Raw genomic sequence first — 72,089 nt, forward strand, 5'->3', positions numbered from 1 at the left:
TTGGGTTACATATGAGCTCTATTTATAGAGAAATACAATGACTTGGGGAGCAAGCACAATATGGCCCAATAAGCTAACAATATGATCCAATAACCCATTTGCTATATGGACATCCACTTGTAATATTCATAACAAAATCAATATAATAGTTCAGCTTCACAAAAAAATCAATATACATGTTCCACGGTAGTTTCGCTGGAGCATTTATTTATTTATTTTTTTTTATATTTGGAACCGTAGTTAACTACCGTTGGATAAACCCAGCGGTAGTTAACTACCGCTGGAGTAAAAATGTTATTTTCATGTGTCAATATAACGATTTGGAAGATTGCTTTTTAGGCCCCCCCAATATCTCTTTAGGCCCCCTAAAAATACAAAAATAACCTTTATAATACATCCGGTAGTTACATACCGGTAGTGCATTTTAAATTTTCACATTTTACACCTTCGGTATGTACATACCGGAGGCACATTTACAAATTTTCGCGTTTATCGCATTATGTTATTTAAATGTACATGCTCTGCTATGTTGGAAAATTCACAAACTTTTGGTAGGGTGCATAAAATTTACAGAAATAAAAGGATCAAACTTTTCATTGAATATGACATAACTCTAAAAAAATTATGCAGAAACAATACGAGAGAGGAAGAAGCAAGGTTTACCTTCTAAATGATTGCAATTGAGTAAAGATTGACGCCATTTGTTCTATTAATTGTGATGAAAACACAACAAAAATTGGCCAAAAAACGCAAGGTATGGAACAATATTGAAGCTTAGAAAATAACTCTTAAAAAACTGCACCATTTTATATAGATAACAACGTGGGTGGAGTACGGTATATATATACCGGAGGTGTAATTGAGAAATCGCAAAATGAATGTTCCTCCAGAACATAACTACCGAATGCGATAAACGTGAAAATTTGTAAATGTGCCTCCGGTATGTACATACCGAAGGTGTAAAATATGAAAATTTAAAATGCACTACCGGTATGTAACTACCGGATGTATTATAAAGGTTATTTTTGTATTTTTAAGGGGCCTAAAGAGATATTGGGGGAGCCTAAAAAGCAATCTTCAACGATTTGAATGTCCGAAAAGCAATTTTCTTTGCGAGGACATACAACCAACGAAACAAGCCCAAAAAAGCTGAGGCTTGAGCCCACGTACATGGGAAAAAGTTTTGAATCTTACTCTTCTCACTTTTCAAATTGCTTCCAAACATACCCCAACGACAGTAATGCCGTTCGACTTTCTAGTAGTAGTAGTTAAGTGTGGATGGACACTTTTTAGAACGGTTCAATCATTTTTAAATCGGTTTAACAAATCTTAACAATGCGCGTTTAATCACTGTTGAAAAATCAAACGACAGATAATTATCATTAGACAAACGACAGTTGAAAAAGGAACAATTTAAAAAATGAGAAGAGTAATTTCCAAAAGTGTTAGCCTTTTAAAAATGTCTATATTTATATTTTTGACAATGTGAAGAAGTTTCATGTTGGCTCTACGTACACCACACTATATCAACTTTCCCACCACCCACTTTTTGGTAATTTTCACCTTACCCTTCCTTCTTAAGATGGGCAATTTGACAATTGCCCCATATTAAAACTCGCCTATATCGATTACTAGACAAATGCATCAAATTTGCATATTTACATTAAAACACTATTTCATCAAGAGTACATGGCATACCAATCCGAAGCTCAATAACACTCGTCGTGACTCGTCACAAAGTTTTCTTTCTTTAACACGGTCAAAGTGATATTCATCTTGGTTAAGAATTCAACTTTCCATTGATGATAAAAACATATAAGTGCGACATATCATTGGATATATGATGTTTTTATTTTTTTTATTTTTATGGAAGGATGAATATATATGATGTTTTAGATGTTAAGTTTCTAGAGCTACTCAAAATTCACATTGAGCATAATAAAATTTGTGAAATCACCAGTTTGATGAACACGGAGAAAAATGTTTAATTACGAACTCCCTTCTTATATGGAGAAAAACTGAAGTATACAAGCCCATTTTATGTTTCAAGGGTGGTTCTTTTTGGGGTTAATAGTGCTTTTCACCACTGTAATATATGTCATTTTCGATTTTCGCCCCTATAAAATTTTCGGTTTGATTTGCACCCTCATAAAATTTTTATTTTCCGAAAAACACCCCTAATAGGCCATTTTCAGAATTTTTTTTTCAAGAAATTTTGGTTTTTGAATGGCCTATTAAGATTGTTTTCCGGAAAATAAAATTTTTACGAGGGTCCAAATCAAACCGAAAATGACATATATTACGAGGGTGAAAAACACTATTAACCCTTCTTTTTATTTTTTATTCGTGAAAGATATTTTTTTTAAAGTATAAATCATGCTAATATGTATCCTTGACAGCCTTGTTAGAGAATAAAAAAATATAAATTTTATCACGAAAACAACAATTTTTGAATTTTTTAAAAGTTGAATATGTAATTTCCGATATAATATAATGCTTGCATATATATTTCATTCACTAACTAGTCCAATAAGGCCAGGGTATAGCCTAAAAGAAAAGCTATACTTATTCTGCTTAATGTAGTAATTCATTAACTCTTTCATTAGTCATAGAAATAATAGATACTCAACAATAATTTAACATTTCTAGCTATAGTAGAAGTTGATTTTTCTATCATAAAAAAAGATACAAGAAACTCTCGTCTACAAAGAAATGGTGTAACATATCTAATATGGCTCCTCCTAAATTAAAACAAAAAAACAAAAAAAAACTCTTGCAAATTGATAGAAATTTTTTCCCACTACATATTTGAATTTAGGGCCTGTTTGGATTAGCTTATTTTAGAGTTTATATGAAAGAGTTTATGCAAATAAATAAGTTTTTATATATTATTTATAAGTTTTTAAGGTAGTTTATGAAAAAACAGTTTTTCAAGATGCGATTTTTGTTAGTGAGAGCTTATAAATTAAAATAAAAACTTATTTATTTACATAAGCTATTTTTCATAAGCTTAAAATAAGCTCAAACCAAATGGGACCTTAATGTGTTTCCTCAACTGCAAGAATATTTTTTTTTGACAAAAACAAAATGATATTCATTCATTCAAATCGAGAGATTATGTCATTCAATACCGCTAAAAACGTAAAGGATGAATCTGTGAACAAACTCACAGCATCCAAGTTAATTGCATATAATAGCATAGTGTCTACAAAAATATATGATAAAACTAAAGTGACCGGAATATCTCCGGATCTGTAACGTTGACGCCCAAATCATTGATTGAATAATCGATCTTTCAATACGAATCAAATGAACACCGCAAGAAGATGGGAAATCAAACAACACCGCGCAAGATGACGAACAACAAACCACCACACTTAGATGATGAAATCACAAAGAAAAAACCTAGATCTATGTGAAAGTCACTTATTTAGATTGAAATAGAGAGAAAAGATAAAAATTATATCATATCTGATCATAGCAAGAATATTTGATCATAGCATATCTGTCTTGTGGGACAATACCACAAAACAGAATTCGGATAAAAATTATATAGATTAGTTACACGATTTCCTTTGCAATTTCAAGAAAGTAACAATTGCTCATAATCATAACTGATAGCCATATTTGTCTCGATCCCTCAACCATATACTTACATGACCGTACTATCCAAATCACTATTTTTGCACATAGTACAATACAGATGTTATTTATAAATCGGAATTCTTCTGCATATAGATATAGTTATCATCTAAGTATGATGTAGTTAAAAACCTGTGAACCTTTACAAGACACTCCAGTTTTCACCTTTTCATTTCTGGCATATTTACAAATTCTTTACAGATGAAACAAATAAAACAACAAATACGGATTTAAATAACATAATGTACGAGAATCAATGTTACATATGGATCAAATTTGGTTTTATGGCTTTTGAGCCGTAAACATAATAAAAGACTTCTGAATTTTGCATGAATAATTTGTAAGACCACATGAAGTGCAAAGGTCTTTGATTTCTTCTTCTGTTAAGTAGCCATAGCCTAGAGAAGACCTCTGCAAATAAAAAGATCTTTAAATAATCTTGAATCGGATTCAACGGAAATTTTTTAAATTGAAGAACATATATATCATTTATAGATTTATGAGATGATCAAGTAGTCAATACTCCGTTCATGAGGTGTCATCTTAGTGTTAAGAGCATGACTTTATGACCTCAAGAGACGGAGTTCAACCATCCTCAGACACTAGACACTGTTAATATCAGTTTGATAAGGAAAAAAGTAGTCATCATTACAAATGATAACTCAACAAAAGGCAAGGTCAATAATGAACATCTTCAGAAGGCACAATGTTGACGACTCAGGTTATTATGACAAAAGATGAAAGATCATTATTATAAAGAGTTTACCTCTCTGAACAGGCGTGCAACCCAGGAAGTTGATGAAGTGTAACGAAGAAAAGTGGTTCCAACAAATACCCCACCACTTCTTAGTACACGGGTGATTTCGGCAACCTTTAAGAAGTTGAAATTTGATGTGTCATTATACAAATTACCCTCGTTTAAATAGTGTGAAATAGAAATGTAAATCACAAGGATAAGGTAACCACGTTGACATGAAAATAATTTGAAATTGGCATCGGGGAGTATCGAACCTGAGATCTTGGCTTGGCAGGAGCACCCACCCTCCAAGATCCCAAGCCAAACCCACCAGGCCAACCATGACTTTGTGTAATTTGAAGATAAAGATTGAGTCATAGATTTGTTACATTATTAACTAACTTTATTACGTGCATACGTAACTTTGTGTATAAACGTGCATAGTATAAACACACAAAAAAAACGTCTGTTTGCAAGTATCATGACTGTATTGCACATTATAGGCACGTAAATCAACAAATATAATTGCGGTCCGAACAAGAACTATTTTTACTTATGCACATCTGCCGCAATACAAAATATTACTTGAAAAATACATACAACACACTCATTAGATCACTCTTATAAACTATTATTTGGTGAATGTCATGTGGTCCAAGTAAATAGCCTAGGCCCATTTCTTATTTAACATGATCTATAAAAAAAACACAACATTTGAAAGTATAAGAAAATGTGTCAAACAATAAGTTGCTAGCACTCATTGTATTAGGTTCACACATTCATTCTAGACAATATTATAAAACAAATATATTTAAGTTGAATTCAAATATCTATAGAAGTGGAAATCTTGACTTTGTGAAGCAGAACTTTAGTTATGACAATGAAGTGGTAAACATTTAAAACTGAGCAATCAATTAAAAATCGATTTGCTTTTGTAAAAATCAGCATAAAATATATTTGCTTGAAGCACAAATGATAAAGTCTGCAAAAAGTTCTACACATCAAGACATAGAAATGCAGGACAATGTCATATGATAAGTGGTTAACCAAAATGACCAACACAAACTATCATGCTAATTAATCAGGAAATCAGAGACACACTTGTTTAAAATTTAATAAAGCACATGGTCCTTTAATACAAAGAATTTTCAAGATTTTAATATGCATGCCTACAACAATGATATCGGTTATTCTAAAAAGTGTACCCCCAACCCAAAGATTGTGGTTTTCATCAAACTAAGACATATTACTTACAGCATTGGAGGGAGATGGCCAGCAATGCAAAGCAGCACCAGCATGAACCGCATCAACTGAACCTGATTCAAAGGGAAGCCTAGAAACATCTGCTCTTACAAGGGCAAGATTACTGCAAACAGAGAAATGAATCTGTATTAAGCACAATCAGATATCCTCATGCAAAGGGGAAACATTAAATTCATAATTCGTTGGCCGCAATAAATTCAAAATCAAGTAAAGGAGGAAAACAATACGTGGTTGATAGTGTGTCATCTTTCTTAATGAAATCGTAGCATTGACGGAGCATATTTTCAGAAAAATCTAGAGCAATTACTCCAGAGTAGGTTCCAGATTTGGCAAATTTTCGGGAAAATAGACCACTTCCACAGCTAACATCGACAATCCGACCACCTTTAGCAGGCTCAAAGTACTCTTGAGCCATTCTGAACTGCATTATAAAGAAAATATGAAGTGCTCAGCAATATATATATAATATTTTATTTTTTTTTGAAAAAGTGTTAATAATATATTGAAATGTTATTAATTAAGCTCAAAAGGTACAAAAAGAGAAATATATGGCCACAGCTTCCTTTGTGTGATGTGTGTGAGTCATTAACCAAAATGGTTTTGTTGTGAATCTAGAGAGCAATAAAAGGCAGAGACAAACAAAAAATCTTTTATTGAACGAGTGAATAAAATTGCAAAGAGATCTCTCCTCCAGGATATCCCCTTTCTATAAAGGATTAGTCATTCCACAAACTCTCAAAAGAACAGAATGCCCCCTTCTATTCTTATTTCCCCTACTTATACAAAATATCGACTCTTACTACTCAACTTCCTTGCCATGCTTAAAAAAAATAAAAAATAAACTACTCAACTTCCTTAACTGTTCTCTAATTGTCCCTATATTCTTCTAACCGATTATGTCTACCAAAACACCTTTAAGACAATAACTACAAATATTATTCAAGTATGGGTATATTACAACTACAGTGCTGGTACAAAAAGCATACCTCTTCATCAGGACCAGGAAAGCCACTTTGCCTGAAATTTTGACGCCAACCTCTTTCATATAGGAATGAAACAAGGGGACTCCTGATAAAGGTTTAGATACAGTATTTAAGAGCTTCACCAAGTGGTTGAACCATGCAGAAGAACTAAATTATAACTTGTGTCAAATATGTTTGAACAATAACTCATAAATGTCACCTCAAAAAATAAATGGAAAAATGGATCTTTAAAAGGATATTGTACAATTACTGGTATGTGCCTCATGTGATAGTAACTTCTCATCAAGTATATACAATTAATATGAAAAATATATAGTATCACGAGATCATCATACAGGATGATATAATGCCATGTAACAATCTATTTTGTATTTATACCTAAAAAGTTCTGTCCGATTTGGTTGAACTTCTACATAATCTCTCAACCCAGAAGTCACTGTCAGATCCAGATATCCGTCTTTGCTAGTGTACGATTTTTGACATCTCTTACACTTGAAACCAGATCTGTATATTGCTGGCCTGATGTTGCAAAACCACTAAGTAAATTACAAAGAGACATAATTTTAGAGACAAAAAGAATTGAACACACCTTCGCTCATTTATATAAAGCAAACTTACAAGTTCAGGCCAATGGGACCTTTTCTTATCAATGGTTCGTAACATATCGGGCATGCGAATAAGTCAACTTGTGTTCCCTGATCCTTCTTCGTACTTAAATCCTGAAGGAAAAGTTTGAGTTCAATTGTTAATTAAGGGAACTGATATAAAAGTATATCAGCAAAACAAATAATACTTGTTGAATTTACTGAATTGCCAATATCTTGAATTCTTTCAAATCAAAATATCAATGTACTTAAAGACAATGCGTAGAAAAAGCACCTCATGAATAAACTAACAAATCTTTAGCCCCAAGGGGTTGGTCTAATAGAGCAAGACCGGACTTGCATTCAACATGTTGATTCAAGTCTCCTGCACTAGTTCTCTTAGAGTGGGGTAAATGTAATTTAGTTTGTAAGTAGTTCCTGTCTAAAACATAAGCAAAAACTGATAAAAAAAGGTTGATGTATTTGGTCCGGATTTTGGACTAAATATAAACTCCTTCTTTTCCCACTCTATTGATTTCTCGCGCGTCAGTTCGGATTATATAATCCAAACGGCATAAACACCCTATAAAAACCTCCAAAACACAACATTTCGGATTTTAGAATTTGAATAGGGCGTACGAGAAACAGGTTGGGAAAAGTAATGACGCTAAATATATCAATTTTCTTTGACAAATGTTTGCTTATATTTGAGACCTGAGGGAGTACTTACTAGGGGTGTACATGGGTTGGGTAAACCCAAAAAACCCGTCAAACCCACCCAAAAAAACCCAAAAAAGTGGGTTGGGTTGGGTGATTGAGTGGATATGGTTTTAAAAAATGAAAAACCCATAAAAAATAATGGGTTTTGGGTAAAACCGGACCCATACCCAATAAACCAACTTACTCAATAATTTCCAAATTTTAATTTCATTTTCATAGGGAGGAAGAAGAATAACAAATGTTTTGATCATAAATTTAGTTTAATTTCTAAAATTGACACAACACATCCTCTATATTGAAAATAAAAAAAAATATTAGAGTTACAAATTATGATGTTGCAATTTATAGTTACTTTGATGCTAAAGCAATTTTACGTCATCCAACTTTAATTTATTTCAAGTATTCGATGATCAAATTTTTGAATCAATATTAAAATTTATTATTTTATGATGCTAAAATATAGTGAAAATATGTTACATAATTATTTTAAGAAAATAAAAAGTTGAAAATTTTTTATGAAAAAAATACAAGGACTCGTCATTTAGTCATTTCATATTAACAGAAAAAAATTTGGGTAACCCACTACCCAACCCAAACCAAACCGGAAATTAGTGGGTTTGCCCAAACCCACCCATTAATTTAACGGGTGGATATTTGACCAAACCCAAACCGGAGTACCCTATATGGTTCGGGTCTTGGGTTTGGCCAAACCCAACCCAAATCAACCCACTTACACCCCTAGTACTTACTAAGCTAGAGGTTTTTCCTTAAGTTTTAAGAGAAACGATATTTGTACAAGAGTTGTGTTATTTGAACATCCATATATGTGACAACCAAAATTTTACAAAGAAAATGAGGCAGTGGCACAAAAACCAAAGCAATAGAGAGAGAAAGTAAAAAGATAATGTAAGTATGGGAGAGAAAGTTATCACAAAAGTTATAAAAAATGGTTGTTTAAATATAATTTCTCTTTGTACAACTAAATTTAAACCACTAAGGCAAGAACAATCCAACTTAACACGTTCCTTAATTATGTAACAGTTAACAAAATGGATAAACTAATCTAAAAAACATATAACTACTTAATTACATGACAATAACAATCCAAGTTAACTCGTTCCTTAATTCACAGAGTGTAACATTAAATAGAGAAAATGAAAATGAAAATTATACCAACGGAGAGTCCACAACAACAGCAGAGGTGGCACGGATATTGAACCTTTGGGTTTGAGAGCGGAGAAGGCGAGGGTGAAAGTGGGATTTAGTAAAAAGGTGAGGGCATTTGGGGAATTGTATTTGATTAAGAGGGTGAAGGAAATGAGAAGCAGAAGCGGCCATTGTAGTAGAATGGAGAATCAGGAAAATCTGCTAAAGTTGTGTTAGATATCATCACCGCCAAGCTTCTTTCTTCCCCACTGTGTCTCATTTTCAGCCGCAAGTAATCAAAATAAGTAAACCATCCAAAATCATCAGTAAAAATAATAATGATAATAATTTCTTTTTTTAGGCAAGAAAAATCTATACCTATATACCAAACATAATTTTGTGTTGATTTTTTCAGTTTCAATTTTATCATTTAATTAAAATATTATATTTATAATTTTATCTTTTTAAATCTCATTAAAATAGAAATACCACTCCAATAAAATTTAAATTATTAATTAATATTTTTTTAGGACCTTTTCAGAAAATTTGACTATTGAGTGGCATATAAATGATTGCAATAGTTTAAATAAGATATTTTTTTAGGATGAGAAATTGTATTATCAAATTAGAAGTTGGTTTTGTAACGATTTTGTAACCAAAGAAGAAAAAAAATAGTAGTTGGTTTATTTTCTCAAATTAAACGTCACAAATAAAGAATCATTACAAATTATAGTTTCATAAAAGATGCTCAATTTTTTTTATCTTTGAAGTTGAATATGCTTAAGCTACACAAGTGTGATTGATCATCGTATAAATTTGTCATTCAAGATGTTCTTAGTGTGTAAAGTTTTTATAATTGCATTCAATAATATTGTTTTACTTGTATTTTTGAAATTGTTTTCGGTCTTGTTCCGCACTAGCCAAAGACCATATTCAGGTTCAATCTGAGTTCGATCAGGATTTGAAACTAAGAGAGTCTATATGATGGACACATCATAGTTCTCACTAGATAAAGGTCCAAACCTTTGATCTAGTCCATCCAATTCGAATACAATGATAGAGTTCTCCTCAAATTATTACATGTGTCCTTAGAAATACCTATCCAAGTGAAGGTTTGACAACCAAAAACATACTTATCCCTTATAAATACTAACTCAGAACACTGGGTCAGGTATCTCACTATTACCCTATTATTTGCCGCACTCTCCTTAGGCCCTAACTAACTTTAAAGTATGAGATTGTGCTGGTACACCACCCCCCTTCGATAGAGAAGGACTTACGACAGACCGCGGTGGAAGAACGCTGGTCTCATCCCTCTACACAACAGATCACAACCCACAGGTCAACTACTTAAGTTCAGAAGGATCTATGACTTCACTGGGGAACATACCCTAGAAACAATCTTTTCAAATCTTGAAAGATAGTTAACACTCAATAAATACATGATAGCACTAGCGAATTTTATAACGAAGGAATCGACATAAACATTGATTCATCTTCCTCAGTGCAAGAGCCTACATGAAGAACACTCGGACAAGTCCTCTCGCTAGTGGTCTCTAAAGTTACCACAAGGACGATGCTAACAATTCCTAAGATGAACCCCATTTTGACACGGAATCTGGGACTAATGCCTCAACAGACGATGAATATGCCACCTTCGATACACTCCGTACATAGAAGCAACCACTCACAACACGAAGATCCAGAGGAATCCACATGTGACAACTGATAAGTTCCAAATTACAATTATTTTTTCATAGCACTTAGTGATTTGTTTTGCAAGTAATCTAATACAAAACCCCCCAATTATACGTAAATATAGTTTATATTGCAAAATTATGCTAAGAAGCTATTGCATCAGTTTCTCATACCTTTTTGTAGGTTTTGGATATGACTAGATCAATGCGGAACAAAGAGATGCAATTGCACATGTAACACCCCGTTTTCCCAACATAAAAATTTAATAACATATATCAGAGTATTCAACACATAAATGGAATGCTACACTTCTTAAAATCATAAATGAGATAAATAAAAATTTATCCTTCAACATAATTATTCAAAACTTCGCAGCGGATTTAATTCATCAACATAAATAGTCTTGGCACGAAGGCCTCATCAAAACATATCATAAAATTCAATTAACAACTTAATCATAAAAATTCATAATCAAATACATAAGGAATAGAAAATACTCACAAAAGTTCCCATCCCGTTACGTATCAGAGCAACTAAAGACTCAGTGAGGGATAACCACTCACGACAGCAAATCAAAAGCCACCTATTCTCGATCACCTACAAGTTACTCATACGAAGAGCAACATTTCCAAGCAGAAGGGGTGAGATTTCACAAAACAATAATATTAAGCATATAATTCAACAATTATATTTAACAACATGAAAACATCATAATATCATCATAGATAATAATATATCATATATCACTTCATTAACAACTCATATAAGGAATCACAACTTAACATCTTGACAACTTAACAACTTTGACTCGACAATGCGACTTCAACTTGACTATGCAACTTAAACCTCTTATATGCATGTGGTACCAATCCAGGGCATCAAGCCCTCAACGTATTAAGTATTAATATACTTCCAGGGCATCAAGCCCTCAACTTAGTTGAGCTAAAGCTCCAGGGCATCAAGCCCCCAACGTGGTGAGCGAAGGCTCCAGGGCATCAAGCCCCCAACAATGAATGAGTATGCATGGACTCAACAACTTAACATCTTAAAACATTGACCTCTTATATAAATCCAATAATTTGGAACATCATCTTTCATCTTAGACCGACTCATGCAACTTAGTTAATAAACAAACAACAACATAGGCAGTATATAAAACAGCTCATGATATAACAATATATCAAATGCAAATCAACAACATCTCAACATCATAAATAATTCATGTAATGCATATACATTTATATCACATTATTAACAACATCAAATCATCTTATAACAGCTTCACAGATTAACATTAATATCATATACAACCTCCATTCCTACCCCAAGGATCAACTAATAACATCTCATGCGACAATGATCGCAAAACCCTAAACAAGATGTTATGTAACTGGGCAACTCACGAGGCGAGAGCCTCTACTCGCTATGGCGAGTTCAGGAAAAAGGCATTCGCCTTGGCGAGTAAGCAACTCGCCTTGGCGAACCAGAAACTGGGTGCTCTCGGGAATTTGACATTTTTCACCCAAAAATCCATTTTTAAACTTTCCCAGGTTCAATCTCAATCTAAAAACTTGCCTAATCATTATCATACATGTTCAGGCACTCAGAATCATCTAAAGTTCGACTTAACAAATGAAATCACAAATCAGGTTCCTCACTGGTCACACTCACGATGGCGAGTGAACTACTCGCTATGGCGAGCTGCAAGGTGCAACTCGCGAGGCGGGTAAAACTTGCTCGCGAGGCGAGCGATGAATGTTGGCTCGGGTAGAAGTGCAGTTTTCACGAAAATTCACCTAATCACATGGTTTTAAGCTTAACATTGATTCCTGTAATCATCATATGGATTATCTAAGGTCTGTAAACAGTTTCTACATCAATCCAACAAATCTACATCAATTAATCATCAATTTCTCACTTTAACCCTAATTTCCAACTTCTCTAATTTAATCCTACACTTGTTAAATACACCATCAGAATTATACAGATTAACATAATTGAATGCTAGTCTCACCCTTATCTTAGATAATCAAATGATTCTGAAATTATTTTTTAGACATATTTGAGAAAAGCTGAAGTTCTTTTGTGTTGGTTTATCCAAATAAAAACCATGTATCGAAAATAACTTTTTAGGAGAAGATATACTAAACAACCTCATATCGTAAGCCATTTTAAATTTTTTTCTTCAAATTCTAATCTCTTTAAATATAGTTGTAATAAATTAAATGGATAGAAATAAACAAGCCTTAAACATGCAACTTTTTATTATAAATGAAAAAGACCAATTGTAATAATTGTTTTTGGTACACTTAGGCTAAGAAAATACAAAAATTAAAACAAAAAATAAAATAAAAGAATAAAAATCAACCAAAAGAATAAAAATCATCCAAGAAGGTGCATGATGCACAAAGCATTAGGAGGGTGGTCCCACAACCTTCAAAGTAACCATTATAATCATTTTTGGACAAGACCATTATAATCAGCAGGCCCATATGGTTCAAATAACTCAGCAAAAGGACCACTCTTTCTTCTAGGGTTACATTTCATGTCTTTGCACAATTGGTCATTATACCATATGCCACAAGTAACAATGCATGACTTCCAATTTCTATCATATTGCTTTATAGTATCTTCCCATACTTTGATATCTTTTTCCATGTCTCTAATAGTTGGCAATTCAATGTTTCCATCTAAAAATTGTGCTAGCCATTGGCATCTCATTTCATTAGAATAGATATTTGATAAAGCCTCAGCATATCCTATGATTGCCAGCTGTGGGATTCGAGGATGAATTATTTGCCTGAAGTCGCACGAATATAAGTTATTCAATGAATTTAAAAAGTAATATTTTTTTTTATAATAGTGATCGAGGGAGTATATAAAGAATATAAGATATCATAATTTAAAAGTATTGAATTGTACTTACCTGTAGAGAGGAACTGTTGAGTTAGTTGACCCATTAATATTATTTTGGAATATTGGAGATTTAAATATGTTTCTCAGTTTTTCATCACCTTTAAATCCTGTTGCAAAAATAACTACATCTGTTTCAAGGGGCTTAGCTTCTCCATTAATGATCAAACCTTCATTGTAGAAGCTAAAGCTTTCTGAATTCTTTATCACAATGGATCCTTCATTCACTTTGTCAAAAAATAATTCAGGAAATATCCCAAATGTACATTTGTACATATCATGATGAAAGCTGTGATTTGGTACAAGTCCATACTTCTTCAGTGGTAGTTTCCATTTTAAATATGCTTCAATTAGTTTGCCAATTCCCCATCTCTGAAAATTAAGAGTGCAATTATTATGAGCACATAATTAACAAGTATTGTATGAAACAACATGCAACAATTATTATATTAGATCTTACCAATGGTGAAAGCAAAGTGGCCAGAAGACCAAGAAGAAAATGTTCTCCAGGCTTGTGAACGAAAAGCTCTCCGAAACGATTGAAATAAAGGAATGCAAGACTAATGCCCCAAACGTTGAAATTTGGGATAAACCAATGTACGGTTCTCAGGATCATTGTGCAAGGATGAATGAGACCTGTCGAAATTAATGGATTGAAAATAAAATTATTACGCAATGTTGTTGCAATACCGCTAGGGCAACATCGCAGCCACAATTGTGGACGCGGACTACAATTTAGAACCATAGCATAGAAAATATATAAACATAACTTTTTTTGAGAGGATACATAAACATAACTGGTTATTTATGAAAGAAAAAACTTATAATCTCACCATTTTTATCTGCACATTCAGTAGCGACGTCGAGAGCAGACTTTCCTGAGCCTACTATTGTAACTCTCTTGTTTTTTATCAATTCAGCAGCAGTCTGATTGTCCAATGCAGCATAGTCCATAGAATGCATAACTTTACCTTTAAAAACCTCCGGGCCGTTCGCAGGAGGAAACTTTGGAATGTTTGGAAAACCACTATATTTCCCAATGCAAAGAATTACAAACTCAGCCTTGTGCACCTGGTTTTAGAAATATTCATCCTAGTTTAACATATTGATGTATAGCAATAGCAAACATTTTACGCATGAATGTGTAGGTACGGTATCTGGTACGAGTACCAATACAAGATTCATTAGTACATTAATTTAAAAAGAATTAAAGTCCCTTTGATTCAACGGATGAGAGGGGATCCGAGGAATTTTAATAAAGGGGAGAGAAAGGAACGAAGGGGGAGGTATTTCGATTAAAAATAACCCCCCCCCCCCCCCCCCCCCCAAGAGCTTTTTATAATATATGATACGATAGCCATATAGCTAAATTGTTAATTAAAAACAAAACATTAAAAATTCAAAAACTAGTTTAGATTACATCAATCAAAAAACTCAAATACACAAATTAAATTATATTTATATATGCGAGAAAGCCGCAAATTTTTGTCGCAACAAATAGAGTTCCGACATGTACAATACACGTACCAGTACCGGATATACGTACCAAATGCATAGACTCATGTTTCTAAGATTTTATGCGATGAAAGCATAATCCATCCAAATCTTGCTCATATAAGGCCATATAATTTTTTTTATGACAAAGTGATAGCAAAAATTGAATTAAGGATATATTTACTGACCTAACAAGAGATAAATTTTGAAAATATATAGATAAATCAACGTCATAGAAAATTGTATAAAATTAAAATCAAAATATACATATACCTCAATTGAGAAATCCTTAGTATCTTCCACAGTAATATGCCATGTTCCCTTGGATCCAAAACTAGTGCCATTACCACTCCATAATTCCCATGACTTCATTTCTTCATTAGACTCTCCAACATAATCAATATCAATGACTTTTGAATTGAACCTTATGTAAGGAATGATGGAGAAATGTTTAGCATAGGAGTTAAGATATTCTTGCACTTGATGGTTATTGGGATTATCTTCTTTTACAGAAGAATCCCATGGAAAATCTATAAATTGAAAATCTTGTCTAGGGTTTTGGATTTTTGTGCTTTCAATCGTATGCCTCCATTGTCCACCAACGCCATCATCAGCTTCAAAGACAATTGGATGAAAACCAATTTGTGTAACATATTTGCAGGCAAGTAGGCCACTGATTCCTGCACCAACAATTGCAACTCTTTTTTCCATTTCTTAGTGAATGAGAATATTTTCTGACAACTCTCTACTGTGATCTCGGATAAAAGGCAGACAAATATGTATTGAAACTACCTTGATTTATATGGCTAAAATAACATGATTAATGTGATTCATTTATTAATGAGATATTGTGTTAAGAGTGTAACAAAAAAAAAAGGAATACTCTCCCCAAAAAAAAAAAATACTGTGTAAAGAAATTCTATTAATTTCATAAGAGTAAAAAAAATAATGGAAAATCTGAAGCATTAACTTCGTTTCTAATAATGCAGCTCTGCCTTGGCAGGATAATGTACAATTTTTTTTAACTTTTTTTTTTTTATAAAAGATAATGCTATTATTTATTTATTAATAATGTTCCATAATAATATAATGGAAAATCTGAAAATTAATTTCGGTCATTTATAATTATTACCGCTTGCGTGCCAAAGGTTCCATCCTTCTATTTTCTCTCAATCTTGTATTTTTCTCTTTTTCTTTTAACTTTAATTTTTTTAAGGATTCTTTTAACTTTAATAACAACTTTATTATATATATTTTTTGGATTGAATCGATAGTGGTGCGAAATTTCCACCATTAATTAACGGTGACTAATCTCTGATGGAAAATTTGTGGACACACAAGATGTGTTTTCTACTTCCTATCAATATTTTTTCATACAAAAGGATCACAAAAATAGGCCAAATCGCTTATTACTTAAACCAATTCACCCTTAATCCACTTTCTTATATTTTCTCCTCTCTCGAGAGGAGAGACTATCGTTGTGTTGTTTTTTCTTTTTTAGAAATAATCACCCAGTGTTTTTGAAATCCCTCTTATGATTAAATTGCAACAAGTGGTAAATAATAGAAGTAAAAATTGTACGCGGTCAAGAATAATCCTTACATTCTCGTTACTGTTGTAAATGGTGCAAGTGCTCTAAAACCAGAAACATCTTGGGATGATGATCATAAAGAGTTCTATATGACAAAAAGGCCAAAACCATTATTGCATCCGTTCTAGGGATGTATGAATTCTTTAGAATCTCAAATAATCAAACTGCCAAAGAAATTTGAGATACTCTAGAAATTACCCATGAAAGAACAAAAGAAGTAAAGCGATATAGACTTGCCACCCCTTCTAAAAAATATGAAATATTTAGAATGCTACCGGGAGAATGAATTCTAGATATGCAAAAGAGATTCACTCATTTAACCAATCATCTCACCGCCTTAGAAAAAACTCTTACTAATAATAATTTGAATTTGATGATTACCAGATTATTAACAATAGTGTGAGAGTTAATTTAAAATTAGGTTCTGCAGGAATCGTGGCACGATTGAAGGGTAACATGGCACGATTGGATGTTTCAGTTTTGAGGCAAGTCAGTGAAAAAATTGTGGCACGATGGGATCACAACGTGGCACGATGGTGCGTTGGCAGCGAATAACAGAAACGTATTTTTGGGTGCAGATTTGTTCAAAATTTTAAGCAATACTTTTACTATAAATATAGACCTTGTATCAGAGTAAACTGTGAGATATAGGGTGCTGAAACAAGGGTTTAGAAAGGCAACAACAAAACTAGGGTTTGCATAGAGTTTGTCTCTTTGGAACAAACACTAGGGTTTGAGGGTTGATTCACCTTGGGACTTTTGGTAGAATTAGGGGGGAGACTTATTCTTGTAACCCATTGATATCTCTTTTGTAACGTTACTCATCATATAGTGAAACGGAGGGCTGCTCTCTCCCCCAGACTAGGTCAATTTGGACCGAACTTGGTCAACAAATTCTTTTGTGTTCTCTCTTCCTTTCTCTCTCGATGTTTTCTACTTTTGGCTTGTGTTTATAATTGTTCCATACACTTTGTTTTGGTTGCTTGACTATCTCTTGCTCCTGATAAACCACTTAATTGTGTAATTTATATTAACATTTTAGGTATAATTTATTACATTTAGTATTATTATTATTTAGATACTTAACTATTTTTATTTTATTTTGTAGAATATAAAAAATATATATATTATATAATAGAAGTGAAAAATCATCAAAGACATACTCTTGACTCTCTAGTATTACAATTACAAGAAAAGCTGGATTAATCAATGCTACAGGCCCACCAGTGTTGTACCCAAGAGGTTAGGGGCGGTGATCTCAATTAAAAGGAAAAGATAGACTTATTATCTTCCTCCAAACAAATACAAGTAGCTGCTGCACAATAGAAGAATGAGTTAGGTGAGAACAAAGAAAGAAAGAGAGGTAGCGCAAGAGACAAAACAAAGAGGAGGTTTACAAAAGACTTAGATGTGAAGGAAATTGGAAGAGGCGGTGATACTCCTTAGTGATTAAGGGAAAGTTTACCTTTTTGAAACAAACAATTGGTTGTACTGACACATGATAAAAAGAAGAAAAAAGGTTTTTACGGCAAAGGGAGAACATGTGAAATTGCAACTTGAAGGAAAATTGGGGAAGGCGGTGACAACAAGAGAAAACCTTACTGTGAAGTAATTTTGGGGGGCGGTGAAATTGAGTTCAAGAGGTCTATATAAAGCATTGCAAATCAACAAGGAGGAGACGACACACTACACAGACACTACATGCAACAAAGAGAAGAGCTTTGGGGATAGAAATTGAAGATTCAAGTCTTGGAGCAAGAATTTTCCTTTCTTTTAGGTTATTTCTTGTTCTTAATTTCATGAATTCTATCTCTATTTTAGTGTTGTTTTTGATTATGGATAGCTGAATATTTCTCTAGGGTCTTAGGTGAATCTTGTATGATGAGATACCTTGTCATGTTCTAGTTTATTAATTATAATTTCTATTTCTATTCCAATCAAATTTGTTCTATTGATTTAATCACATGATTAGGAATGATCAAACCTTTGCATGTTAACAATCAGTTAATTGATCAGCGATCGTACTGCAATTAATTGGTGGACCTATAGAACAATTGAGACTAGAATTATTGCATGATCAAACCTTAATTTTAGTCTTCCAATCATTCAACCTTTTCGCGCTTCATGCTTTTCTTGGTTTCAACTCTTTGAATGACCAAACAAAGTGTTAACTTAGGAGAAAGAATATTAATCACGAATGACCAAACGGATTAATAGTTTTAGTAAAGGGATTGGTGATTGAATAAAAATAGGAATTTGATTAGAACTAGACAAAAGGAATCGAAACTTGCAAGTGAAACCGCGACCCTAGACCTCTCTCTATTGATTTACATCTTCGCACTTTTATCCTTCTTCGTCGTTACGTTTTACCTGGTTACCGAAACTATTCTACTCCTTGTTCGTCTAAATAATAAATTAATCTTAATTAGTTTATTACTTGTTAATTAATCCATGTGGATACGATAATCTTTTATACTACTTCTGCGATAGAGTACACTTGCTCTAAGTGTGTTTTTAGCACAACAGCTCCACACATCAAGTTTGTTATTGATGTGTTTTCTCGTTGAATTCACAACAATTGGCGCTCACCGTGGGGCAAAGGTCAAAAGTTAATCAAGTACCATGGGTTCAAAGTGGGATATTGAGAAGTTTACCAGAGATAACAATTTCGGGTTATGGAAGGTAAAGATGGAAGCGGCGTTAATACAGCAAAAGTGTGAGAAAGCTTTGAAGGGTGAATGTTCGTTACCGGTCACTATGTCACGAACGGAGAAGACCGAGCTGGTGGACAAGGCTAGGAGTGCCATTGTCTTGTGCCTCGGGGATAAAGTTTTGAGAGAAGTAGCGAAGGAACCAACCGCGACATCGATGTGGGCAAAGTTGGAATCTTTGTATATGACAAAGTCTTTGGCTTATCAGCAATTCCTAAAGCAACGATTCTACTCATTCAAGATGGTGGAGTCAAAGGCCATCATGGAGCAACTTACGGAGTTCAACAAAATCCTTGATGACTTAGAGAATATTAAGGTGTATACTTGTGGATTACTCTAAAAGCCAAGGGTGATTTGGCATTAAGTAGATCTCCAAGGGTGTTGAAGATGTTATGGTGAATGCTTGTGGAACTACCTAAAATTCCTAGTGTAGTTGGACTTCAAGGATCTTCGAGAAGGCGGAAGCCATTCCGATGGCTGAAGAGGTTAAGGTGTGCACTTTTTTTAGGGTAATCCCGCAAGCCGTGTTATACATTCTTCAACCTCCGGAATGCCTTTCGTCTTCATGAAGAAATCCCTTGCTCACCACTAGAGCATAACACTCAAGGTCCTCCATAGCCATACCATTACCGGTGTGTTCAATTCCACCTCAAGCTGAGCGTACTCTGTAACACCCTGAATTTTGTTCCAAGACATTCGTTTATTTCTTTCTTTTTCAAAAATAAGTCTATTTTTTTCTTTTTTGACAAGAGTCAAGCATAATAAATTTCTATCTTGAAATTAACAAAAATAGTTAAACTAATGTAATTACAAACGTAACACTCCAAGTCGAGTTCACTATGAAAGTAATAAACTTCAAAAACTATTTTAAATTACAATTCAGAAAAACCCAAATTTGTTTCCCCGCATACACACTTCAAGCAAAACATCAAGCATACATCATTATCTCCTTTGGTACCTAAAATGTTGGTTGTAAGGGTTAGTCTTCAACACCATGAAATAAAATCAATAATAAATTGTAACATCAAATAAGAATATACAACCATCATCAAGGAACTGTGCTAAAACATTTCTTTTTAATTTAAAATATTCATCACTCTAAAATATACTACAAGAACAAACACAAGACTCAAGACTCAATGTTGATGCAAATGCATGAAATGCAAATAGAGCATGATCCGGATATCGCCCCAATTGGCATAATAGTTTTAATCGTCCCTTTTGGCATATAATAAAGAATCGCTCCATTTGACATATAATAATAATCGCCCCATTTGGCACTTCAAAATCCATTGAATCACCACATTTGGCATATAATAATAATCGCCCCATTTGACACTTAAAATTCCATTCAAATAATAATAATCGCCCCAATTGACACTTAAAAATTCAATGAATCGCCCCATTTGACATAAAATAATAATCACCCTTTGACACTTAAAATTCCATTGAAATAATAATAATCGTCCCATTTGTCACTTAATAATCCATCAAATGCAATGATATGCATGCTATGCACACTCTCTGTAAATTACAAACTTTTTCGACTCTTGAACCACATAACTTATGAATTTCACATCATCACTAAAACTTCATAATCAGTAAACTTTAACACAACCATATACATAGCGAAAATCACTTTAACTCAACAACATTTCTCATTGCACAAATAAGAAAATACCAAGATTTACACATTCATCAAATCACATACTTTTACAAGATTGCAACCCACCAATTCTTATAATTATTAACTTCAAGAAAATTAATAAAACATAATAAATCTTTTCACTCATCCATCGAATCATCCATCGAATCAAGAAGCATATCAAATTCAACATCATAATCTATTATTTTCAGTTAAATCATGGTAAAGACTAGAGCCCTTACCTCGAGATCTTTTCTTCCTAGCCGAACTCTAAACCACCTTAAACTCACAGCTACGGTGCAGACACGATTTCTCTCGCTCCAGTCATTAATTTGACGATCAGGCCGTTGAAAATGAAGAACTGCATGTTGCAAACATGCTGCCCAAAAATTAGCTCAATCGAACGGTGAACGAAGGCGTAGACACAATTCTCTACGAGACAGGTTTAGTGAAAACGAAAATGGTTTAAGATTAGAATTTCATAGCGAGATAAGAAATAAAATGGAAGAACATATATACAAAAGGACTTACACGAAAATTATTTGACAAGATGAGGGCTTAGGAATTGATCGATGGACTTGGAAGATATTTGTATACAACATGTGAATCAATGGAATGTTGGAGATGTATGCTCAAAGACCATAAGAAATAATAAGAGAACTTTTTGATAAGGGATGGTTTTGCGTGAAGCCATATGCGTGGGAGGGGGTTTGTTTTCTTGATTTGGATAATTGTATTAATGTAACAAACCAAACTAATGAATTCAAGGAATTAGAATACCTTGATGGTCATAATACACTGTTCAACGTGTGAGAGAAAAGAAATGCATGGTACCGGCTTAAGTTGAGCAATGAAAATGAGGGTATATATATTGATAGTAGAGAAAGATGAGTTGGTCGTGTAGTCCAAGGAAGAGAATTGTAAATCAAATTTCTAGGAAAAGACTCTCCCATGATTTCTACTAATGTTGATTGCATAGCCTCAAAAAAATGGTTCCCTTATCATATTTAAATGCATTGGATGTTTAAAGGTTGTTATTGTTTCTCAGCCACTACTGAACAATTAGGAGGATTGACTAGGTAAATAGCAACGTGTATTTGGCTATCTAATTAGGCAACAAAAGAACGTGTAGCATTAATATGATTAATTGATGAGGGAGAACTAGAATAACGTGTGCCTTGGTCTTGCTCTTTAACTCCTATAACCAAAATAATATGTTCCTAAACATTTGGAACTTATGCCCACGTCTTTGGCAACTAGAAGGAATATAACATGAGGGAGAACTAGAATTTTAGAACTGATAAGAATAAGTCTCTCAAGTGTGTTTACAACCTACCAAGGAATGGTTCAACTTTGACTTAATCAAAAATTAATTAATAATAGAATTAACAAAACTAGTCCATTCTAATTAAATAATAAATACAATGGTAATACTTCATCAAATAAACTATTAGATAAATAAATAAATGATACATCAATAAAATTATAAAACTGACGATTATAAATATCGGGATGTTACATACTCTACCTCAACTAGAAAATGCGTACATTCCACTATGTCTTCAACCTTGAAACTCCACCTCAACAGGTAGATCATGAGTATTATTGCCTCCACCTCTCCAGACTGATCATGAATATTCTTACCACCGCCTCTCCAAGCTGATGTTGAGTGTTTAACGTCTCTCCAGACGACCACCGCTCCACTAGGCATCATTCTCAAGGTGAAACACATCACCTTCTTCATCCTCCAAACAACACCACACCTTTAGAGCACCTGCATCCTCATAACCCTCAAAGACAATTTGTGCGGAGTTACCATTAATCTTCGGATAATCCTTCATGAAGTGACCCATCTTGTGACAGTTAAAGCATTTAGGCTTTGATTTGTTACCACTCTTTCTCCGATTACCTCTACCTCCACCATTCCCTCTTGAGACACTTAGGCCTTCACCGTTTTCATGAATTCTTAAGTCCTTGGTGTTATCGCGATTTTCGGGTGTCAAGTCATTAATTAGGCTTGAACCTTTCAATCTTTGATATTCTCTATTTTTTCTTGGGAAGGGCAAAATTGAGAAAAAACCCTTAGAGTCTAAGTTCGGGGGTCGTTTTTGCTACGGGAAGGTGTTAGGCACCCGGAACGATTATGGTATTCCATAAGAACCGTTCTCCTAAGTTTATTCTTACGCTTTATTTTTATTGCCTACTTATTAAAAAAGAAGTTTTATTTGAGTGAAGAATGGAGGAGAGAAGATGATTGAGATTTTATTTTACTTGGCTTGGAGGAGTTTTAACTCATTGCCTACGCACCCTTTTAAGGGATCAAAACCAATCGTAGTTCGTTCTCGAAAATTGTTTTTGTTTTTGTTGGTTGATTTTAAGTTTGAAAAAGGAATTTTGAAGAATGGAGATGAGAGGCCTCAAGGGCATGAGATTTGGAAAATGTGAGGTGGAAGTAGTGATTTTGCAAAATAAAGTCTAAGTATGATTAAAATTCATTAAGATTTTTTACTTAAGAAAACAAAAGGAAAATGAGGAGTTTTGACTCCTATTTTAGAAAAAAAGGTTTTCAAGTGAGGTTATTCACATTTTTTGGGAAAATGATTTTTGTCTAAGCGTTGTAAAACCTAAGCATACATCTAAACATACATTCCCTAATCATGCATCTAGAATATCCACGTGGGGTGTGTGCATGTGTCGGTGCTCGTGTCGGTGTACATCACTTATAGTGTCCATAGTCCTTTACATCGAGTCCTAAATACATGCTATGGTCTTGCAAGGATTTAAAGGATGAATTTAAACTTGCCTAAAATATTACATAACCATTGGAAATACAAAAAAGGAAAATTGCAAGAAATAAAACCTAATCTAGTAGAAATGAGAATGATGTGGTGAGATGCTATGAGATGAGTGAAACATGAGTCAACAATGTTAGCAAAACAAGATGAAAAAATATAACATGAGTGATAGAGAAAGTAATCAATACAATGGTGAAGAAATGGTGAAAATAACCAAGACATATTGAGAAGAAAAGTTGCTTGAAATGCAAGAAACACACAAATCATACCAAAACAGTAGCACAATCATAAAATCAACATCACATCTATCATAAAATAGTATACTAATTGTTCATAACATGTGCCAAAATTTATGAGAAAAAATATAGCAAGAAAATCACAAAATTAGGTCAAAAAGAACAAATTAAACAAGAAAATGACATCTATATTTTTATCACTTTTTCACATGCAAAAACATCACATCAGTATCAAGAATGAATCAAAAAAACAATAGGAATTTTTCTAGAATTTTTTTGAGAGAAAAAATTGAGCAAGCAGGGGTTCAATCAGCAAGAAAACAAGGTGTAAATAGCAAAAAAAAGCAAAAACGTACAGGAACCCTAGGCCCAAACCCAAAGCCCAACACTCAGAAGCCTGATGACACAGGGAGCGTTGGATTAATCCAACGCTCAAGATCAAACAAGATAAACCGGTCTTGAACCAGACCGGTTCAGTTGCCTATATATATGTCTCAAGACCGGTTTATTCATTTGCTCCCTGCTCTTTCTCTCTCTAAACCTCTCTCTTCTCTCAGACCTCTCGCCTCTCTCTAGAACTCACCGCCGGTGAGGATGAAGTGACGGCGGAGACCTTGAAGGTCCGCCGGAAACTTCATCTTCTCCGGCGAGATTATGCACTTTCCGGTGACCTAATTTCTAGAACTCAAAATTTTTTACATCAATCAAATCCTCTCTTCAATCTAAACGTGATTTCACCGCTGATTCTCACAAATAACAATTGAATCGTCGTAGATCCGAGGTTTTTGCTCCGGTTTTAAAAGTTAGGGTTTCACACTTTTTGAAAGAGAAACCTCTAAATCTTCGCAGATCTATGTTTATTCGTTTCTGGTTGATATTTTTGAAAGAAAATAAAGGAAACGAGGCTTTGAACGATGTAGATCTTGGAATTTATTTTCGGTTTTGATGACGTTTTTAGGTTTTCAATCTTTTTTGAACCAAAACGTTTTCCTTCTCAAAGATCTACACTGTCTTTGCTTTTGAGGAAGAAAATTGAAGTTTAAGCGTTTACCTGAGTTTTAATGGAGATTTTGTTGAATTTCTTCGGAAACACTTGATTCTTCGTTTTCTGTGTTGTTGATTTGGTTACTGGACCGGAAATAAACCGGTGATTTCACTGGTTCTGCTTTTTCATCTTCTTCGCTGGTTTAAACCTTACTTCTTTTCCTCTTCTTCTCAACTTTCGGATCCTTCGTGATCGTGTTTGAATTCGTCGCCAACGGTGATGAATTCGCACTGGAATTGCGAAGGGATTGATTCGATGATGAAGATTCGCAAAGAATCTCTGAGAATTACAGGAAGAAATGATAATTTTGATGCCTTTTTGGTGAATCTGGAAATCTAGGGTTTGAGATTGTTCTTGGTGTTCTTGGTGATTCTCTGAGTTTTGATCTAACTGACAAGAGAGAGAAATTTCTCAGGTGTTTGTGATGATGGCGCGTGATTGATCTTTTTTTTTTTTTACTTGTGCATTGAATGCGCCTTTTATAGGCTGCCACTTGTATCTGAGACCCAATGGGACACTGCCACCTGGAATTGGACTTTGTTTGGCTCTGCCTTGGACTTTTGACTTTAAGGACCTTTCTGCAAAATGTAAAAAAATGAGGACTGGACTGTGAATAAGAAAAATGGACTAGAAATGTAATTTTGAAAAAGTTTTGGACTAAAGTGCAATTTTGAGAATTGTTTGAGGGACTAAAATGTAATTAAAATAAAATTGGACTAAAATTGGTAATTTGGGAAAAAAACGTAAAGTGAAACAGAAAATAAAACCAACAAAAGGACTAAAACGAACCAATTACTGACATGAGGTATTTTAAAATACCTCCCTGTCGAAATTTTGACAGGAAAAGACCAAAATGCCCCTAGGGACTAAACTGACTCAAACTAACTCAGATGCAATTTTTCGAAATGATTTTTTTTAAACAAAGACTCAACAATGATTTGTACAGACAAGTTAAAAAGACTCAGAGGCAAACACAGGGACTAAAATAGGTTCCACTACAGGAAATGACCAAAATACCCTTTTATGTTTTTTTGAAATAAAACGCCAGAAAAGTAATGCGATGTTTCTGAGAGTTTTTAAATGACTTGTAATGCAAGAAAAGAGAGACAGAGGCAGTAAAATACGCTTGAAAAGAGAGTAAGGGTTCAGAATAAAATAACAGAGAATTGACAAATATTAGTGTTAGAAAAGAAATTTGAACGAGTATTTTTAGGTCCAAAATCAGGGTATAACAGCTGACGCTATTTAAGTTTCTTTGTCCGGAGGGTCAAGAGACGGAGTCTTTGGCTTGACGGGACGAAGATACTTAAATATTAACATTTGCACTGTGTTTGGACGTAAAAATACGCTTGTACATTTTCCAATATCATGAATGCCATGCAACATTTGGATTATGAATGCGAGACAAACGAAAGCTGGAATTAACAAAAGATGTCGTATCCATTGAGGGATTGGTAGACATTGGCAAGATAACAGATAACAGAATAGATAGGGGACTAGGAACAAATTGACGGGTACAAGCTGCTCTTGGATTGAGCTGGGCACTTGACCGGGAATAAAAGCAGACAAACAGGTGCGAGTTGTTCTTGGATTCGAACTGGTCACTCGACCGGGGACATGGAAAAGGTGGACAGGTACGAGTTGTTCTTGATTCGAACTGGTCACTCGACTGAAAGCAAAGGCAAATAGACAGGTGTAAGCTGCTCTTGGATTGAGCTGGTTACTCCACCGGAGTCAAAGACAAATAGACAGGTGCAAGCTGCTCTTGGATTGAGCTAGCCGCTTGACCGAACAAAAACAGATAGACAGGTACAAGCTGTTCTTGGATTTGAACTGGTAACTCGATCGATAACATTGAAAAGTAAACGGGTGCAAGTTGTTCTTGGATGCGAACTGGTTACTTGACCAAACAGAAACATATTGATGGGTACAAGCTGCTCTTGAATTCAGCTGGGCACTCGACCGATAACATAAGCAAATTGATAGGTACAAGCTGTTCTTGGATTTGAACTAGCCACTTGACCAAACGGAAACATATTCACTGGGGATTGTTTTTTTTTTTTTGACAAAATATAGATTGAGATTGACTTGACGTCGATTTGATTTGAAAGGTAGAAATTGACCAATATCATTGGCTCACAAAGTTTTGACAGAGAATCCGACATGAGTATTGAATTGAGACTGATGTTGACATTGGAAATGCAATATGCATGAATGATATAACAGTTTCATTAAATGCATGGGCACGTAATATGCATGATTATGCATGTATGAATGCTTGTAATGCATGACTGCTGGTGATTTGTAGACACAGCTCCGCAGAGACAGACAAGACACTGGAGTATTGGGCACGTAATGGCTCGTGCTATATTACACATTCCTGGAAAACGTCGTTGGGAGACTTATCGGAACTATGATTGAGGGCAGGTAGCTATGCCACTTGCTGGGGATAGAATCTCGCAAGGCTCTACTGGGAATAATGCCGTCATTACCGGGCACTTCAGTGCCGGGTGTACTGTGGATGTCGCATCTGTGGTCAATGCTTTTTGCATGTTATTTTCTCAATTTTTCATTCATCATCATTTTTTGCATCCCATTTTTTGTACATAGCTTTGAAAGTAAAAAGAAAATAGAGTTTTAAACAAAAGCACAGGCTTAAAATGATGTATAAGAGTGGTGGTCAGCCGAAGGCCTGACTCCACGGATTTACAAAGCTTGGAAAATGGTAATTTTATTGGTTGGTGGTACACTGAACACAGTAATCACTACATTTCCTGGAAATTTTGAATTTGCAAGCACAGAAGCTTCAGATGAAGATGGTCATTTAACAGCTGCAGATGCCCCAAGGGGACGGTGGTTGGCCAGATATAGTTACTTGCCTCTTGTTTCAATCTCATTTTTGCATGAACCGCCCTTCCGGGTTTTCGGCTCATCGAGACGCTCATTCTTGCCTGAGTTGTGTACAATCTCAGCGAGCTCTTTCATATATTTTTTTTGTCCCTTATTTTTGCCTGGACCGCCCTTTCGGGTTTTCGATCCACCGGGAAGCGCATTTTTGCCTAGGCCGCCCTTTCGGGTTTTCGACCTACCACGCTGTTCTTTTCATATTTCTAGGCAAAGTATTGCTTGACTATATCGGCATTCACTGGATTTGGAAGTTCTACACCATCCATGTGTGTAAGGATTAAAGCACCACCGGAGAAGGCCTTCTTGACAACATAAGGACATTCGTAGTTAGGCGTCCACTTGCCCCTTGGGTCGGGTTGCTGGCTTATCCTCCTTTTCAATACAAGTTCCCCTATCTTGAATTCTCGAGGATGGACTTTCTTGTCAAAGGCAGTCTTCATTCTTGCTTGATATGACTGTCCACGAGCCATAACATCCATACGTTTTTCCTCAATCAAATTCAACTGATCATACCGGCTTTGGCACCATTCAGCTTCGGATAACTTTGCTTCCATGATCACACGGAGAGATGGGATCTCCACCTCCAAAGGAAGAACTGCTTCCATACCATATACAAGAGAGAAAGGGGTTGCCCCGGTTGAACTGCGCACTGTAGTACGGTAGCCATGCAGAGCATAGGGTAACATCTCATGCCAGTCCTTGTAAGTGGTTACCATTTTCTGAACAATCCTCTTGATATTCTTGTTGGCGGCCTCAACAACACCATTCATCTGAGGTCTATAGGGAGAAGAGTTATGATGCTCAATTTTGAATTCTTCACAAAGAGCTTGCACCACATTGTTGTTCAGGTTGGTACCATTGTCGGTAATGATCTTGCTGGGAACACCATATCGACAGATGATGTTGTTCTTGATGAACTTAGCTACCACTTGCTTGGTCACATTGGTATAAGATGCTGCTTCAACCCACTTGGTGAAGTAGTCAATTGCCACTAAGATGAAACGATGAGCCTTCGGTTCAATTCTTCCAATCATGTCGATGCCCCACATTAAGAACGGCCATGGGGATGAAATAACATTGAGAGCGTGCGGAGGCACATGAATCTTATCAGCATAGATTTGACATTTGTGGCACTTTCTGGCGTGCTGGTAGCAATCATGCTCCATGGTCATCCAGTAGTAACCTGCCCGTAACAACTTCCTTGACATAGTATGCCCTGTAGCATGGGTCCCGAAGGTACCGTCATGTACATCATGCATTAGCTGCTCCGCTTCGTGTTCATCAACACATCTTAACAATACCATGTCATAGTTTCTCTTGTACAGAATATCTCCATCTAACAGGAATCTACTGGCCAATCTTCTCAGGGTCTTCTTGTCTTTGTTGGAAGCACCCGACGGATACTCACGGCTTAGCAAGAACTGTTTGATGTCGTAATACCAGGGTTTATTGTCAACCATATTTTCACCAGCCTGATCGATCACATCCCCAATAGCGAACACATGCGAAGGTCTTTCAAGGCGTTGCACTTTGATTATTGGCACATCATTCCAATGGTTTACTCGAAACATGGAGGATAGAGTAGCAAGAGCATCAGCCATTTGGTTCTCATCACGAGGGATATGGTGCAGCTCAACCTTTGTAAAATATGTCAGCAAACGTCTCGCATAATCACGATAAGGAATCAACTTGGCATGGTGGGTCTCCCATTCACCCTTGATCTGGTTGATGACAAGTGCAGAATCTCCATAGATGTCGAGGTGTTTGATTCTCATGTCAATTGCTTCCTCGATCCCAAAGATACATGCTTCATACTCAGCCATATTGTTTGTACATTCGAACAGGATCCGGGCGGTAAAAGGAATGTGATGCCCCTGCGGGGATACAATGACTGCCCCAATTCCTTTACCATAAGCATTGACAGCACCATCAAAGACTAAACCCCACTTGCTATTGGGATCTGGACCTTCACCAACCAACGGTTCTTCGCAGTCTTTTGATTTTACATACATGATCTCTTCATCGGGGAAATCGAACTCAATTGGTTGATAATCATCAAGAGGTTGGTAAGCAAGATGATCGGCAAGAATGCTACCTTTGATTGCCTTTTGAGTTTTGAACACAATATCATATTCAGACAAAAGCATCTGCCAGCGTGCAGTCTTCCCGGTAACAGCAGCTTTCTCAAAGATATACTTTATCGGATCCATTCTGGATATCAACCAAGTTGTATGATTCACCAAATAATGACGCAGGCGTTTAGCGGCCCAGGCCAGAGCACAACAAGTCTTCTCAAGCATTGTATACCGAGTTTCACAATCGGTGAACTTCTTGCTTAGATAGTAGATAGCATGTTCTTTCTTTTCAGTCTCATCTTGTTGACCAAGTACGCATCCCATGGATTCATCAAATACTGCCAAATACATAATCAGAGGCCTTCCTTCCACGGGTGGGACAAGGATAGGTGGTTCCAGTAGGTAATTCTTGATGCTGTCAAAAGCTTCTTGGCATTCATCATTCCACACAATAGGCTGATTCTTCCTGAGTAGCTTGAAGATCGGCCCGCAGGTTGCGGTCATGTGAGATATGAATCGGGAGATGTAATTCAATCGTCCGAGGAAACCTCTGACTTGCTTCTCGGTCTGTGGAGCTGGCATTTCTCGGATGGCCCGGACTTTATCAGGATCGACTTCAATGCCCTTTTGGCTGACAATGAAGCCTAGTAACTTTCCGGATCTGACGCCGAACGTACATTTGTTAGGTTTCAATCGAAGCTTGTACTTTCTCAACCTTTCGAACATCTTTGTCAAGTATTCAACATGTTGCTCCTCATCTGTTGACTTTACAATCATGTCGTCCACATATACTTCGACTTCTTTGTGAATCATGTCATGAAACAGAGTAGTCATCCCTCTTTGGTAGGTGGCACCAGCATTTATTAAGCCGAATGGCATCACTTTGTAGCAGAAAGTACCCCATGGAGTGATAAAAGACGTCTTTTCTCTATCTTCAGGAGACATTTTGATCTGATTGTAACCGGAGAAACCATCCATGAAGGAGAACACCTTGGACTGAGCAGTATTGTCAACAAGCACATCAATATGAGGTAATGGAAAGTTGTCTTTTGGACTGGCTTTGTTCAGGTCTCTGAAGTCAACACACATCCGGACTTTACCATCCTTCTTTGGCACAGGTACAATATTGGCAACCCATTCAGGGTACTCAACTGTCATGAGGAAACCCGCATCAATCTGTTTTTGAACCTCGCTCTTAATCTTTAGAGCCATATCTGGATGAGTCCTTCTCAATTTCTGCCTGACGGGAGGACATTCAAGCTTTGTGGGGATCCGATGCTCCACAATCTTAGGATCTAGACCTGGCATATCTTCATACGACCATGCAAAAATATCCGGTATTCCCGGAGGAGCTGGATGATCTTCTTTTTAACCCCTTCCTCTAGAGCAGCACCGATCTTGATTTCTCGCTTGTTCTCCTCGGTACCTATGTTGATGAGCTCAATCTCTTCCTGGTGAGGCTGAATGGCTTTCTTTTCTTGCTCAAGCAGTCGAGTGATCTCATACGGTATGTCATCACCCTCCTCATCTTCGGCTTCGTACACCGGGAATTCAAAATTCGGAGGGAATGCAGGGTTACTGTGCTCAACGGGTTTATTATAGTTCAATCTGCGTAAAATGGTTGGATGATTTTAGAAAGAGGGGTTTTTTATGCAGATTTTTGAAATTAATAAGAAAATACAGATATTTTGGTTTTTTCTGGCATTACCATTATTTCCAAGGAAAAAGCACTGAAAAAAAAAATAACAGTCGTGAAAGAAACGACAATTTTTACTAACAACGGCAATGCCGAAACAAACATGCCCTTACAGAAAATATCACTCTCGCTTCGGGCAGAGCGAGAGGATTGTTATTTTGAAAAAACAAGATACTTAAGCAACAAGGCATATTACTCAGAAACATGCATGATTGAGGGAATGTCGATGGCATCCCAATCTCTCGCAATGCCTCCTGGTGTAACAAATACAGGCCTAGGGCCAAATCCAGTTGCTTCTTCTGTGATTGCGTTGACAAACCCAGCACTGTAGAATGTTCCGGTGGAGACTCCTGAAGTTGGGGAAAAGCCAAAACCTTCCTTATGCTTGTTCTCACGGAGTTGTATTAACCTGCCCCAGCCGGCAACTTGACCTTCTTGGACGGCTCTCTGCGCATCCTTCAAAGAAGCCATAGCAGTGCCATCCCTTTTGGGCTCCGTACCTTCGACAGTTAATCCTTGAAAAGCGGTTCCCTCTGCAGACCCTGCTTCTATGCAAGAGAAAGATGATAACTGGCTAACCAGGTATGCTTCCTCTCCATGAATTGTAACAAGCTTTCCGCTTTTTGCAAATTTCAACTTCTGGTGCAAGGTAGAGGTCACCGCCCCAGCGTCATGTATCGACGGTCTTCCCAAGAGACAACTATAAGAGGCATTGATATCCATGACCTGGAACGTGATTAGAAAGGTTTCGGGGCCAATAGTTATTGGCAAGTCTATCTCCCCGAGAACGCTCTTGCGGGTTCCATCAAAGGCTTTGACCAGAAAAGTGCTCCTCCTCAAGGGAGTTCCCCGATAACTCAGCTGATCCAGCGTTGACTTAGGCATCACGTTCAAAGATGAGCCAGTGTCCACTAACACATTTGATAGCATGTCGGACTTGCAATTCACGGAGATATGCAAGGCCAGATTATGATGCTTTCCTGCTTCGGGCAATTCATCTTCACTGAACCACAGATTGCTGCAGGCGGTAATGTTCCCCACTATGCTACCAAAGTGATCCACAGTGACCTCATGATCCACATAAGCTTGCTCCAATACTTTCAAAAGGGTATTTCTGTGAGTAGCGGAACTCAGGAGTAGAGACAAAATGGATATCTTCGACGGAGTTTGCAGCAGCTGATCCACAATCTTGTAATCACTTCTTTTGATCAACCTCAAAATCTCGTCCATATTAGAATCCTCTATAGACCGGCCTGGTTGGCTCGCGTCTCTGGTAACGGGAGAAACATCAGTCGGGGTTGTTTTGTCAATGGGTGGCATGGTAGGCGTAGCTGCCTTCTTTTGAAACAACGGTGGACAGACTCTTCCGTTTCTCAGGGCTGCTGAAGTTCCTTCGGCGGTGTTGTTCATCACGGCCAAGGACACCAGAGGCACTTCTACTCCGTTTTCGATCATGGTAGCATTGTATTTGTAAGGGATAGCCCTATCTGAGGTATAAGGTACCGGTCCGGGCAACCTTATCACTAGAGGTTCAGCATTCTCCTTCAAAGGCATACTCTTGACAGGCGGATCATGAAAAACTGGGACAATCACGCAGACATCACTAACAGTCAAAAAATTATCATTCATCAAGCTTTGGATGTCATGAACAGTATAGCAACCCAAAGGATTACGAAGGCATCCTAGGCACTTGGCATGATCATGGCTAAACAGAGAAGCTTTGCACAGCTTGATGTGTAGAGGCACCAGAGGAGTTGCGACATTACGGACATCGAGTCTAGGAGCTTCCTCACATACTTCAATCATGTTCACAGCGGCATGATTTGGAAGAGGATTGTCGATGACATGCGGGACATTATTCTCAAAAGTCAGCTTTCCTTGATCAATGAGCTTCTTCACGATATACTTCAAAGCATAGCACCCTTCGACATCATGACCCAGGGCGCCTTGATGGAAATCACATTTGAGGTCGGACCTGAACCTGGGAGGCAATGGATCAGGTGGGGGCTTGCCCTGTCTGGTTGTACAATGCCCTCTAAGGAGTAAAGTCGGAAGCAACTCAGCATACAACATCGGTATCGGAGGGAAGGTAGGTCTAGCTTGTTGATGTTGTTGTTGTTGTTGAACCGGCAACTGTTGTTTCATCTGTTGAGCAATTGCATTAACGGGTACCTGAGGTTGACCTGGTGGCAAAGGATACTGATGATAGAATGGCAGAAAGAAAGGATGCTGAGAGTACGGCGCATATGGGTACGACGGAGGCATTTGGGCAGCATTAATGGGAGCAACAGTAGCCATGGATTGACCAGCTCCGGCAGACACCATCCCTACTTCCGTTTCTTTCTTCTTGTGGTGTCCGTTACCATACCTCTTTGATGCATTCACGGAGGATTCAGCTTTCTCGAATACAATGATTCCTTCTCTGACGGCTTCTTCCAGACGAGTTCCCATGGTGACCATCTCCGAGAAGTTATTCGGGGCAGCGATGATCATTCTTTCAACATAATCCTTTTTCAAAGTCTTTAGGAATGTCTGGGTCATTTCTTCTTCATCAAGAGCGGGAGTAATGCGGGCAGATGCCCCCCTCCATCTCTGTGCATATTCACGGAAGCTTTCCTCCTTCTTTTGGGAGAGAGATCTGAGGAATTCCGTGTTTGGCTTCAATCTGGTATTAAACCCATAGTGGCTTTTGAAAGCAGCGGCTAATTCATCAAAGGTATGAACGTCATTTTTGCTCAAGCTAGTATACCATTCTGCAGCATCTTCCATTAAGCTATCTTGGAAGTAGTGAATCATGAGTGAATCATTGTCTTTGTAGTTACCCATCTTTCGGACATACTTGATGATGTGGTTCTGGGGACAAGTCAACCCATTGTATCGGTCGAAATCCGGGATCTTGAACTTCTTAGGGACATCCACCTTTGGTACCAAGCAGAGATCATGAGTCTTAAAAGAGTCCCCGTTCCCTCGGTTAGCTTTGATTTCATGATGGAGTTCTTTAGCAAGTTCCTCCATCCTTTCTTCCATGGTTTTGATCACGGGGATGTTTCCGTGATGTGTGTTGATGTTAACACCTTGAGGTATGGCATGCACAAGAGGCTCAGTGACAGTTGCCGTTGTCTGAGGCAAAGTAGTATTGATGGAGACACGTTTGTTGTAGGAATCGGACCATTGTTAGCAGTACTAGAAGTGCCCGCTGCAGTACTAGGAGTAAAAACCGGTGGAAGTCCATACGGAAACCCAGTCGGCATAACGAAGCGAGCGTCAGTAGATGCAGTTGGGATCACACTTGTAGTTATAGGGATAGCTGCGGCTATAGGGATAGCTGTGGCTGATTGTTCCTGGGCGGCTAGCAGAGCAGTCATGGTATCATTGGCCTTAGCCAATTCTTCCCTCAGAGAAGCTAAGTCGGTACGGAGCTGAGCATTTTCTTCTTCCATAACTACCAAATTCTTCTTTCTGTAGAGTCTAGTCCGATGTATTCTGTCAGGTTCGTAGACTTTCCGAGCACGAGCCACCTTTCAATCTGTGGCAGAAGAACTAGGAGGCAGTGAGCACTTAGAAACCTTTTGTGACTTGATGAATGATGCACATGATGCTTGATATGTACAAATGCAAATGCAAAAAAGTTTCTTTTTTGGACATCGAAGGATTTTTAGACAAATTAGGAGCTTTGTAAAAAATATCTAAACAAGCAAAGCAAAACAAAGTGTTTACAAGGCGAATCTCTTTGAAATACTAAGCCAAGGGAAGACTTTGAAATATAAACAAATAAAACTCTCAAGCATAGGAAGTGGTGGGATGATCCTCAGACTCAGACTCCGAATCCGAACCGCAGTATCTAGCATAGAAGTTGCGTCGTCCTCTAGCTCTCTTGGAGTCCCGCATAAGTAACTCATCTTTTTCTTCAAGTTCCCTTCGGACCTTAACCAATTCCTTCTTCAACATCAGGTTCTCATGAGTCTTCTGCTCATCCTTACCATCCAAAGTCATGATTAGATTCTCAGCTTCATTGTATCGGGCTTTCCACATCTGTTTCTCATGATTCTCCATGGCTAGATGCTCCTGATACATTCCCTGAGTTGTGGGAGGTAGAGGTAAAGGTATGGATGGAGCAGATACAGACACATATCTCATAGCAGGGTAAGGCATACCAATCTCTTCAGCTCGATTTATTACCCACTGAGTATAGGCCTCATGAGCAATACCGGATCTCACACCCAAATGCTTCACACTCTTCCTACGGACCTTAGACCAAGCCCCTATGAAAGCCTCCCTTTGTCCGGTGGGGGCGTTCGAATAGTAGAAGAACTCTGGAGATGTAGCAAGATTGATGGGCTTTGCCTTCATTGGGAACCCAAACTGTCTCATAGCAAGCTCCGGATTGTAGTTGATTCCCCCACGGGTACCAAGAAGAGGTACATTGAGAAAATCTCCACAACCAGTAATAATTTCCTTAACCTAAGCGGCGGGAGTGATCCAGACCACCTCGTTAGGAGTGAGAGCCATAATCCACTGTGAGTAGGACCAATTCTCCGAGTTGTCATGGAAAGAGCTCGGAAGGTGAGAAATAAACCACCTATATAGGAGAGGCACGCAGCAAAGGATATACCCACAACCTTTGAGAGTCGGGTCATGGATAGCATGGTATGTGTCAGCTAGCAAGGTAGGAACCGGATTCTTGGAATGGAAGATCTCAATAGCATTCATATCCACAAAGTTGTAGAGATTCGGAAAGAGAATGATCCCATAGATAAGCAATGCAAGAATAGCCTCGAGTGTGTCCTGACAAGTGGTTTTGAGATTAGCTTGTTCAAGTAGATACTTTGAAGTGAACCCTCGGATGTGAGACTTAGTAGTAAGATGATTGGAGACATCAGAAGTCTTGAGATAGAGATCCTTAGCAATAACCAAAGGAGTAAGAGAAATCCCGGGACCGGCGAAAGGTGTCTTCTTAGCTATAGGTGAATCTAACAAGTGGGAATAAGCCTCCAGAGTAGGGACTAACTGGAAATCCGGGAAAGTGAAGCAACAGAAATTCGGGTCATAGAATTGCACTAGAGTGTGCACGAGCTTCTCTTCAACATTGGTCCGGAGAATAGTAAGCAAACCACCATATCGGAGTCGGAAACCTGTTTGATTCTTAACCTTGAGTGCCAATTCTCTCAAACTAACCAAATCAACCTCCTTGAACTTGTAGGATTTAGTCTTCTTCATACCTGTAATGTTTACAAAGTTTTTAATTTGTCCAATCCTTCGATGAATGCATGAGAAAAATTTATGCATGAATGCATGTATGCATGATTGTTTTTTTCAAGTACAGAGAAAACATGGAGGGTTGAGATTAAAGTCGAGGAGCCACGGGCGGACACGGTGCCCGGTAAACTAAGGCTTAGGATAATAGTAACCAAGGTTCTAATGAAGTTCCCAAACTGCAACCTCTCTTACGTATATCATGGTAGCACGGGACAACGTCCGTTCCATGTTTATTCGCAAGAAGGTCTAGTTTGAGTGTAGTATCGCGTGACGACTAAAACTCGAGACAACACTCAGTTTAGCCACCGCACTACGTCCTAAAAAGGCCAGGGATGGGTTTGGTAACTACGGTTCATAGCATCGTCGAACAATTGAAAGCAAAGTGCCTAAGCATGACAACACACGCCGACAATATTACTTTCAAAATGCCTCAGCTATGTGAGATTGATCGCATAACCCAATACACGAGGCAACCCTCGGATCGAATTGTCGATTATATCTCTACCTATTCATAAGTTCACTCAGCCCGGGTATAGGACTTTTGATATTCTCACCCCACACGTCAAATGAAAATAAACAAGTATTCACATATGTAAGCAATAAGACAAAGCGTAAATATAAACTAAGGAAAACTAGGCGTGACCCGCTTAAAAAAAAGTCCCCAGTGAAGTCGCCATTTCTGTTATCGCGATTTTCGGGTGTCAAGTCATTTGACATATAATAATAATCGCCCCATTTGACACTTCAAAATCCATTGAATCACCACATTTGGCATATAATAATAATCGCCCCATTTGACACTTAAAATTCCATTCAAATAATAATAATCGCCCCAATTGACACTTAAAAATTCAATGAATCGCCCCATTTGACATAAAATAATAATCACCCTTTGACACTTAAAATTCCATTGAAATAATAATAATCGTCCCATTTGTCACTTAATAATCCATCAAATGCAATGATATGCATGCTATGCACACTCTCTGTAAATTACAAACTTTTTCGACTCTTGAACCACATAACTTATGAATTTCACATCATCACTAAAACTTCATAATCAGTAAACTTTAACACAACCATATACATAGCGAAAATCACTTTAACTCAACAACATTTCTCATTGCACAAATAAGAAAATACCAAGATTTACACATTCATCAAATCACATACTTTTACAAGATTGCAACCCACCAATTCTTATAATTATTAACTTCAAGAAAATTAATAAAACATAATAAATCTTTTCACTCATCCATCGAATCATCCATCGAATCAAGAAGCATATCAAATTCAACATCATAATCTATTATTTTCAGTTAAATCATGGTAAAGACTAGAGCCCTTACCTCGAGATCTTTTCTTCCTAGCCGAACTCTAAACCACCTTAAACTCACAGCTACGGTGCAGACACGATTTCTCTCGCTCCAGTCATTAATTTGACGATCAGGCCGTTGAAAATGAAGAACTGCATGTTGCAAACATGCTGCCCAAAAATTAGCTCAATCGAACGGTGAACGAAGGCGTAGACACAATTCTCTACGAGACAGGTTTAGTGAAAACGAAAATGGTTTAAGATTAGAATTTCATAGCGAGATAAGAAATAAAATGGAAGAACATATATACAAAAGGACTTACACGAAAATTATTTGACAAGATGAGGGCTTAGGAATTGATCGATGGACTTGGAAGATATTTGTATACAACATGTGAATCAATGGAATGTTGGAGATGTATGCTCAAAGACCATAAGAAATAATAAGAGAACTTTTTGATAAGGGATGGTTTTGCGTGAAGCCATATGCGTGGGAGGGGGTTTGTTTTCTTGATTTGGATAATTGTATTAATGTAACAAACCAAACTAATGAATTCAAGGAATTAGAATACCTTGATGGTCATAATACACTGTTCAACGTGTGAGAGAAAAGAAATGCATGGTACCGGCTTAAGTTGAGCAATGAAAATGAGGGTATATATATTGATAGTAGAGAAAGATGAGTTGGTCGTGTAGTCCAAGGAAGAGAATTGTAAATCAAATTTCTAGGAAAAGACTCTCCCATGATTTCTACTAATGTTGATTGCATAGCCTCAAAAAAATGGTTCCCTTATCATATTTAAATGCATTGGATGTTTAAAGGTTGTTATTGTTTCTCAGCCACTACTGAACAATTAGGAGGATTGACTAGGTAAATAGCAACGTGTATTTGGCTATCTAATTAGGCAACAAAAGAACGTGTAGCATTAATATGATTAATTGATGAGGGAGAACTAGAATAACGTGTGCCTTGGTCTTGCTCTTTAACTCCTATAACCAAAATAATATGTTCCTAAACATTTGGAACTTATGCCCACGTCTTTGGCAACTAGAAGGAATATAACATGAGGGAGAACTAGAATTTTAGAACTGATAAGAATAAGTCTCTCAAGTGTGTTTACAACCTACCAAGGAATGGTTCAACTTTGACTTAATCAAAAATTAATTAATAATAGAATTAACAAAACTAGTCCATTCTAATTAAATAATAAATACAATGGTAATACTTCATCAAATAAACTATTAGATAAATAAATAAATGATACATCAATAAAATTATAAAACTGACGATTATAAATATCGGGATGTTACATACTCTACCTCAACTAGAAAATGCGTACATTCCACTATGTCTTCAACCTTGAAACTCCACCTCAACAGGTAGATCATGAGTATTATTGCCTCCACCTCTCCAGACTGATCATGAATATTCTTACCACCGCCTCTCCAAGCTGATGTTGAGTGTTTAACGTCTCTCCAGACGACCACCGCTCCACTAGGCATCATTCTCAAGGTGAAACACATCACCTTCTTCATCCTCCAAACAACACCACACCTTTAGAGCACCTGCATCCTCATAACCCTCAAAGACAATTTGTGCGGAGTTACCATTAATCTTCGGATAATCCTTCATGAAGTGACCCATCTTGTGACAGTTAAAGCATTTAGGCTTTGATTTGTTACCACTCTTTCTCCGATTACCTCTACCTCCACCATTCCCTCTTGAGACACTTAGGCCTTCACCGTTTTCATGAATTCTTAAGTCCTTGGTGTTATCGCGATTTTCGGGTGTCAAGTCATTAATTAGGCTTGAACCTTTCAATCTTTGATATTCTCTATTTTTTCTTGGGAAGGGCAAAATTGAGAAAAAACCCTTAGAGTCTAAGTTCGGGGGTCGTTTTTGCTACGGGAAGGTGTTAGGCACCCGGAACGATTATGGTATTCCATAAGAACCGTTCTCCTAAGTTTATTCTTACGCTTTATTTTTATTGCCTACTTATTAAAAAAGAAGTTTTATTTGAGTGAAGAATGGAGGAGAGAAGATGATTGAGATTTTATTTTACTTGGCTTGGAGGAGTTTTAACTCATTGCCTACGCACCCTTTTAAGGGATCAAAACCAATCGTAGTTCGTTCTCGAAAATTGTTTTTGTTTTTGTTGGTTGATTTTAAGTTTGAAAAAGGAATTTTGAAGAATGGAGATGAGAGGCCTCAAGGGCATGAGATTTGGAAAATGTGAGGTGGAAGTAGTGATTTTGCAAAATAAAGTCTAAGTATGATTAAAATTCATTAAGATTTTTTACTTAAGAAAACAAAAGGAAAATGAGGAGTTTTGACTCCTATTTTAGAAAAAAAGGTTTTCAAGTGAGGTTATTCACATTTTTTGGGAAAATGATTTTTGTCTAAGCGTTGTAAAACCTAAGCATACATCTAAACATACATTCCCTAATCATGCATCTAGAATATCCACGTGGGGTGTGTGCATGTGTCGGTGCTCGTGTCGGTGTACATCACTTATAGTGTCCATAGTCCTTTACATCGAGTCCTAAATACATGCTATGGTCTTGCAAGGATTTAAAGGATGAATTTAAACTTGCCTAAAATATTACATAACCATTGGAAATACAAAAAAGGAAAATTGCAAGAAATAAAACCTAATCTAGTAGAAATGAGAATGATGTGGTGAGATGCTATGAGATGAGTGAAACATGAGTCAACAATGTTAGCAAAACAAGATGAAAAAATATAACATGAGTGATAGAGAAAGTAATCAATACAATGGTGAAGAAATGGTGAAAATAACCAAGACATATTGAGAAGAAAAGTTGCTTGAAATGCAAGAAACACACAAATCATACCAAAACAGTAGCACAATCATAAAATCAACATCACATCTATCATAAAATAGTATACTAATTGTTCATAACATGTGCCAAAATTTATGAGAAAAAATATAGCAAGAAAATCACAAAATTAGGTCAAAAAGAACAAATTAAACAAGAAAATGACATCTATATTTTTATCACTTTTTCACATGCAAAAACATCACATCAGTATCAAGAATGAATCAAAAAAACAATAGGAATTTTTCTAGAATTTTTTTGAGAGAAAAAATTGAGCAAGCAGGGGTTCAATCAGCAAGAAAACAAGGTGTAAATAGCAAAAAAAAGCAAAAACGTACAGGAACCCTAGGCCCAAACCCAAAGCCCAACACTCAGAAGCCTGATGACACAGGGAGCGTTGGATTAATCCAACGCTCAAGATCAAACAAGATAAACCGGTCTTGAACCAGACCGGTTCAGTGGCCTATATATATGTCTCAAGACCGGTTTATTCATTTGCTCCCTGCTCTTTCTCTCTCTAAACCTCTCTCTTCTCTCAGACCTCTCGCCTCTCTCTAGAACTCACCGCCGGTGAGGATGAAGTGACGGCGGAGACCTTGAAGGTCCGCCGGAAACTTCATCTTCTCCGGCGAGATTATGCACTTTCCGGTGACCTAATTTCCAGAACTCAAAATTTTTTACATCAATCAAATCCTCTCTTCAATCTAAACGTGATTTCACCGCTGATTCTCACAAATAACAATTGAATCGTCGTAGATCCGAGGTTTTTGCTCCGGTTTTAAAAGTTAGGGTTTCACACTTTTTGAAAGAGAAACCTCTAAATCTTCGCAGATCTATGTTTATTCGTTTCTGGTTGATATTTTTGAAAGAAAATAAAGGAAACGAGGCTTTGAACGATGTAGATCTTGGAATTTATTTTCGGTTTTGATGACGTTTTTAGGTTTTCAATCTTTTTTGAACCAAAACGTTTTCCTTCTCAAAGATCTACACTGTCTTTGCTTTTGAGGAAGAAAATTGAAGTTTAAGCGTTTACCTGAGTTTTAATGGAGATTTTGTTGAATTTCTTCGGAAACACTTGATTCTTCGTTTTCTGTGTTGTTGATTTGGTTACTGGACCGGAAATAAACCGGTGATTTCACTGGTTCTGCTTTTTCATCTTCTTCGCTGGTTTAAACCTTACTTCTTTTCCTCTTCTTCTCAACTTTCGGATCCTTCGTGATCGTGTTTGAATTCGTCGCCAACGGTGATGAATTCGCACTGGAATTGCAAAGGGATTGATTCGATGATGAAGATTCGCAAAGAATCTCTGAGAATTACAGGAAGAAATGATAATTTTGATGCCTTTTTGGTGAATCTGGAAATCTAGGGTTTGAGATTGTTCTTGGTGTTCTTGGTGATTCTCTGAGTTTTGATCTAACTGACAAGAGAGAGAAATTTCTCAGGTGTTTGTGATGATGGCGCGTGATTGATCTTTTTTTTTTTTTACTTGTGCATTGAATGCACCTTTTATAGGCTGCCACTTGTATCTGAGACCCAATGGGACACTGCCACCTGGAATTGGACTTTGTTTGGCTCTGCCTTGGACTTTTGACTTTAAGGACCTTTCTGCAAAATGTAAAAAAATGAGGACTGGACTGTAAATAAGAAAAATGGACTAGAAATGTAATTTTGAAAAAGTTTTGGACTAAAGTGCAATTTTGAGAATTGTTTGAGGGACTAAAATGTAATTAAAATAAAATTGGACTAAAATTGGTAATTTGGGAAAAAAACGTAAAGTGAAACAGAAAATAAAACCAACAAAAGGACTAAAATGAACCAATTACTGACATGAGGTATTTTAAAATACCTCCCTGTCGAAATTTTGACAGGAAAAGACCAAAATGCCCCTAGGGACTAAACTGACTCAAACTAACTCAGATGCAATTTTTCGAAATGATTTTTTTTAAACAAAGACTCAATAGTGATTTGTACAGACAAGTTAAAAAGACTCAGAGGCAAACACAGGGACTAAAATAGGTTCCACTGCAGGAAATGACCAAAATACCCTTTTGTATGTTTTTTTGAAATAAAACGCCAGAAAAGTAATGCGATGTTTCTGAGAGTTTTTAAATGACTTGTAATGCAAGAAAAGACAGACAGAGGCAGTAAAATACGCTTGAAAAGAGAGTAAGGGTTCAGAATAAAATAACAGAGAATTGACAAATATCAGTGTTAGAAAAGAAATTTGAACGAGTATTTTTAGGTCCAAAATCAGGGTATAACACTTGGACTTGGTCAACTCCTTGGTTCTCAAAGCCGCTTGAACTTCTTTCAAGGTAATAATGCCTTCTTTGCCATAGAGCGTGGTATCTTTGAACGATTCAAAAGATTTCGGTAGAGCACACAACAAGAGTATATCTTTAAAAGGCGGAAGACATTCCGATGGCTGAAGAGGTTAAGATGTGCACTTGTGGAACTACCTAAAATTCCTTGAGTAGTTTGGACACAAGGATCTTCAAAAGGGCGGAAGCCATTCCGATGGTTGAAGAGGTTAGGGTGTAAACTTGTGGAGCTACTTGGTGTAGTGGGAAGCAAGGGAAAGAGCAGCAATGGTGGTTGATGTTAAATTGGCATCATCACTGATTTGAAGTCAAGGTGGAGAATTGTGAGAGTTAACTTAAAATCAGGTACTACAGGAATCGTGGCACGATTGAAGGGCAACGTGACACGATTGAATGTTTCAGTTTCGAGACAAGTCACTGGAAAAATCGTGGCATGATGAGATAAAACCGCAAGTGCACGGTCTTACCGAAGTAGTATTAAAAGAGTATCGTTCCGACAAGGGGTAGTTTAATTCAATTAACCTTTAGAGATGATTAGAAGAGAAGAGAATTGTAAGTTGGGGGTTTTCAAACGGTTGAAAATTAATATAATAAAAAGAGTCTTGGGATCGTTGGTTTTATCTAAATAAGAAGTCCTTCTCAAACCAAAACTATAAGCTTATAATGTTATGTTAGACCTAATTTCTCAAGACAGTTTCTCTTATGTTCCTCTAGCAACCAAGCCTATTTCGCTGACTTGATTACTATTAGATTTTGGTTCCTCTAACAACCAAGCCTATTTCGCTGACTTGATTGTTATTAGTTCCCTTGATGATCGAAACTATATGTCTCAAAGATTGCAAAGCCTATTTCGCTGACTTTGCAATCCTTGTCTAAATTCACTTGTACGAATATCAAAGCTCCACTTTCGTTTTATGAATTGATATTTGGAATAATGGATAAACAATTATCAAACCCTCCACTTTCGTTTCCACAGTTTGATGATGGTTGATCCATGTTAAAACGGTGAATTTAGATAAGAAATTAGGGTTACATAAGATTAAGGCTTAGAGCTTGGTTTGATTAGGATTATGTCATTTAGACTTATCCAACAATCCCAAGACAAGGAGAAGTCTACTCACTCATCTTCATCGTAGACATGGGGGAGAAGAGAGAAAGCATAAAAGTAAATGACAAGAAAATAAAGGAAAAGAAAAGAACTTTAATTAGAAAAGCAATTGTCACTTATTGAATTCCAAGTAAAGATGAATATTTGTGATGGATGGCTACTCTATTTATAGCATTTGTTCGACTTAAAATCTAAGCTATTACATTCAGGCTAAAAATAGAGTAGCTTAAAATCTAAGCAAAAGCAGCAAAAGTGACACTGGAGGGTGGCACGGCCGTGCCAAGGTTAGCACGGGCCGTGCCAAGCTTCTGGCATGGGGGAGACATATTTTTGTCTCTCAATCTTCATATTTTTGCATCCAATCGGCTCCAAGTCCCTTTCTTTTGCTCCAAGACTCAATCCATCCAATATTCATTCCTGAAATAAAATAAAATGCAATTTAAAGTAAACTATCCTAAAAAGGAAATAATACTAACATAAAATAAAATAAAATCTAAATAAAACTAAACTAAAAAGCATATAAAAGTAAGTAATAAATGACTCATCAAACTCCCCCACACTTGAATCTTTGCTTGTCCTCAAGCAAAAGGCATAGACATGGCAGCAATAAAAGGATTAATATATGACACTTTAAATAAAAGCTTATGTCTCCCTCGAGGTTTCATTTCAACGTACACTAATCACAACTTCAAGTACTCTTTGTAAACTTATTCAACCCAACAACAAATCTTAAGTGAGTGTATGTGTGTGTAGTCCAACCCTTTTCTTGCTTCTGTATAAGATAGATATTATGAGGAACAGGTTCTAACCTTAACACTAAAATGACCGAGAAAAATATTTTCTTCATTTCATATAAGAGAAGTGGGAGAGTTAAGATAGACTTGATGAATTTATACATTTGGGGGCTTGTAGATGCCTAGGGGCTATCATTTCACATTGGAAGTCAGTGAGGGGGTATCCTTTCCTCCAAGTTTCTATGATCACCCTAAGTAGTGCTACAACTTGTTTACTTCACTTAGGAAGTTCCTCTTTTTAGAGGGTTTAATTCAAGCACAATTTATTTGAGAAGTCATCACCATATTTAGGAAGTTAGTGAGAGGGTATCCTTTCCTCCACGTGTGGTGATATCCTTCCGCCCCATTTCGGTTTACACATTTCATCACATTAGAATTATTCCCACATAAACTTATACTACTTTTACTCTGAAGATTTTTAAGGGTCCAGGTTACCATTAAAGCTAGAACGTGTTCCTTAAAATACCTACTCATACACTTACTCAAGGATTGCAACTAGGTGCTTTTCTCATTGGAGAATTAATTTCACAATAAAACTTGATGTGGGTATAGCAAGAATACTTATAACACAAGAAATCACTTTCATGTACAAGAAACGACCATTGAAGAGACAACAAAAAATTTATGTCATAACAAAACAATAAAAATGAGCTACTTAATCATGCCTTTCACAATAAAACATAACAAAAGAATAAAGTTCAAGGGAGTTTGGAAACACTACGACTAAAGACACTTTATTAGGCTCCCCCCACACTTAGGAGAAGCATTGTCCTCAATGATTCAAGATAGAAAAATAAAAAAGAAGGAGAGGAAGAAGAAGAAGAAGAAGAAGAAGAAAAAGAAGGAGGAGGAGAAAGAAGGGAAGAGAGGAAGAGGAAAGCTCACATTTTTATCATTGGGGTCCATATGGAGGACCTTGGAGGTGAAAGTGGTGCATCATGTTCCGAAGCATTTGGTTGTTTTCTTCGGATATGCGGTTGCCCCGTTGGACATCATTCCTTATTCCCATTAATTCAACACCTTGCCTTTGTTGCTCGGTGCTTATCCTTTCGACCTCGGTATTCATCCATGCCCATCTTGCATTTTCATTTGTTTCACCTTCATCATGGTCATGGTGCTCCTCATCATGGTGCATTTGTGCACCTTCCTCTTCTTCATTATGCTGTTCTATGTGCATCTGTGGGTCATCATTAACATACAACAAATTTTCTTCCACCTCGGTGTTAGTCCGAGATGGATTAGACAATAAAATCAAAGTGGGCACATTGAGCTTGAGTGTATAAACAAAGGGGATTCGAGTTTTTATGAAATTCATAGAGATAAGGGTTTCTATGTTCAGCCTATTGTTACCCTCTATCTTGTTTATCCCTTGGTCTTCACTCACGCCGAACCGCCTAGCTATGTATGTTATGATACAACCAACTACGATTTCTCCCCTACTATCGGACCTATTTCCTATAAGGGAAAGGTAGTCAAGCAAGTAAAAACAAGTGTTAACGGGGTGGTTGTGCAGCATAGCCCAAAGCATGAAGAGTTCATCACTCCTAGTGTTCCCTAATCCACTCCTTCCCCAAATAGTGCAAGCCATAACCCTTTGAAAGTACCTAAGTACAGGGTTGTGAATGTTGCTAACTTTGTTGGCACGTGTGTTAAACTGGTCAAGACCTGTAATTCGCTCCCAAAAGGTGGCGGGTTGATAGTCAACCGGTTTTAAATTTTGATCCCAAGAGTCATGGATGAACCCCGCATTTGCGAAGCCCATCTCATCACAGAAGTGTTGAAGAGACATCTCATAATCAATATTCATAAGCCGGAAAGAAACTCTATGGTTAGGGTTATCAAAATTCAACCTATCTTTCGTAAAAACAATAGAACTTAAAAATTCATAGGTGAAATTCTCATACCCTCTCATAGGTCTCAACATATCAACCCATCCTAACCTTTCTAGCAGATTAAACACATTATCTTTAATTCCTAGCTTATTCAAGTCATGGTTATCAGGGTACCTGCAAGGATGTAAAGGTTTAGAGATTAGAATTTTGTACCTATCCCTTTGCTTGTTGTCCCTGAAGGTGATGCCATGATTCTTGGCTTGCGCTTTCTTCTTTGGGGGAGGTCCCCCTGATGAGCTTCCAACTTCTTTTCCACTTCTCTTTGAAGCCATTACCTTGACCTTGCTGTAGTGGTGTGATTGCGGTGAGGGTTTGTGTATGGGTTGTTTTGGTGGAAAAAGGTTGGTTTAGTGATGTGGTGAGGGGTTAAGTGAGTTTTAGGGGTTGGGTTATGGAGATTGGTAAAGATTTTCTGGTTTTTGGGTTAGGGTAGGAGGGGTTACGAATTTGGGTGATGTTGGTTTGGATGTATGAAAGTTGTTTTTAAATGAGGGTTTATGATTGGAATGGTGTTTGGGGTTGGTTGAGTGGAGAAATTTTGTGAATTGGTGAGGTTTTGGGGTAGAAATGGAGGTTTAGGGTTTTGTGGCTATGGAGGTTTTAGAGAGAAGTTTGGAGGTAGAGAGATGTTTGTGGTGGAGAATGAGGGAGGGAGATGAAGGAAAAACGAGTAAATAGCTCACCTGGGTCGGGCACGGCCGTGCCAACCATAGCACCGGCCGTGCCAACATTCTGGAATTTCTGATGGTTTAGGATGGGCAAGGTCTGGCACGGCCGTGCCAGTGTGAGCACGGGCCGTGCCAAGGTTCTGGACATGGGGCCTCAAATTTTTTTTTTTTTCCGTTTTTCTTGAATCACATTCGGACAATTACCTACAAAATAACTTTAAAACAACAAAAACAAACAAAACGAAAGCATTTAAATGCGTAGGTTGCCTCCCACGAAGCGCTCTTTTATTGTCATTAGCTTGACGTTAAGAAAGTGTCCTTAGAAGGGATCAAAGAGATCATATTGTGTAGTTGACGCTAGGAAACGTTCTTTCACATCATGAACTTCAATCATGTTACAAGAATAAAGAGCGGGACCTTTCATAGCATTCTCCAACTCGAATCTAATCATCGCATCACTCACTTGAAAAACTATCCTACCACTCTGAACATCTACTATAGCACCTGCAGTAGCTAGGAAGGGTCGTCCTAAGACTATAGGGACATCATGGTCCTCTTCTATGTCAACCACCACGAAATCAGTCGGGATATATATCCCTTCTATCTTGACGGGTATGTCCTCAATGTAGCCAACTGGAGGGATAGTAGAACGATCCGCTAATTTCAAGATCATCTCGGTAGGTTTAAGCTCTCCTATTCCCATCCTTTTGAAGAGGGATAAAGGCAACAAACTCACACTAGCCCCTAAGTCACACAAGGCATTATCTATGGTTTCTTTTCCTATCACACAAGGGATGGCAAAGTTACCTGGATCTCTAAGCTTTGGAGGTTGCTTCTTGAGGATTGCACTACTTTCCCTAGTCAAAGCTATTGTCTCATTATGATCTACGCCCTTTTTCTTTGAAAAAATTTCTTTTAAAAACTTGGCATATAGAGGCATCCGAGACAAAGCTTCCGAAAAGGGAATTTTAATGCAAATCTTCTTAAGTATGTTAACAAATTTATTGAATTGAGCCTCCGAGTTAAGCCTTAATGGGGAAGGAGTTTTGTTCTTATCAAGCGGTTTCTTACCTAAGTGCCTAACATTCTCTCCCTTGGTACTTTTGGCCTTAGCAACAATCTCTTCTAACTGATTACCCCCGAAAGAAATAGCATTGACATGAGCTTTGGGGTTAGTTTCGGTTTGTCCGGGAAAGACGCCCGGTGTTTGAGAAGAGGCAGCCACTTGTTGGGCCACTTGGGAGATTTGGGTCTCAAGCATTTTGGTGTGAGTGGCGATAGAATCGACCTTAGTATTGAGCTTGGAGAGAGTCGTTCAGAAATCCTGTTTGGTTTTTTAGCTCTTGAAGTTGTTTATTTTGATTCATCGTGCAATTTTCCAACAGAATTTCCAAACTAGATTTCTGAGCCACTCTCTAGTTGTTTGTATAGCCAGGTGGTGCTACTTGTCCATAGGAACCTTGGGGATTTTTATAAATTTTTTGATTAGGTCTAGTTCCTTGGTTGTATTGAGCGTAGTTAAGCTGCTCAAGGTTAGCAGCATTACCTAACTGACAATCAACACCAATATGACCAATTATACCACAAATTTCACAAGGAGGAGATGTAGGAGAAGGTGCAACAACATTAACATTAAACTTATCAAATTTTTGAGTTAAAGCATCAACCTTAGCAGCCAGGTGATCATAGTTAGAGACTTCGTACATACCTGCCTCCTTTTTGGGAGGTGCGGAAGCGGTGATGGCTCTTTCATTGGTCCATTGGTAATGATTCAGAGCCATGTCTTCTATCAAGGCGTAAGCCTCTGTGTAGTTCTTGTTCATTAGAGCTCCACCTGCAACTGCATCAACAGACATCTTAGTGGTATAAGATAAGCCATTATAAAAGGTGTGGACTATGAGCCACTTTTCCAAACCATGGTGGGCACAAAGTCTAAGCATTTCCTTGAAACGCTCCCACGCATCATAGAGAGACTCTCCATCTTTTTGATTGAACCGCGTGATTTGGTCTCTTAGTTTGGCGGTTTTAGATGGAGGAAAGAATGGGGCGAGGAATGCTCGCCTCATATCGTCCCATGAAGTGATGGAACCAACTTCTAGGGAATGGAACCAAGCGCTAGCTCTATCCCTTAAGGAAAAGGGAAAGAGATGAAGTCTTACGACTTCTTAGTTCTCTTTTATGGTGCCACTGAGTCTGAGGAAAGTAGAAACATGGACGTTTGGATCCTCAGTGGGTGATCCAGAAAACTGATTTTGCTGCACCAAATTGAGTAGTGCAGGCTTAATCTCGAAGTTATTACCCTCAACCGTTGGGTACACGATAATAGCTTATGGCTCTTCCGTTGAAGGAGTAGCATACTCTTTGAGAGTGCGTTCAGCCATAGCAGTATTATTTTGTGCCTCTCTCTTTTTCTTATGCAAAAATCTTTCGATCTCAGGAATAAATTCTCCGAGACTTTTACTTCTTCGCATAAGAAATTGAGAACCCAAGAAGTTAATTGGTAATATAAAGAAAGAAGTAGAAGAAAAGAGGAAGAGAAGAGAGTTCTAATCACAAAGAAAGAGTTAATCAAATTAGTTTACTCCCCGGCAACGAGGCCAAAAACTTGATGAGATAAAACCGCAAGTGCACGGTCTTACCGAAGTAGTATTAAAAGAGTATCGTTCCGACAGGGAGTAGTTTAATTCAATTAACCTTTAGAGATGATTAGAAGAGAAAAGAGTTGTAAGTTGGGGGTTTTCAAACGGTTGAAAATTAATATAATAAAAAGAGCCTTGGGATCGTTGGTTTCATCTAAATAACAAGTCCTTCTCAAACCAAAACTATAAGCTTATAATGTTATGTTAGACCTAATTTCTCAAGACAGTTTCTCTTATGTTCCTCTAGCAACCAAGCCTATTTCGCTGACTTGATTACTATTAGATTTTGGTTCCTCTAACAACCAAGCCTATTTCGCTGACTTGATTGTTATTAGTTCCCTTGAAGATCGAAACTATATGTCTCAAAGATTGCAAAGCCTATTTCGTTGACTTTGCAATCCTTGTCTAAATTCACTTGTTCGAATATCAAAGCTCCACTTTCGTTTTATGAATTGATATTTGGAATAATGGATAAACAATTATCAAACCCTCCACTTTCGTTTCCACAGTTTGATGATGGTTGATCCATGTTAAAATGGTGAATTTAGATAAGAAATTAGGGTTACATAAGATTAAGGCTTAGAGTTTGGTTTGATTAGGATTATGTCATTTAGACTTATCCAACAATCCCAAGACAAGGAGAAGTCTACTCACTCATCTTCATCGTAGACATGGGGGAGAAGAGAGAAAGCATAAAAGTAAATGACAAGAAAATAAAGGAAAAGAAAAGAACTTTAATTAGAAAAGCAATTGTCACTTATTGAATTCCAAGTAAAGATGAATATTTGTGATGGATGGCTACTCTATTTATAGCATTTGTTCGAATGAAAATCTAAGCTATTACATTCAGGCTAAAAATAGAGTAGCTTAAAATCTAAGCAAAAGCAGCAAAAGTGACACTGGAGGGTGGCACGGGCCGTGCCAAGGTTAGCACGGGCCGTGCCAAGCTTCTGGCATGGGGGAGACATATTTTTGTCTCTCAATCTTCATATTTTTGCATCCAATCGGCTCCAAGTCCCTTTCTTTTGCTCCAAGACTCAATCCATCCAATATTCATTCCTGAAATAAAATAAAATGCAATTTAAAGTAAACTATCCTAAAAAGGAAATAATACTAACATAAAATAAAATAAAATCTAAATAAAACTAAACTAAAAAGCGTATAAAAGTAAGCAATAAATGACTCATCATGGTACGATGGGATCGTAACGTGGCACCATGGTGCGCTGGCAGCGAATAACAAAAATGTATGTTTGGGTGCATATTTGTTCCAAATTTTAAGCGATACTTTTACTATAAATATAGACCTTGTATTAAAGTAAACTTTGAGATATAGGGGGCTGAAACAAGGGTTTAGAAAGGCAACAACAAAACTAGGGTTTGTATAGAGTCTGTCTCTTTGGAACAAACATTAGGGTTTGAGGGTTGATTCACCTTGGGAAACGGTATTAGGATTGAGTCTCTTAGTTACGGGAAGAGATTGACACTTCGGGTAGAATTGGGCGGGAGACTTATTCTTGTAACCCGTTGATATCTCTTTTGTAACGTTACTCATCATATAGTGAAATGGAGGGCTGCTCTCTCCCCTAGACTAGGTCAATTTGGACCGAACTGGGTCAACAAATTCTTTTGTGTTCTCTCTTCCTTTCTCTCTCGCTGTTTTCTACGTTTGACTTGTTTTTATAATTGTTCCATACACTATGTTTTGGTTGCTTGACTATCCCTTGCTCCACACATCAAGTTTGTTATTGGTGTGTTTTCTCATCGAATTCACAACAAATAGCATGGCAACAAAGGAATGACAAAGGAAATGAGTCAGAAAGAAGCACCAGGAAGGAAGGTTACTTGCTTTGAATGTGGAGAAAGATGACATATCTAAAGTGAATGCCCTACACTTCAAAATAAGAATAAATTCAAAATCAAGAAGGACAAAAGGCCAAAGAAAGAATATGTGGCATATGAATACGATGAGACAGATTAATCTTCAGATGAAGAAGCAAATATGACATTAATGGCTTCCCACCTCTCCAGTGATGAACAAGAGGTTAGTGATTATGAATTAAATGATATACCTTCATACGAGGAATTACAAAATGAATTTTATGAATTACATGAAGAATGTTTAAGTCTTTCTATAACTTATGCAACATAAAATAAATTAATTTTTTTTCCCTAGAAAGAAAGGCTAATGACAAAAATGTGGAATTAGAAAAGGTAAAAAATTCTACATGTAATAAATGTCAAGAACATGAATCCAAAATTGTTGAATTAAACAAAGTGATTTTGTAGGTACTTGAAGACCATATGCAAATATTATCAAATTAAGATTGATTTCTTCAAGATACAAGACCATATGGTATGATATGATTAAAACTTTATTGAATTAAAAGATGATTTGAGAAATATTGACACTTTGATATCAACATTGACATCAAATCATTGTGAAGAAGTTATTTATTTATTTTACATAAAATTTATTATTTCCCATATATTATGACCCTTTGGATTTTACTTTTTTACTTCTTTTTGAATGATGTCAAAAGGGAGAGAAGTGCGTGTTTGTATTTTATGCTTAAATTATTTCAGGTTTTCAAGTTACAAAACAAGCAGTGAGATATACAAGACAAGGGGAGTTTCTTTGAGAAAATATTGTCAAGATTGTCATCATCAAAACGAGGGAGATTGTGAAGAAGGATCCCTTCTTAGACTTAACTGAGTTTTGAAAAAAAGAAAAATTAAAAGAATTACACAATGGCATGCCACATCAGTGTCCATTACACACGTGTCAAATTTTAAAAAAAGTTAAAATAATTACACAGCTGCCATGTCAGCGTCTGAATGAGGTCAGAGGTGTTTTGTGGATAATCTTCATATTATAGGGTTGAAATCTAAACTTTTTTTTTTTACAGGAGGGTAAACCAGAACTCGCCTAAATTATAAGAGATAAAGACATATTAACCCTTTAATGAATTAGTTGATTATCCATTGTGTTTTGTTACTTCGAGTTTTGGGGGTCCAATTCCTCCGATCTTTGTTTCCTTGTTATTTTTTTAGTATTAATAAATTGATTGATTGATAGTTTGAGAATGCCAACCTATTTGAAATGTGTTAGCTCTCATGTCATACTTTTATACTTTAAGTTTGGCTTTAAAAGAAGTGTGTGTTGAAATATGCATGTTATTTGAATACCATTTGAATGACAACTTATGAGATAATTATAAATTTACAAAAAAGAAAAATTATTAATACGAAAATTAAAGCAATAGAAAGAGAAAGTAAATATACTGTGAATATGAGAGATGAATTGTATAAATATCATTTCTCGTGTTGAAACATCTTTTTTGAGTAACTAAAGGGTATTACTCTTTAAAAAAATCAAGGCTTAAATGCATTTTTAACCCCTTAACTTTTAAAAAAGTTACGACCCATAACAAAAAAAAAAAAAAAAACAATTTTACCCTATAACGTAGCAAAACTGCTGAGAAAATGTCACATGATCCAAAATCATGACTTTTTATAAATATAAGTGGCCAAAAGAGTATATTTTCCTAAAGAGGTCAAAAGAACATATTTTTCTAACTATAGATGGTAAAAAAAAACACATTTCCATAAGTATATAATGCAAAATTGTTTTTTTTCTTTGTTAAGGAAGCAAAATTACAACTTTTAAAAATTTAAGGGGTAAAAAATACATATAAGCCAAATCTAAAGCGTATTAACCTATTCTTTTGTTTTTTATCAAGTAGACTGGTGGTTAGAATTCACCTTTTTCAAAATGAATAATTTGGGTGTCCAGGCTTCGAACCTCGGCCCTGCATATAATAATGCAAGTCCCTGTGTTAGCTTGTATTTTTGACAGGCTACAATAAATGTAGTCAATTAAGTTTAACTTAGGTTTTGAAGAAATTTTTAAATGTGTTCGACTCATAAGCTGGATCGAGTTGATGGACTTAGAGAAATTTCACCATTCGATGGAGAAGCTTCGACAAGTAAGCAAGATTGCGAATAGAAGTTGGAGCCAGATCGACAAGCCAAGCAGTAGTTAATGTTGAAGAGATGTCATTTGAAATTCAAAAAATGTGTAGAGTAGTTATTGTAACAGCCCGATTTTTAGCTAGATTTATTTTAATTATTTATTATGTGATTATTTTTGTGTTTGTGTGTGATTATTCATGATTGGGTGAATTTTCATGGATTTCCGTATTAGAATGGTATTTTGGTCATTTAGCGAGTAAGAGTAAAATAGTAATTTTGGTGAGAATTATTTTTAGTGTTTAGCGAGAACCATTATTTTACTAAGTTACTAGTGTAGTAATTAGTTTTTACCGTTTAGGGACCGTTGGTTATATTTTAACGTTGTTAGTAATTTCCCGTTGAGTGTATGGAAACTTTTTAGAATTATGTTAGAATGGGTTAAGCCCACTAGGGTCTAGAATTGAGCCCAATTGAGTTGGAGCATATCTAAACCTAAAACTTGGAGAGAAATTCATTCATTCCTTTTCATTTCACAAAGTTAGAGAGAGGTAGAGAGAGAAAGTGGGAGAAAGGAAGAACAAGGGTTAGAGAGAAGAGAGAGAGCTTGAAGAATTCAAGGGTTTGAAGAATCATAGGAGCAAAAGTGAAGTTAGAGCTAATAGTTGGAGATAATTAAGGTAAGGGGGTTAGTCTTTATCATAATCATTTAGTTAATTCTTTTTCTCTTGTTCTATGCATATTTGATTATGAGAATAAGTGATTATCATGAACTCAATCTTTGAAATTCGTGCTTATGTGGTAGAGATATGTTTGAATATGTTAATTTGATGTTAAATGAATTGTTGATGATGAAATTGCAAGTTCATGATGTATGAAAATGGGTAGTTTGTAAATTATGCTCAATTGGTGAATTATGCATGGTTGTTGATGAATTGTGATGTGTTTCATGATCAATCGTTGTTTTTGATGTTTAGTCTTATTGTTGATGATGATACATGGCTTGGGTTGCATGATTCATGAATTGCTGTTGAGAAATGAATTGTTGTTGGTGGTTTTGTGAAATTGGTGAAGTTGAGTTAAGTGTTCATGTGAAGGACCAAAATAAAATTTTGATATATATGGTTGTTGACTGAAATTTTGTTATTGTTGGATGAATTAAACCTAGGAGAATTTCTGTTTTCATGTTGTGGTTATGTTAGTTGAGTCGTTTGGGAGAAAACGGGTTTTTCGTGTGAAATGTTGATGTTTAAACGTTTTCGCCAATAAGTGATTATGTGGGGTTTTGGAAAATGACTTTTGGGATGGTTGAAACATGAAACTTTTGTAGATTATGTTAGAGTCAAGTGTCCGGAGCGTATAGGCGAAAACGGCATCAAAATCCGATTAACGGTTTAAATTTTACGCGCGAAATGGTGAAAAACGCACTTTTTGAAAAAGCTGATTTTTGGACATGATACTGTCAAAATCGTGCCACGATTTTGCCATCGTGCCACGATTTCTTGGAAGAACGTTCAATGGTTCTGGACATAAAAACGTGTCACGATATCCAGAAAAACGTGACACGATTTCTGTGAAGCAGATCCTGCATATTTCACTATTTTTCACCCCTTTCCGCTTTGAATTGGATTTTGGTGTAAACATGAAAGTTTTGGATAATTAAGTTAGCTTTCTAATGGCCTTGGTTTGATGTCTAAATGATTTTTAATACTTGAGTTATGATCAAATTACTAAACATGGGTCATATGGATTTTTGAGAAAACTTATCATAACTTTTCCTTTGAGCTGTGAAACTTTTCCAAACTTGATATGGGTTTTGATTGGAGATGTTTTATTGAGTCAATTACCTTATGAATGGTTGTGATTATTCTTGTATGACTAAGTGAAGTTGTATGAATGAATGATTGTATTGGATATGATGTTTATCTTGAGATGTGTATGCTATCTTACTAGAATGTAAGGAATGTTTGAATTGGTGAAACTAAATTTGATAGTTGATGTTGAATGACATTGATGATTATTGATAATCATGTTGATATGTGATGATGAATACTATGATTTAATTGTGAATGGGCATGTTTTCTTGATAAAGCAAATGATGTGGAGATGAACAATATAATTAGGTGCTGTCCTATATATTATGGAGAAAATTGTGATTGTTGTCGCATTATCGAGTCTTGTTACATGTCCATGCATCATAGTCGTGTAGTTGTAAAAGGGTTGAGCTCTTTTACTTCGGAGATTATGTAAGGCGGGGGTGAACCCTTACATACGATGTTGAGTTGTTCCATCGGAGGTGACGACCTTTTGGAGATTTGGTACCACATGCATTTATGTGTCAATAAGTGCATATCATGACATGAGTCTTATTTGATATATGTGATTGTTCATGAAATGTGATTAATGATTATTCATGATAAATGTGATTGTGAACGAATATTTGTGAATTGATAATTGTTCATATGATTGATGAGTATTGATGTGAAATATCGGGGTGTGATGTAAGTATTAATGTGTGACTATTATTGATCAAATGCATGATGATTAATTGAAATATTCATGTTAACTGCTATTTGGATTATGATAATGTAATACTTACCCCTAGTGGTTTTAACCGCCTACTTGCCTGTATGGGTGAGTAGACGTTGTGCAGGAGTAGTGCTTGGTGAGTTTGTGCTTGGGATATCGGGAGCTTTCTCCGATATCGGTGTTGAGTCGGCTCTGATCTAGGCTTGTTGTGTCGGTTTAGATTAGGTTATGTTTGGATTTGTTTTGTTGGAGATTACCCGTTTCGTTTGGGATTTTTGAGATGCATCTTTGTGATGTAATTTTTTGCTTCATGACATGTACATATTTTGATTATTCTAGTTTATATTCCGCTGCAACTGATGAGGTTTATATACATGTCTCTTGGTTTTTGAATTTTGAATGTGGCGTAGCCTCTATTTCTTGAATAAATGTATTATTCGCATGTTTAATTGCTTAAATAGAAATAAGAGTCTTACAAGTTGGTATCAGATCCATGGTCAGTCGTGTCTAGACTAATGCTTGTTGTTTTTCCTTGTTGTGTGCGAATGGTAGCTTAGTACCTTCGACATTTGCTTTGATGTGTTGTTTTCTTATCGGTGAGTTGGTTGTGTAGTGCTGATATGGCAGGAGGTCGTGATGATGCGGCAATTGGGTAAGCTTTAGCGACTATGGCGCAAGTTTTGGCCCAGTCGATTGAGAATGTGATGGTTAACCGTAGGAATGAAGGTGAGGCTGAAGAGAGGAGGCTCGATAGGTTCTTGAGGAACAATCCACCGAATTTCAAAGGGGGCACAGACTTGGGTGCAGGGGATGGAGCGGATTTTCCGAGCTATGGTTACGGGAGATGACCAGAAGGTCAGACTGGCGACTCATATGTTGACTGAGGAAGCAGAGCACTGGTGGACCAATGCCAAAGGAAGGCTTGAGATGGGAGGTGATGTGGTAACCTGGGCTAAGTTCAAGGTTGAATTCTTGAGGAAGTATTTCCCGAAAGACTTGAGGACCAAGAAGGAGATTGAGTTTTTGAATCTGAAGTAAGGAATCATGTCTGTAGTCGAGTATGCAGCGAAGTTCGAGGAACTTTCGAAGTTTTGTCCCTACATCAATGCTGAGGATGCTATGATTTCGAAGTGTGTGAAGTTTGAGAGTGGGCTTAGGCCGGATATTTATCAGTACATGTTTGTTCAGGAGATCCGAGACTTTTATACTTTGGTGCATAAGTGTCGTATGTTTGATGATGTTGGAAAAGCTAAGACTAATTACTACAAGGCTCAGAATGAGAAGAAAGAAAGAGGCCATGGAGTTGTAAAACCTTACAGCAAGGACAAAGGAAAGAAGAGAGAATCTGGTGGGGGCTCTAAGCCAAGTTTGGCGGATGTTAGGTGCTTTAGGTGTGGAACTTTGGGTCATTATGCCAATGATTGTAAGAATGATTTGAGTTGTCACAAGTGTGGGAAAGCGGGTCACAAGGCGGCTGATTGCAAGAGTGTTGCAAGAGAGATTACTTGTTACAATTGTGGAGAGAAATGTCATATTAGTACTAAGTGTACAAAGCCGAAGAAGGCGGCGGGAAAGGTGTTTGCTTTGAATGCGGAGGAGGTGGAGCAGCAGGATAATCTTATCTGAGGTATGTGTTTTATCAATAGTACTCCTTTGATTGCAATTATTGATACTGGTGCTAGTCATTCATTTATCTCGGTTAGTTGTGTTGAACGTTTGAAATTGGTTGTAACTCCTTTGTTGCGGGGAATGGTTATTGACACCCCGGCTAGCGGTTCGGTGACTACTTCTTTTATGTGTGCTAAGTGTCCTGTTAATTTCGGTAATGTTGATTTTGAGTTGGATCTTGTTTGTCTTCCGTTGAAGCATATGGATGTGATTTTTGGTATGGATTGGTTGTTAGCTTTTGGGGTTAGCATTAATTGTTTGACTAAGAGTGTAACTTTTTCTAAGCCGGTAGAAGAGTTAGATATGAAGTTCTTGACCGCGGAACAAGTGAAGAGATCTTTAGACGGTGAAGCTTGTGTGTTTATGATGTTTGCATCATTGAAGGTTAGCGATGAGAAAGGAGCTAGTGATTTGCCGGTAGTGCAAGAGTTTCTTGAAGTTTTTCCGGATGATATTACTGAGTTACCGCCGGAGAGAGAAGTTGAGTTTGCAATTGATTTGGTACCAAGCACGAGTCCTAATTTGATTGCGTCGTATCAGATGTCTGCATCAGAGTTGGGTGAATTGAAGAAACAATTAGAAGAGTTGCTTCAGAAGCAGTTTATTAGACCAAGTGTTTCGCCGTGGGGGGCTCCAGTGTTGTTGGTTAAGAAGAAAGATGGAAGCATGAGGTTGTGTGTGGATTATCGGCAATTGAACAAGGTGACGATTAAGAATCGGTATCCACTTCCAAGGATTGATGATTTGATGGATCAGCTGGTTGGTGCAGAGGTGTTTAGTAAGATTGATTTGAGATCTGGATATCATCAGATCAGAGTAAAGACTGAATATATATCCAAAACCGCGTTCCGAACGAGGTATGGACACTATGAGTATTCTGTGATGCCATTTGGAGTATCTAATGCGCCATGTGTCTTTATGGAATACATGAATAGAATATTTTATCCTTATCTGGACCGTTTTGTGGTGGTGTTCATAGATGATATTTTGGTGTATTCGAAATCGAAGGAGGAGCATGCTGAGCATTTGAGGATTGTGTTGCAAGTATTGAAAGAGAACCAGTTATGTGCAAAGTTGTCTAAGTGTGAATTTTGGTTGAAGGAAGTGAGTTTCCTTGGTCATGTGATTTCTAAGTGTGGTATTTCTGTGGATCCGTCTAAGGTTGATGCGGTGTTGCAATGGGATTCTCCTAAGTCTGTTTTCGAGATTAGAAGCTTTTTGGGTTTGACCGGTTACTATCGGAGGTTTATTGAGGGAATCTCTAAGTTGGCGTTGCCATTGACACAATTAACTCGGAAAGGACAAGCTTATGTTTGGGATGCCAAGTGTGAGAAGAGTTTCCAAGAGTTGAAAAAGAGGTTGACTTCGGCTCCAGTGTTGATTTTGCCGAATCCGAAGGAATCGTTTGTGGTGTATTATGATGCTTCTTTGATGGGTCTTGGTGGTGTGCTTATGCAGAATCGTCAGGTTGTGGCTTATGCTTCGAGGTAGTTGAAAGTGCATGAGAAGAATTATCCGACTCATGATTTGGAATTGGCAGCCGTTGTGTATGCATTGAAGATTTGGAGGCACTATCTGTATGGTTCTAAGTTTGAGGTGTTCAGTGACCACAAGAGTTTGAAGTATTTATTTGATCAGAAAGAGTTGAATATGAGGCAGAGAAGATGGTTGGAATATCTTAAGGACTTTGATTTTCAGTTGAGTTATCATCCCGGGAAGGCTAATGTTGTTGCTGATGCTTTGAGTAGAAAGACTTTGCATATGTATGCTTTAATGGTTAAGGACTTGGAATTGATTGAGCAGTTTCGAGATTTGAGTTTGGTTAGTGAGTTGACACCAGATGGTGTAAGGTTGGGTATGTTGAAGTTGACGAGCAATATTTTGGAAGAGATCAAGAATGATCAGAAGGAAGATTTGGAACTCGTGGATCGAGTGGTGTTGGTTAATCAAGGTAAAGGTGGAGACTTTAGATTGGATGAGATTGGTGTTTTGATGTCACTACACCATTTATTATCTTTGGCAACACTTTTTTAGGCAACATCCTAAAATCGTTGCCTAAAGGTCGTTTTAGGCTATGTTTTATGAGTGCGCCCAGAAATATTTTTGCAACACCTGATAAGCGTCCCCTAAAGTACTTTTGGGGACGATTTTGAATTGTTACTGAGTTATCTCTCTGGCAATGACTGTTAACTGTCCCCTTAGATATTGGGGACGTTTTTAATGCGCTCCTGTATCAAATTTCTTTTGCAATAGTTGATAATTGTCCCCATAAATACAATTGGCAACAATTTTAGATTATTGTATTACTTTTAATAAAAGGCTACGTTCAATGTTGCATAAGAGTCAATAACATTAATTTTTCGGGGCAATCTTTGCTCAAACTTTTTTACCACAAAAAAACAAAAAATAAAACTCCCTCCAAAATTATAATTTTTTTTAAAGGAATGAAACTATTCCACCAATGTCCTAAACTGACATCACAAGACCGACCAAAGTGAGTTAGATTATAATTTTTTTTTAATACAATTTTATTTAATCTATACAATATATAAAGAAAATATATCTTTTAAAAATAGCACATATAAAAAATAGATAAAAGTAAATTCAAATATATAAAAAATGTAACAAAATCAATCTTTATTGTCCACGATATATCAATATTTTTCCTTATCCTTTTCCTTTAAAAAAAATAATTGATGAGAGTGAATTCAAGATAAATAAAAAATTGTAACAAACATTTCAAATAATATAATTGATGAGATTGAATTCAAAATAAATAAAAAATTATAACAAACGTAACACAGTATGAATATATGTCTAGTTTTTTTTTCCTTTATGCATATTTTTATGCATTTAAATCGAGTATATATACACATTAATGTGTCCGTCTTTCCGCTCTTTTTATTGTTTTATTATAATTTGAAAGTAACAATCATTTATATATATATATATATATATATATATATATATATATACTTTTAATCAAAATTAAAATATCATAGAAAAACACCGTTCAAAATTTTCAATCTTTAGCGCAATAAAAAAAGCGGAAAGACGGGCAGGTGAGTGGCCGTCTTGTCGCTAGTATATATATATATGAAGAGAATATGTTAGTTTGGACTGATTTTTTTATACCTATTTTACCCTTTAGTTAAACTATTTTATTTACTATTTTATCCTTTAATAATATTATTTAAATTTTTTATTTAAAAAAATAAATCTCGTTAAAATAGGAATATTTCATTAGAATATTATATATAAAGATGATATAAATTTTGGGCAAACTTTTTATTATTCCAACTGTACCCTTAAAAAAAATTCTATATTAATGTTATATTGTTGATATTATTTAAAAAGGTAACATGTTTTGTTAGGTTTGTTACAATTGTAAAATCACAAATTTTGTACCAATAATTTTAGTCAAAATCAAAATTTGATATAAAATATCATTTATAATTTACACGCGTTAGCATAAAATAAAAATAATTTTAATTAAAATTTTATAAAGGCTTAAATATGATTTTCGTCCTGTAATTTGGAGTCGTTTTGATTTTCGTCCCTGTAAAAAAAAAAGGGTTTGAAAAACATCCCTGTAATTTTATTTTTGTTTGAAAAAGGTCCCTGGCCCCACTAAAACGTTGAAGTGGCATGGTTTTTGCCACGTGGCAGTTGCTGACTGTGCAACTTATGCCACATGGCGCTGACGTGGCATGCCACATAATATTAAATTTTTAAATTCTAAAAATTGTTTTTAAAATTTAAAAATATAAAAAAAATAAAAAAATCTGAAAAAAAAAATTTAAAAATATAAAAAACATGTTTCGTGATCGAGTTTGTGTGCCGGATGTTCTTGAGCTTAAGATGCAGATTTTGGACGAAGGTCGTAGAAGTAGTTTGAGTATTCATCCAGGAGCAACTAAGATGTATCAAGATTTGAAGAGGTTGTTTTGGTGGCCTAAAATGAAGAAGGAGATTGCTGAGTTTGTTTATGCTTGTTTGGTTTGTCAGAAATTGAAGATTGAACATCAGAGACCGTCGGGTTTGATGCAACCGTTGTTTGTACCAAAATGGAAATGGGATAGCATTTCTATGGATTTTGTTGGAGCGTTGCCTAAGACTAGTAAGAGTTTTGATTCGATTTGGGTGATTGTTGATCGGTTGACGAAGTCGGCACATTTTGTTCCTATTAAGACTGGTATGTCTGTAGCGAGGTTGGCTGAGATCTACATTGAGCAGATTGTTAGGTTGCATGGTATTCCTTCTAGTATTGTGTCGATCGGGATCCGAGGTTTACTTCTAAGTTTTGGGAGAGTTTGCAAGCTGCTTTGGAAACTAAGTTGAGATTGAGTTCTGCTTACCATCCCCAGACTGATGGGTAGACGGAGAGGACTATTCAGAGTTTGGTGGATTTGTTGAGAGCTTGTGTTTTGGAGCAAGGTGTCAGTTGGGACGAATGTTTACCGTTGATTGAGTTTACTTACAACAACAGTTTTCATTCTAGTATCGGTATGGCACCGTTTGAGGCTTTGTATGGTCGGAGGTGTAGGACACCGTTGTGTTGGTTTGAGTCCGGAGAGAGTGCCTTGTTAGGACTGGAAGTTGTGCAAGAAACTACGGAAAAGGTTAAGATGATTCAGGAGAAGATGAAGGCGTCTCAGAGTAGACAAAAGAGTTATCATGATAAGAGGAGAAAGGATATTGAGTTTCAGGTTGGTGATCATGTGTTTTTGAGAGTGAATCCTGTGACCGGTGTTGGTCGTGCTTTGAAGGGTAGGAAGTTGACTCCTCGTTTTGTTGGACCGTTTGATGTTATTGAGAAGGTTGGGGTTGTAGCGTATCGGATTGCGTTACCACCGTCTTTGTCGAATCTTCATAATGTGTTTCATGTGTCTCAGTTGAGGAAGTATGTTCATGATGCGTCTCATGTGATTCAAGTGGATGAATTGGAAGTAAGAGATAATTTGACCGTTGAGACTTGGCCGGTTAGGATTGAGGATCGTGAGATGAAGCGTTTGCGTGGCAAGGAGATTGTTTTGGTCAAAGTGATTTGGTTGGACCAACTGGTGAGAGTGCCACTTGGGAACCGGAGAGTAGGATAAAGGTTTCGTATCCGAAGTTATTTCCTTCAAGTAATTTTCGAGGGCGAAAATTCTTTTTAGAGGGGGAGAGTTGTAACAACCCGATTTTTAGCTAGATTTATTTTAATTATTTATTATGTGATTATTTGTGTTTGTGTGTGATTATTCATCATTGGGTGCATTTTCATGGATTTACGTATTAGAAGGGTATTTTGGTCATTTAGCGAGTAAGGGTAAAATTGTAATTTTGATGAGAATTATTTTTAGTGTTTATTTTACTAAGTTACTAGTGTAGTAATTAGTTTTTACCGTTTAGTGACCGTTGGTTATATTTTACCGTTGTTAGTAATTTACCGTTGAGTGTATGAAAACTTTTTAGAATTAGGTTAGAATGGGTTAAGCCTACTAGGGTCTAGAATTGAGCCCAATTGAGTTGGAGCATATCTAAACCTAAAACTTGAAGAGAAATTCATTTATTCCTTTTCATTTCACAAAGTTAGAGAGAGGTAGAGAGAGAAAGTGGGAGAAAGGAAGAACAAGGGTTAGAGAGAAGAGGGAGAGCTTGAAGAATTCAAGGGTTTGAAGAATCATAGGAGCAAAAGTGAAGCTAGAGCTAATAGTTGGAGATAATTAAGGTAAGGGGGTTAGCCTTTATCATAATCATTTAGTTAATTCTTTTTCTCTTGTTCTATGCATAATTGATTATGAGAATAAGTGATTATCATGAACCCAATCTTTGAAATTCGTGCTTATGTGGTAGAGATATGTTTGAATATGTTAATTTGATGTTAAATGAATTGTTGATGATGAAATTGCAAGTTCATGATGTATGAAAATGGGTTGTTTGTAAATTATGCTCAATTGGTGAATTATGCATGGTTGTTGATGAATTGTGATGTGTTTCATGATCAATGGTTGTTGTTGATGTTTAGTCATATTGTTGATGATGATAGATGGCTTGGGTTGCATGATTCATGAATTGTTGTTGAGAAATGGATTGTTGTTGGTGGTTTTGTGAAATTGGTGAAGTTAAGTTAAGTGTTCATGTGAAGGACCAAAATGAACTTTTGATATATATGGTTGTTGACTGAAATTTTGTTATTGTTTGATGAATTAAACCTAGGACAATTTTTGTTTTCATGTTGTGGTTATGTTAGTTGAGTCGTTTGGGAGAAAACGGTTTTTTCGTGTGAAATGTCGATGTTTAAGCGTTTTCGTCAATAAGTGATTATGTGGGGTTTTGGAAAATTACTTTTGGGATGGTTGAAACATGAAACTTTTGTAGATTATGTTACAGTCAAGGGTCCGGAGCGTATAGGCGAAAACAGCATCAAAATCCGATTAACGGTTTGAATTTTACGCGTGAAATGGTGAAAAGCGCACTTTTTGGAAAAGCTGATTTATGGACATGATACTGTCAAAATCGTGTCACGATTTTGCCATCGTGCCACGATTTCTTGGCAGAACGTTCAATGGTTCTGGACATAAAAACGTGTCACGATTTCCAGAAAAACGTGACACGATTTCTGTGAACCAGATCCTGCATATTTCACTATTTTTCACCTCTTTCCGCTTTGAATTGGATTTTGGTGTAAACATGAAAGTTTTGGATAATTAAGTTAGCTTTCTAATGGCCTTGGTTTGATGTCTAAATGATTTTTAAAACTTGAGTTATGATCAAATTACTAAACATGGGTCATATGGATTTTTGTGAAAACTTATCATAACATTTCCTTTGAGCCGTGAAACTTTTCCAAACTTGATATGGGTTTTGATCGGAGATGTTTTATTGAGTCAATTACCTTATGAATGGTTGTGATTATTCTTGTATGACTAAGTGAAGTTGTATGAATGAATGATTGTATTGGATATGATGTTTATCATGAGATGTGTATGCTATCTTACTAGAATGTAAGGAATGCTTGAATTGGTGAAACTAAATTTGATAGTTGATGTTGAATGACATTGATGATTATTGATAATCATGTTGATATGTGATGATGAATACTATGATTTAATTGTGAATGTGCATGTTTTCTTGATAATGCGAATGATGTGGAGATGAACAATATAATTGGGTGTTGTCCTATATATTGTGGAGAAAATTGTGATTGTTGTCGCATTATCGAGTCTTGTTACATGTCCATGCATCATAGTCGTGTAGTTGTAAAAGGGTTGAGCTCTTTTACTTCGGAGATTATGTAAGGCGGGGGTGAACCCTTACATACGATGTTGAGTTGTTCCATCGGAGGTGACGACCTTTTGGAGATTTGGTACCACATGCATTTATGTGTCAATAAGTGCATATCATGACATGAGTCTTATTTGATATATGTGATTGTTCATGAAATGTGATTAATGATTATTCATGATAAATGTGATTGTGAACGAATATTTGTGAATTGATAATTGTTCATATGATTGATGAGTATTGATGTGAAACATCGGGATGTGATGTAAGTATTAATGTGTGACTATTATTGATCAAATACATGATGATTAATTGAAATATTCATGTTAACTGCTATTTGGATTATGATAATGTAATACTTACCCCTAGTGGTTTTAACCGCCTACTTGCCTGTATGGGTGAGTAGACGTTGTGCAGGAGTAGTGCTTGGTGAGTTTGTGCTTGGGATATCGGGAGCTTTCTCCGATATCGGTGTTGAGTCGGCTCTAATCTAGGCTTATTGTGTCGGTCTAGATTAGGTTATGTTTGGATTTGTTTTGTTGGAGATTACCCGTTTCGTTTGGGATTTTTGAGATGCATCTTTGTGATGTAATTTATTGCTTCATGACATGTAAATATTTTGATTACTCTGGTTTATATTCCGCTGCAACTGATGAGGTTTATATACATGTCTATTGGTTTTTGAATTTTGAATGTGGTGTAGCCTCTATTTCTTGAATAAATGTATTATTCGCATGTTTAATTGCTTAAATAGAAATAGAAGTGTTACAGTTATTAGCGGTTCTGTTTGACAATTTCTGTATAGGCAATTACTTAGTATAAATAAGAGTTTTTCATAAGAAAAACGGGTCACAATTCAAATACGCACAAAACTTAGACACTCAAATTGTTGGAACAAAATGTATTTAACATTACCCTTTAGAGTTTTGATGATAACAATGTATTAAAAATTGTCAATTAGATATGTTAATATTTGTTCAAGTGTGCAGAACCATAACAAAATTTAGTGTCTCTTTTAAAGCATAGGTTCTGGAAGAACAAATGAGAGCAATGGAATCAACAAGAAGGAAGGTTGAAGCAACTGAAGAAAAGAGTTTCTGAAGTCAAATACTCCTGAAGTGATGACGTCATTAGAAACAAGTTCATCAGAAACACCTCATCAGAAGCAACATCACCAGAAGCTGAAGATCATCAGAAGCTGAGAGAATTGGAGTTTCAAAGGTTGTTCAAATGATTTAATCACGTCTATCATTGCAGAAGACTGGAAGAATGAAGCAATGACTAATTCAAATGGATTTGAAGGCATTGGATGCTTTTTTCGTTGGAGAGAGTTGAAAAAGGAAAATTGTAAGAAGTGTACAACCACTATCTCCACTACTGTGATTTGTGTCTGCAATAGGACAAGAATAACAGCTATGCCTGCACCAGTGTTCCTCCAGACTTGGAATGAATTTGAAATTGATCCTTCATAGGACAATAACCAAATCAGGCAAAAGATCATTGGTGATTTGATCAAGGTTCAAACGACTCTTTTTGATGTGCTGGAAAATCAACAACGTCTCTCTCAAACCTCTATATAAAGGAGTGAAGACTTGAAGATTTCCAAAAGACTCAACAACAATTTACAAGCGCCAAAACTCTGTTGAAATTGTTCTGCATCAAAAGTTCACATAGAATTTCTTATCAAAGTTCATATCTTAGGAATTCTAGAGTGTTAAGAGTCTTTATCTGATTTGTATTGTGAACACCACTGATTGTATATCAAGTGTTCAACCTCAAACATATTTATATGTAATTCTGTTTGAATATAAGTCTCTTGCAGTTATGCTTGGGCATAAGAAGTCTCTTGATTTAGTTCTTGAGCATAGGAAATCTCTTGCAGTTGTGCTTGAGTAGTTTGAAGTCTCTTGCTAGTTTTAGCAGTGAGCAGTTGTAATAAGATATTACACTTTTTAGTGAACTCTCCTTTGAAGTCCAAGGGGGACAGGACTACTTCCGGTTTGTGGAAGGAACCTATATAATTGCTTTGCGTCTTTCTTCTCTCTCTCTCTCTCTCTCTCTCTCTCTCTCTCTCTCTCTCTCTCTCTTTTTATCCGCTGCATTTAGATTCTGATCATCACTTCAGAAGCTGAACTCTATCTGCTTATGATCAGTGACTTCAGTAGGAGAAATCGAAGAAAAAGTAAACACAATTCAATCCCCCCTATGTTTTTCTCACCTTCACAAATTATCCGTACTTAAGGAGAAACAGGCAAACAAGTTGCAAATGTATGAATCTGTTGTACCAATTTACATTCATTTATGCAATTTAAGTTTATCCCTTAAATTCCTTGCAATTTAGTTATTCTTTTTAGCAATTTACTTCAACAGATTTGACGAGTGTTTGATTCCGACGATTACATTCGTATTTTACATCAAAAACATTCATACTTTCTGAAAAACATAAACACAATATGCCCTGAGATTTACCGGTTGATCTTACAAGTTAACCATCTTGAAAACCAGCGTTTGTTTATCAAAATCCAAAGTAACCACCATGCATGCCTACTGAACTATGCTCACGAGAACAGTGTATTAACATATTAACCTATTCTAATAAGCGGGGACCTTTACCTTTCTTGATGCTGTGTGAACCCACCCGACAAAATGCACTAATTCGCATAGGACTGCAGATAGCTAGAATTAGCTGTTTCAACGTAAATTCAGATTCCTAATACCTAGCTAGCTAGATAGCTATTAGAATAAGTAGAAATATCTCAGATGTTGAGAGACAAGTTAGGCTATCAAGAAATTTAGAAATGTGCACTCAATCGGATTGTCTTTTAGAGGAGACATTTGGTCTAAAAGGATCTAATCAACTTTGGGAAAACCCTTGGTTTTGTTGCACAAAAGTGAATTAAACAGACCAAATAAACGCTTGTATCATGGCAATTGCAACACGGAAGCATACATTTGTGAAGAACAAGGTATAGGAATAGTAAATCAAGGAAAGTATAACATTAGATTGGGTTCACAAAATTCGCATTAAAGTTTAGTTCCGTCAAAACATTGTAGCACTCCTAAAAGTACATGTACCTTTTTAGATTTCACACTTCACACACCTTGCCTTTTCGGTATATTCATATGTACCAATTGTTTATTGCAATGAATATTATTATATTGTTTATAACAGCCCGCGCATGTATAAATATAATGGTCTTTTTTTCTTCCTTAATTGCTCTAAAATTTACGTTGAAGGGACATTATCATTTATTGATGATGTTGTATGTTAAAAGTGTCACATTGAATAAGAGTTAATCGGATAATCCGTTATCAATGGGTAATCTTCTTCTCACAATTCAAAAGGCATTTCATGAGGTTCTATAAGATTCAACCACAATTTTTAACATGTTATCATAGTCTTCACTAAGATCCATTGGACTACCTCTATTAGATTTCTACTATCGAGTCATGAACCTTTTATATTTTTTTTCCAGATGTTTAGACATGAGCATGAGAGGGTGTGTTAAAGACTCTCATTTTCTAATATCACATTCAATTATTATAGTTAGCTTGAATTTTCTTTAAAATTAAAACAAAACAAGCTAAAAAAACAACTTATATATATATATATATATATATAGGAGAAAACTTACGTACAATTCCTTAGATGCTTTTCGTATGGTTCTTAACTAAATTCACCATGATTTCCTCAAATCCATAATTTTCTCAAAGTTTGTTATATCCAAAAAATATGTATTTTTAGTTAAAAATCATACGAAAAACACCTAAGGAATTGTACCTAAGTTTTCTCCATATATATATATATATATATATATATATATATAAAGAGAATATAAGGGAATATATCGTAGTGGAATACAAATCTCTCACGTACTCTCTCTCTCTTCCCCTCTCTTGTGGATCGTTGCCTACAATCCTAGTTTATTTTCCTTCATTCACCAAACATGGGTGATTTTTGGTCAATATTTTACCTGAAATCACCCTAAATAGATTTTCTCATTCCCTTTCACTTAAATAAATGATATTCACATATATTTAGTTTTTCCTTTCTTGATTTTGTCGTCTTAGTGCGAGGTTATTTTGTTCCTCGTCTTTTGTGTGGCATTGTTTGTCCTTTACATCTTCGATTCAGTGCAAATTCAATCAATTACTTTGGTGTCGTCAATGTTACAAATTCGGTGGAATGGGTATTCTGGAAACTTGAATGTAGTCATAATTGTAGGCTTATATACTTTTTCGTTTTAAGCTATTAAATGGATATTGTGAGTTTGTACCCAAATTCATCCTTTTTGTTTTTAGTAAATTTGGCATGGACATTGCATTATATATGCATAAGCGGGATTCAAACCTCATGTTGGAACAAAATTAGATTTGTACAATATCTTTGAAATTTTGATGATAACAAAGTAATGAAGAAAAAATGGATATGCTAATATATATTTAAAATGCAGGACCATAGATTAAAATTTATCAAGGTCTGAAAATATATTAGAGCATCAGAAGTATAAGAGAAGCTAAAAGACTAGGTAGAAGATCTGAAGAAAGGTAAACCAGAAGTCAACTTTTGGATCAGAAGAAGAGTTGCAATAGGAGGCTGCTGAGGATCAAACTTTGAATCATCAGGATATGAAGGTCACCAAACTCTGAAGGATATGAGACTCTGAAGGACACGTCTGATTTTGTCTTCTTCTGAAGATGTCCCTATCAGACTCAGATATCACAGTTTGTCTTCTTCTCAATCACATTGTAAGTCGAATTCAAGGACAAAAGGAATGAAATAAATAATTAGATTTGCAATAATGGATTTCGAATGTCTTTTCAAACGACATTAATCATATCATGCAAGATTCAAACATTTGATTTGATAGCTTCTCAGGGACTCTTAATGCACTGGAACTTCTCGAACATCTCTCAAATCCTTCATATATAAGGAGCTGAATATTTGAAAAACACAACAAGACTCTGTTATTTTTACAAGGGCCCTTACTTTGTCAAAATCTATAGCGCATAAACACTTAAGAGTTTCTTATTAAGTTCATATCTTAGAAATTCCACGTCTAAGAGTGGTACTCTATTTTGTAATTGTTTACACATCTGATCTTATATTAAGTGTAAAAAATCAAACAATCTTTTATTTGATTAAGTTAGATTGTAGAAGTCTCTTTCAATTTTGATTGAGCATTTGGAAATCTCTTGCTTGTGTGCTTAAGCATTAGAAGTCTTTTGCTTGTATATTTAAGCATTTGTAATCTTTAATAAATATAGTGAAAATTCATTAAAAATGCAAGGGGCTGAACTACTCTTTATTTGTAGACTCAAACTCTTATAAGTGAACGTTTAGAAAAAGAAAAGGAGGGACAAATCCTGCTAGTTTAGGTTGATGTATTACTTCAAAATGTGGACCCCTACGAATTGATAAAAAGATATATAAATAGCTTATCCATCCATCCTTCATGCCTTCATCACTTACAAGTTCAGCTTGATTGCTTATAAACTATCTCTCCAAAAGAAAAACTTTTCAGCATATATAGGTAACATTACTTAAAAACATTGAGATCCACCGATATTGTTAAGAGGTTCATTAATCTACTTGTTCTCAGTGACTTTCTTCAAATGAGGGCTTCTTTTCTAATATCTCTTGTGCTTTTGTCCCTCCTTCTAACTAAGGCTCAAGGTTAGTACCAATGTACTGTAAATACTTTAATTTCAACATAACTTCATTTAGCCCAGTTGTTACCTATTGTATTGCCATATTTTTTTTTTAGAAGTGTTACCCATATAGTTACTAGATTATTCATGTTATAGTTTGTTTTTATTAGGGATTCGCTTGGAGAGAGGATCTTTGGCAGCTCGGCCAAATAAACATGTTAGTCTTGATCATTAATTTTTACTTTGAAATTGTTATATAGTGTTTTGATGTTTTTTTGGTGGTGGT

At 36.2% G+C, this 72,089-nt stretch overlaps 4 protein-coding genes, 2 long non-coding RNA genes and 1 other non-coding gene across 7 annotated transcripts in view; 3 read left to right on the plus strand and 4 right to left on the minus strand.

Moving 5' to 3' along the window:
• Nucleotides 1-3,775: 3,775 nt before the first annotated feature.
• Nucleotides 3,776-9,343, minus strand: LOC25488324 (uncharacterized methyltransferase At2g41040, chloroplastic). The gene is made up of 8 exons (XM_013608394.3): nucleotides 9,102-9,343; nucleotides 7,243-7,343; nucleotides 7,003-7,143; nucleotides 6,628-6,709; nucleotides 5,869-6,062; nucleotides 5,633-5,744; nucleotides 4,409-4,513; nucleotides 3,776-4,053 (listed from the first exon to the last, which is right to left on the minus strand). Exons 1-8 carry the CDS (start codon nucleotides 9,264-9,266, stop codon nucleotides 3,925-3,927), a joined length of 1,029 nt encoding a protein of 342 aa, XP_013463848.1. The 5' UTR covers nucleotides 9,267-9,343; the 3' UTR covers nucleotides 3,776-3,924.
• Nucleotides 9,344-13,079: 3,736 nt separating this feature from the next.
• Nucleotides 13,080-15,890, minus strand: LOC25488323 (probable flavin-containing monooxygenase 1). The gene is made up of 5 exons (XM_013608393.2): nucleotides 15,453-15,890; nucleotides 14,519-14,756; nucleotides 14,146-14,321; nucleotides 13,699-14,057; nucleotides 13,080-13,572 (listed from the first exon to the last, which is right to left on the minus strand). The coding sequence occupies exons 1-5, from the start codon at nucleotides 15,888-15,890 to the stop codon at nucleotides 13,227-13,229; spliced, it is 1,557 nt and encodes a 518-aa protein (XP_013463847.1). The 3' UTR covers nucleotides 13,080-13,226.
• A 4,419-nt stretch (nucleotides 15,891-20,309) lies between these two features.
• Nucleotides 20,310-22,339, minus strand: LOC112419160 (uncharacterized). The gene is made up of 3 exons (XR_003009271.2): nucleotides 21,658-22,339; nucleotides 21,369-21,558; nucleotides 20,310-20,439 (listed from the first exon to the last, which is right to left on the minus strand). It is a non-coding gene; the product is annotated as an uncharacterized lncRNA (long non-coding RNA).
• Nucleotides 22,340-37,059: 14,720 nt separating this feature from the next.
• LOC120578051 (uncharacterized) lies at nucleotides 37,060-39,456 on the minus strand. Its single transcript, XR_005643997.1, has 3 exons — nucleotides 38,775-39,456; nucleotides 38,486-38,675; nucleotides 37,060-37,099 (listed from the first exon to the last, which is right to left on the minus strand). It is a non-coding gene; the product is annotated as an uncharacterized lncRNA (long non-coding RNA).
• Nucleotides 39,457-49,986: 10,530 nt separating this feature from the next.
• LOC112419578 (small nucleolar RNA R71) lies at nucleotides 49,987-50,093 on the plus strand. Its single transcript, XR_003009705.2, has one exon. It is a non-coding gene; the product is annotated as a small nucleolar RNA R71 (small nucleolar RNA).
• Nucleotides 50,094-58,441: 8,348 nt separating this feature from the next.
• Nucleotides 58,442-58,840, plus strand: LOC120578326 (cellular nucleic acid-binding protein-like). Its single transcript, XM_039831005.1, has one exon. It carries the CDS (start codon nucleotides 58,442-58,444, stop codon nucleotides 58,838-58,840), a length of 399 nt encoding a protein of 132 aa, XP_039686939.1.
• Nucleotides 58,841-71,633: 12,793 nt separating this feature from the next.
• LOC25488320 (uncharacterized) overlaps nucleotides 71,634-72,089 on the plus strand; it is a 915-nt gene continuing 459 nt past the window's right edge. The window contains exons 1-2 of the mRNA XM_013608390.3: nucleotides 71,634-71,828; nucleotides 71,974-72,020. Coding sequence (XP_013463844.2) covers nucleotides 71,768-71,828; nucleotides 71,974-72,020 — 108 coding nt within the window. The 5' untranslated portion in view covers nucleotides 71,634-71,767. The remainder of the gene's footprint in view (nucleotides 71,829-71,973; nucleotides 72,021-72,089) is intronic.

Source organism: Medicago truncatula, chromosome 2 (genome assembly GCF_003473485.1).
Source record: "Medicago truncatula cultivar Jemalong A17 chromosome 2, MtrunA17r5.0-ANR, whole genome shotgun sequence".
In the NCBI taxonomy this organism is placed as follows: Eukaryota; Viridiplantae; Streptophyta; class Magnoliopsida; order Fabales; family Fabaceae; genus Medicago; species Medicago truncatula.

Excerpts from the sequence above, each read along its gene's own strand:
- LOC25488324 (XM_013608394.3), bottom strand. The coding sequence starts at position 9,266 with ATGGCCGCTTCTGCTTCTCATTTCCTTCACCCTCTTAATCAAATACAA. Across the intron at positions 7,344-9,101 it reads TTGTTGTGGACTCTCCGTTG|GATTTAAGTACGAAGAAGGA; the intron begins GTATAATTTTCA and ends CTTTTCCTTCAG. Across the intron at positions 5,745-5,868 it reads GATGACACACTATCAACCAC|TAATCTTGCCCTTGTAAGAG; the intron begins GTATTGTTTTCC and ends CTCTGTTTGCAG.
- LOC25488323 (XM_013608393.2), bottom strand. The coding sequence starts at position 15,890 with ATGGAAAAAAGAGTTGCAATTGTTGGTGCAGGAATCAGTGGCCTACTT. Across the intron at positions 14,757-15,452 it reads CTAAGGATTTCTCAATTGAG|GTGCACAAGGCTGAGTTTGT; the intron begins GTATATGTATAT and ends TTCTAAAACCAG. Across the intron at positions 13,573-13,698 it reads TCAACAGTTCCTCTCTACAG|GCAAATAATTCATCCTCGAA; the intron begins GTAAGTACAATT and ends GTGCGACTTCAG.
- LOC120578326 (XM_039831005.1), top strand. The coding sequence starts at position 58,442 with ATGTTTGATGATGTTGGAAAAGCTAAGACTAATTACTACAAGGCTCAG.